The 72,089-nt window shown below is 37.1% G+C and overlaps 3 protein-coding genes across 4 annotated transcripts; 2 read left to right on the forward strand and 1 right to left on the reverse strand.

Annotated features, from left to right (window-relative positions):
• Window positions 1–9,675: 9,675 nt before the first annotated feature.
• Window positions 9,676–10,398, forward strand: LOC122052961 (60S ribosomal protein L12-like). Its single transcript, XM_042614742.1, has one exon. It carries the CDS (start codon window positions 9,747–9,749, stop codon window positions 10,245–10,247), a length of 501 nt encoding a protein of 166 aa, XP_042470676.1. The 5' UTR covers window positions 9,676–9,746; the 3' UTR covers window positions 10,248–10,398.
• A 10,822-nt stretch (window positions 10,399–21,220) lies between these two features.
• LOC122052962 (probable histone acetyltransferase HAC-like 1) lies at window positions 21,221–49,009 on the reverse strand. Of its 2 annotated transcripts, none has more exons than XM_042614744.1 (17): window positions 48,561–49,009; window positions 47,536–47,915; window positions 37,632–37,740; window positions 37,114–37,423; window positions 36,544–37,035; window positions 34,603–36,389; window positions 29,397–29,693; window positions 29,023–29,298; window positions 25,730–25,858; window positions 25,382–25,582; window positions 25,130–25,272; window positions 24,725–25,037; window positions 24,188–24,327; window positions 23,086–23,164; window positions 22,538–22,927; window positions 21,911–22,128; window positions 21,221–21,816 (listed from the first exon to the last, which is right to left on the reverse strand). In XM_042614744.1, exons 2-17 carry the CDS (start codon window positions 47,715–47,717, stop codon window positions 21,702–21,704), a joined length of 5,181 nt encoding a protein of 1,726 aa, XP_042470678.1. In that variant the 5' UTR covers window positions 47,718–47,915; window positions 48,561–49,009; the 3' UTR covers window positions 21,221–21,701. The 2 variants fall into 2 exon arrangements, with proteins under 2 accessions (XP_042470678.1, XP_042470677.1); XM_042614743.1 differs by having other exon boundaries at window positions 47,536–47,920.
• Window positions 49,010–49,656: 647 nt separating this feature from the next.
• On the forward strand, window positions 49,657–50,391 carry LOC122050806. The gene is made up of 2 exons (XM_042611682.1): window positions 49,657–50,245; window positions 50,312–50,391. Exons 1-2 carry the CDS (start codon window positions 49,657–49,659, stop codon window positions 50,389–50,391), a joined length of 669 nt encoding a protein of 222 aa, XP_042467616.1.
• Window positions 50,392–72,089: the final 21,698 nt, after the last annotated feature.

Raw genomic sequence — 72,089 nt, forward strand, 5'->3', positions numbered from 1 at the left:
TAGGATGCAACTCTGAGAACAGTGTTCGCCTATGGGACTGTTTGTTTCATAATCAAGATATTTTTCTTGGTTATTTGTTTGAGATTAATCACAACCTCTTATCTTGATCAATCTCTTAGGAAGTTTCGCTGTTGACTGAGTGATCTGTGATACTGCAATTTTTTCCAGCCTGACAGCATTAGAGTAATGGGGGATAAATCTCCTGTTAGGCGAACAATGAAGAATGCAGGTGTTCCTACAATGCCCCGAAGTGAGGGATTGCTGAAAGTATTAAAGCAGCATTTCGTGGACGTTAGTTTGCTTTAGAAATGTAGCTGGCTTTGCTAGTGGACTGTAATCTGTAAGAACAATCCTTTTTGACTTGGTGAACTAATCCCTAGCATCCTTTTGAGCATTACAGTCAACAGAGGAAGCTGTGAAGCTTGCCAATGAAATTGGCTTTCCAGTCATGATCAAGATACTCCACTGCAGTAACTTGGCATTATTTTCTGGTGTACATATAGATGAGACATGTTGATTTGTAATTCTCGTCACATTTCCTCTTCCTATCAAGAAACTTCATAAAAACTTGTGATGGTTCATATAGACGAGACATGTTTTATTATTTTAATACCTACATTTTTTTATTGCGTCATTGGTTATAGTTACTACCTCTGTTTCTTGTTTGGTGTTAGTGTTATAATATGCTGATTATGGACTTATGGCTGTAACTGCCAAGTGCATTGATCAAAAATAGTATTTCACATTTGAAAGTGATGTAACATCTAATTATGATGAACTTGAAGAAAGGATACACCTAAATGTCAATGTAGTTTTCTAGTGAAAGTTTAAGAAGTATTCCTTTTGGAATAGATGTAGGTAGGACAGTGTAGTCCAATCCACCTTCTGTCATCGTGATTCTCAAGTTCACTCTGTAAGTTTCTTAGCTTTTATATCATGATGCTGTTTGGTATAGAAGGCCTCGTAAAGAACTCATAGCATATGGTGATATTGATCCTTGGGCTCAGTTGCTCACTGTGTTATAATCTGCCAAGAATATTTGAAGAACTAAACCCTTTCATCTTCTTAAAAAATTTTGAATTCTTTGATGTGGTTTCATACGCTTTCTTTCTACTTTCTGGAAGGCAACTGCAGGTGGAGGAGGGCGTAGAATACGCCTAGTAAAGAACCAGAGGAGTTTGTGAAGTTACTACAGCTACTCTATATGCTTAATGTGACGAAATGAATTCTAGTTCCTATTCTTCTTCTTTCCAAAGGTCAAAAAAGTTTGTTTGGTGGAATAAAGTTATTGAATTTTAAATTGTCATGCCAGCAATAGTGGATCTATTTGTGGATCTATTTTCTGAAAGTTCGATGTTAACTGTTGATTTTTTTTTTTTTTTTTTTTTTTTTTTTGCAATTCACTACTTATTTTTGTAAAAGACTGGCTGATGCATGAAGCTTTCGTTAATATGAGATTTCAAGAAATGGTCGTACCACATTAGGTTTATTGTTGCTTTTATACAAACACTTATTTGGTATTTGAACTTTTTGGGCAAAAGGCGATAACACTCGCCCCCAACGTCTCCGCCGTACCTTGCCCAAGGTCATCACGAGGGAGGTTAATCACGGTAACCGGAAAAGCTAGTGCGCAGTAAGAAGAGGGACACGGGGATCAGGAATTTACGCCCTAACTATCTCACGATTCGAACCCACGATTTCATTGGGCAATCTTCTACGCACTAACCACTCCGGATAATCCCGTGGGACGGTATTTGAACTTTTGATCCCACACAATGTGGTTGCTTTAATGTATAAGGCTATGTTTGATTGAAGGGAGTCTAATTGAATGGAAGGGAGGTGAAGGTCGGAATGGAAGGGGGAGGGGGAGGGAGAGGAAAGATGGAAGCAAAAACTTGTCTAGTTGAGATATAGGAAAGAGAGGATGGAGCAGGATAGAAACAAAAACCAAATGGCAGATATATCCCTTACCCTTTTATTTAACCTAACACCTTGCTACTGCCACTCAACTCACAATCACTGGCACATCATTGGGCACCTTTGCTGTAAGGAGGAGCGCTCATGGTCACCTAAGGAGTCAAGGGTCAGATCACTCTCATGGACGATCTTGAGGCTGTTCTAAAGGAGATCATGATGAAGATTAGCTTTGTGATTAAAAAGGAGAAGATGAGGACAATAATCACAACCCGGTAGAGTTCTAACCGGTATCCCACAATGGAATCAAAGAATTAACAACACCATATTATTGAATTCAAGGAATTCCATGAACAATTTTTTGAGCAATAGAATGAGAAATCAGTGAGTTCTACCAAGCTGATCGGTGGTTTATGCTAAGTGCCTCAACCAGTATCTGTGGTTTATACTAAGTTAGCTGATGCCTCAACCATAAAAAAAATCCTAAACTAAACTCACTTATCTATATGACACAACTGAGGCCATGAGCAAATTCTAAAAACAGTTCTCTTTGGTAAAAGGCGCACATAATTCCCCATTATTTTCTTTTATGTTCACATAGACTATCGTTAATTAACCTCAAGTTGGAACCTTTTTTCTTATCATAATTTCATTTTTTGTTATGCTAGGGCAATTATTTCATAAAAAAAACGCTGTATTAATGCATTCTTAGTCACAAAGTTTACAGATTCATAATGGCAGTAGTAAAGTTACTGGGAAGAGGAAAATGAATAACAATTACCAAAAGGTGATGGATTACCAGTGGACTAATTACAGAAAGCCAGTATGATAATAGATTATGTTGTTCTTGTAAGGATAACTTAATTTTAGATATCTGTATATCTACTATGTTGAGCTTATAGCAGAAAGACAATCAGCTGTAAATTTCTACGTTGTTGTATAGGCTTGGCCTCGTTAATGGACCATCTTAATATCAAATATAGGAAATTTTGTAATGTTTGCTTATTTTCCAAATTATTTACTTGTTTTCTTTCCCAAAAAAAATCCTTGTATGGGTTACTCTAGGATCTGTAACTAATAATTTATATGATTAACAGCGTCTGATGGAATTCTTGTGACACTGTTCATTAACTACAGCAGTTGTCGTGAATATGTCTATGCCCTCAAATATCATTACGATATACTGTATTAAGAGTAGTAATTGTTTTAATATGATTTAAGCACGATATCGAAATGATATCGTAAGCTCAATTTAAATGATATGAAGATGATGATAACTTAATAACACCATATTTGAAATCCTTGATGTTAAATTTTGGATGATGTTAAATTTTAGATTTTTAGAATTGCTAAGATCCATCAGTCAGTTTTAGGAAAAATCAACTAATAGACCAAACAATCTTAGATTGACTAAATGATGTTGTAAGCTCAATATAAATGATATGAAGATATTAATCACTAAACCACATCACATTTGAGATCCTTAAGTTTCTCTTTTTTGAGGATGTTAAAGTTTCAATTTTAATAATTACTAAGGTCCATGAGCCGATTTTATGCAAAATTGATTGATGTTAATGCAAAATAGGTTGATGGATCAAAAGACCTAAAATTAACATAGGACCAGTTTTTATATATTTGGGTTGGTCTCCTAAATGTATTCATGCCCTTAAATATCATTACGATATATCATATTGAGAGTAGTGATTTTTTTAAATATGATTTGAGCACGAGAAATGATGTCGTAAACTCAATTTAAATGATATAAAGATGATAATTACTGAACCACACCATATTTGAGATCCTTAAGTCTCCCTCTTCCCGAGGATATTAAATTTTAGAATTGCTAAGGTCCATCAGTTGGTTTTGAGTAAAATTGACTGATGGATCAAATAATTTTGGATTGACATAAGACTAGTTCCTGTGTGTTCGAGTTGGTCTCCTAAATGTATCTATGTCATCAACATATATATTGTATTGAGAGTAATGATTTTTTGAACATGATTCTGGCATGAGAAATGATATCATAAGCTCAATTTAAATGATATGAAGATGATAATCACTGAACTACATATTTGAGATCCTTGAGCTTTCCTCTTGTTGAGGTTGTTAAATTTTATATTTTTAGAATTGCTAAGCTCCATTAGTCGATTTTGTATAAAATCGACTGATGAACCAAACGACCTTAGAGAGACCTGTAACCATTTCCTTTGTGTTCGGACGGATCTCCTAAATGTATCCATGCCCTCAAATATCATTGTGATATAATATATTGAGAGCAGTAAATTTTTTAACAAGATTCGGGCACAAGAAATGATGTCAGAAGCTCAATATGAATGGTATAATGATGATGATCACTGAAGAACACTATATTCGAGATCCTTGAGGTGCCATCTTTCTGAAGATATGAAATTTTGATTTTTTTTTTTTTTGAATTGCTAAGGTCTATTAGTTGGTTTTGGTTAAAATCGGCTGATGAACCAAATGATCTCGAATTGACATGGGCTCATATCCTATGTGTTCGAGCAAATGTCCTGAAGGAAACCTTTGTTAGGGTCGATTTGTAGGAGGGGGGTGAATAGCTCGTCGCGCTCATCGTAGCTTGCTTCTTGGTGATGATATGCAGCGGAATTTACAAGAAACAAAAATACAACGCTAACACAAGGATTTACTTGGTGTCCACCTCAAGAAGAGGCGACTAATCCAAGGATCTACACACACGAGCACTCTTCACTATGAAAACACTCCTTTACGGTAACTACCGAGAGCGGAGAAGCCTTACAACACTCTCAGTACAAGAAGAAAGAAAGGGAAGCAAAATGCAAGCAAGATCTTACAAGATTTACAGCATAAATCCTAACCCTAGCTTCTTCTTCTTGTGTTGAGCGCCTCTTGATCTTGGAAGGACAACAATCCTTGCTCCAAGAATGCTTCAAGAACTGGCGTGAGTCTTTGTGGAGAAATCGCTGTGATTGCGTGAAGATGAATCGAAGAGCTACTGAGGAAATCGCTCGCCAATAGATATAACTTGCGCAACGGTCGGATCTCAATCGATTGAATAGCTCTCAATCGATTGGGGAGGCTTTGGATCGATCGGTTGATCGATCCAGCCGCCTCTGTGCTCTCTGGAAATCGCCTGAATCGATTGCCCAATCGATTCAAGGCTTCTCGCGATTTTCCAGGCTCCCAATCGATCACCCGATCGATTGGGAGGAGTTCTATGCGACAGCGATTCTTTCCTAATCGATCAGTAGATCGAATGGGAGGAAGAGTTATCGTGGGACTCACCCAATCGATCAACCGATCGATTGGGCATGAGGCAATCGATCAGTTAATCGATTAGGCTCACTTGTGACTTGCTAAATCAAGTCTAAAGTCCCTAAAACCAACATCCGGTCAACCATGATCTGTTGGGGCATCATGCCTAGCATCTGGTCACCCTCGATCTACTAAGACTTCCTCATCAAGTGCCCGGTCAATCCTTTTGACCCACTTGGACTTTTTTCCTCGTGCCAAGTATCCGGTCAACCCTTTGACCTACTTGGCTTCTCAATACCTGGTGTCCGGTCAACCTTGACCCACCTGGATTTCCACGTGCCTGGATTCACTCACCAGGTCTTTCCATCTGTCTGGCTTCACTCACTATGACCTTCACCTAACTTCACTCACTAGGATTTTCATGCTGCCTAGCTTCACTCACTAGGTCTTTCACCTGGCTTCACTCATCAGGATATCCCAACTGTCGGGCTTCAGTCACTAGGACTTCTCCTCTGCCTAGCTTCACTCACTAGGTCTTTCACCTTGTTTCACTCACCAAGATTTTTCAACTGCCTGGCTTCACTCACCAGGACTTCCCAGTCAAGTATCCCGTCAGTTTTGACCTACTTGACTCTTCTTCACATCTAACTGGTTAACCTTGACCAGAGGAGAATTGTACCAACAATCTCCCCAAATGAACGATTGCACCTGCAATCTCCATGTATTGTTAGTCTTCATGTATTGTCAAACATCGAAACTCAAACATCAAGACTCAAGCTTGAATCTTCTCAAGCTTAGTCAACCAGGTCAACCTTGACCCAAGGGATATTGTACCAACAACCTTGCCCTCAAATATCATTGTGATACAATGTATTGATAGCTAGTAATTTTTTGAACACGATTCAGGCACGAGAAATGTTAGAAGCTCAATATGATTGATACGACGATGATAATCACTGAAAAATACCATATTTAAGATCCTTGAGCTGCTCTCTTTCCTTGAGGTGCCATTATCCATTTTTCAAACATTTTGGTTGCATTCAAAACATTCTTATTACACATACCAACCCACACAATTGATATCTCTATATAAAAGACATATGAATATAGAAACAAAACATATACAACATAATCATGCCCTCAAACATCATTGGCCGATATCATAAATGTGTGTCATTCATCACAATGATGTTTTTTACATCTATAGTTTTGTGTGTCAAATACATACAAAAATTGAGCACTAACACAAAAAGAACGTACTAATACATGTATTAATTTGTTGGAGACAATCTACACGATCTTTCTGAAGATGTCATTTCACAACTGTACTCGTCTCATAAAATCTTAACAGGAATTCAATTCCAACATAAATCAAGCTAAAGTATTTTCCTAATAAAAGAATAAGATAATTTTATAACATATCTAATATCAATTTATAAAGATACACTACAATATTTCAACAATGACAATCATCCAATAAAATTGCATCTGTTATACTATAAAGAGCAAAAATTTACAATTGTCATACTATAAAATTACAACAAGAATAATTTTAATCAGTATGTATCAAATCAATTAGATTATTATGGATATAATAGATCCACTCAATGCAGATGGAGAAACCCCAAATGACCTTTGCTCCAAAGGTGATAACACGATCGTTTTTGTCGATGTTAACGTAAATTTTAGAATTTTCTACAGTATAACAATACAACAATCCAGCTTTGTAGAATTCAATCACATAATATACCTTTTGTAAAATTAAGTTAAACTAAGTTGGTGAGCTAAGCAAAACAACACGATGGGATACTGGGATCCATACACATATAAGGGGTAAATTAAAAAAAAAAAAATTAAAAATTAGAAGCTAGAAAGTTAGTATAGAAGGTACAAACTTTCAAAGGTTAATATATTAGATATTAAGTCAACAAACAATAACCACCATTCTCTTTACGATCATCCTAATAATAATCCATTCAATACAATATAAAATAAATAAAACCATTACAACAATTGACAAGCATCTATTGTTGTCAAATTATCAACTTTATGACCAAAAATCTGAACATGTACAACCCAAATTGAGACAAATTTAGTTTTCAAATATGACTTATAGGTCATGGTTTGCTAAAAGTTTCCTTTTTTTGAAAGAACTGTATTCTAAATCAAAGCAAATAAACTAAGAACCACCCTATGTTTTGGATAAGATAGAACGATCCTTGTTATCACATGCTCATTATATATAATATTGCCTCCGTCGGAAAAATAGATTCCGACGCATATTCTAGCGACAGATTAATATTCGTCAGTAATCTGTCGGTAAGGCCCATTACCGACGGAATACCGATGGATAATTCCGTCGGTATTGCTGGATATTTTTGTAGTGATAAGGGTTACGATGATAATTGTATCTAAGACATTGTGATTGCACATAAGGATGAGTATTCAGTTAAAATCGAACTAAACCAATAATTTTTTTTTAACCCAACCAAACCAAACCGATTTTCGATTAAAAAAATAGAATAAACCGAATTGAATTTTCAATAAAATCGAACAAACCAAACCGAACAAATCAATTTTTTTTTTAAATTTGATTTGGCTTAATAAAAATTTAGTTCGGTCGAAAAATGTAGGGTCTAAAAATTTGATTCGATTTAAAATTTTGGTCTATTCGATTTAACCAAATAAGAAATTTTAAAAATGAGGCACTTGGAGAGGGATAAAATTTTATCCCTGTTGCAATGGATCATGCCACGTCACGTTTCTATAAAATTTCTGGTCTGGGGTCCGGACTAGGTCGACACTTTTGCAATGGATCCGCCAACGTACTCTTTTGCAGCACCTTGTTTCTTGGACGCACCGAGCCCATCGAATCTCTCCCGTGTCATCATTCTTGCTAGTTGCGTCTTTCGCTCGACTTATTGTGCTCCTAAGTTCCTGCACACTTAGACACAAGGGTTAAAACACAACATGACCTAACTTGACTTGGTTGATCATATCAAAACTACCACATAATATTTACAATTACTTCATGCTTGGCTCCTAATTAGCACCAACAACATTTAACCTTTTTCTTAAAGTGTCCTTGAGAAATATGTTGGGAGTTTAGTGGATTAAATTATATTATAAAGCTTTTAAGTATGGATTAAAATATGTTCACAAAGGGAAAAGACTTCATGAAATGATGTATCATTCTTCTAAGCATAGTATAGTGCATTCTGAGACTACCAAATTTTCATGACAACTAACAAATTAGTTAGGGTTCCATTTATCATGTCCTACTAATTTTAACATATGACCTTTGGACATCAAATATTGAACCTATGAGCCATAAAATTACAACCAGATGCAACGTAAAAGTAATTAAGAAATGAAACTGCTTTAAACCTCAAAAGATTTCATTCTAAACCTTAAGGCAAAAGTCAAATTTTAGCCATGGATAAAGAAGCCGAACAAGGAGAGTAAAGAAAGTAGAACATGGGGAGCAAAAAAAAAAGAGTGCCACCTGCTGGCACCACTTGACGAGCACGTGGATACACAGAATCCACTATTGTGTCTTCATAGCATCCACAATGACATCAAATATTTCCTCTAAATATTTATGGGGCCCACTTCCATATCATCAATCAAATATCTCACTTATCAAATATCTCAAAACTTATAATAAAATATTCCCTCAACCAAATATTTATGGGCCCCACCTACCAAATATTTTTATCTCTCAATCACAACTTGTGGGGCCCACTTTCCTACCACCCACAATGAAATCACCGGGCACAACTTTGTGCCCGGTGATTTCTATTCTCTTTTCAAATATCCCCCACAATGGGGGATATTTGAGAGAGGGGAATATTTGGAAAAATATCCCTTCCAAATATCCCCGGAGATGCTCTCACAATTAACTTAAGAATGTCGATCTTCTTCTTGGAATTGATCGCTGGTCCTCTGTCGATCACTTGACGATGTAGGAGGCATTTGTGGCACTCTGCACAAGGGTAGAGAACTCCACGGTCTACTACCCAAACATTGCTGCCATCGCCCTCCCTACACTGCCGCCGTCTGTCTCACAACCTACTCCATGGGCAAGAGGCAGCACTAGGGTTTCGATCGCGCCCCTCAAATCCTGTCGATTTGATTCAGTCGTCGGTCCTGAAAGCCCCAACCTCGGCGGCCTCCGCTAATTCTGTAAATCTCAAATCAAAGCTCGTTGGAGGACCGAGGAAGTCGACCAAAGCGAAGAAATCACAAGCGAAAAGGTGAGGAAGATCGAGGGAGAGAACAATCGCGAAAGAGAGGAAAGAGAGAAGTAGTTTTAATTCATGGGGAAAATGTAAGAGTCACATACTTAATTTGATAATTATCAAAGTTGATTTGGATAATTGGCAAACTTATTTACATGATTCGATAATTGGGCCGGTAATACTGCAAGTGTTGACGTCAATCTGACGTCTGAACCGGTTTGAAAACATGAACCGGCAAGGGTGACCCTTCAAATACTCGCCCTTGCGGCGATTCGTCTTCCAAAACCCTAGCACCAATTCCCACTTCATCCGCCTCGGTCCGCTGCCGCCGTCGCGATGCCGCCCAAACTCGATCCGACCCAGGTCGTCGACGTCTTCGTGCGCGTCACTGGTGGTGAGGTCGGTGCAGCCAGCTCTCTTGCGCCAAAGATCGGCCCTCTGGGTCTCTCCCCGAAGAAGGTCGGAGAGGACATCGCCAAGGAGACGGCCAAAGACTGGAAGGGCCTTCGAGTCACCGTCAAGCTCACTGTCCAGAACCGCCAGGCCAAGGTCTCCGTCGTTCCCTCCGCCGCCGCCCTCGTCATCAAGGCCCTCAAGGAACCCGAGCGAGACCGCAAGAAGACCAAGAACATCAAGCACAACGGAAACATCTCTTTGGACGATGTCATTGAGATCGCAAGGGTGATGCGCTCCAGATCCATGGCAAAGGACCTCTCTGGCACTATCAAGGAGATTCTCGGAACTTGCGTCTCCGTAGGCTGCACGGTCGACGGCAAGGATCCCAAGGACCTTCAGCAGGAGATATCGGATGGTGAGGCAGAGGTTCCTCTTGAGTGATTTTAGCTTAATTTTGCGTTTAGATCATTTTGCTTTAAATCACTTACTTTGCTCTTTAGCTAAGGTAGTTTTGTTGGATTTGATCTTAGTTACATTTGAAATCAAAACTTTTATTCATCAGCAAAAAATAATGTGCTTCATTTTTGTAGTTTCTATTTATGTTTGAAGGTGCACTTAAAAATGTCTTGTCTTCGATCTGCTTTTGTTGAAGATATGCTACTGCGTCCATGCTTTTCTAAATGATAAATGAACCAGTGTCTTTGTGCTCCATTTGATGAAATATTTCTGTTACTAAATATTATATAGTAAGTTTAAAAGCCTTTTGTTTTGGCGGCCTTGAGATTTTAGCTTGGTTCCCATTCATATTTTTTGATTAATGATAGTGTTAGACTAAGGTTGTCCGATCATGCATGTTGTGTATACTTGATAGCTCTAGTTCTTAGTTTTTATTAATTTATGAACTGTTTCTACTTCTTTTAATGAGTTATGTTAGAGAAGGATGAAGTGAATTGATCACTGCTAGTTCTATTACTCCCAATGATGAAAGTTGCCTTTTGTGAATTAGTCGCAATTATTACTTTCCTCTTAACTCTAAGATTGGAGAAATTCTTATCTCTTCTCCTACGAAGTACCAAACACCCTTTTTTTTCAACACTCACTTGATTCATTGATGTTGCCCTGAATCTGCACCAACATATCTTTTCAACCTTTTGCTTCAGCTTGCAACAAATTCATACAATCTACAGAAATTTGAGCTCATAATTATTTTTCCTTTTGTCAAGCACCCCATTTTACAAGAAATGCTGCCCTTGCTTCAATTCCATCGTGTTGGGAAATGTTATTTCTCGAGTAATTAGGTTCTATCAGTTCCATTTATCACTTATTTTTTGTCGGTATGACTCCGCTGTACCACTTACCCTTGGGCATACATTATTTCTTTCAACATATCAATCAGGGTTTTTATTTTTATTCCACTGTTGAAAATTTGATTTTTGTGGGTCGGTTCTTTGCTTGGTGTTTACTAGCTAGCCTCAATCCATGGTGCGTATGAGAGGGAGTTCAGTTCAGAAGGATCTTCAGACAACTGCAACCACACCTTAAAGCCTAAACACTAACTGCCACTCCATTTAGGGTGTCCTCGGGGAATCTTAGACAACCTGTGCAGTCGTTAGGAAGGGTGATCCCATGGAGTCTGCTTTGTTGGTAAGTGTAGCATAGCATCTCCTCAATGAGTCTTGGAAATTTTCTGCAGTCTATGGAGGCTTGAGGAGCTTAGCACTGGTAATTACCACTATTGTTGCCATTGCTCGCAACCAGCTAGTATGGGATTCACTGCTGCAGTGGTAAAGTGTCTTCTCTGCCTCCATTACGAACGTCTTTATGGTTGAGCCTCATCGTAATGTTGGAGTCGCCTAGTGGAAGGAGTTCACAAATGAAGATGTCACCGAGTAAGTGAAAGAGAACTAGAAAAGGGCTTAGTCCTCATCCCCTTGTCCTCTCCATCCTATTTAGGAAGCTCTTTATGGTATTTTTTTTGTTTGCCCCGGGCTATGGTGCAGTGGTTAGGATGCTAAGTTGTCTCTGAAACATCCACTGTTCAATTCTTAATTATGATGTATTTGTAGAAAGTTTTTCTCTAAATGAAACTTGTAACTAAGGGATGTTTGGTTTTGGGGCCGTCCACCGCTAATGTTTCCTGATTTATCCTAGTAATCGGTGGAAAATTTTTATAGGGCCGAGCCAGTTACCTTAGGTTCGATATTATTTAGCTTGGTTAATCATCATTTTGAGGGCATATTTGTAGAGATTTTTTCTCCAAATGAGACTTGCAACTAAGGGATGTTGGATTTTTAGGCTGTTTGCCACAAGTGTTTTTTGATTTATTCTGATGATTGGTGCGAAACTTCCGTGGAATCGTGCTGGTCACTTTATGCTCGATATTACTTAGTCTGGTTAATCATTTTTTTCAAATAAGGATGTTGGGCTTCTGGATCGTCCGCCGCAAGTGTTTCTCGATTTATTTTGTTTGTCGATGGGAAATTTTCATAGGATTGGATTGATCACCATAGGCTTGACGTTATCTAACTTGGTTAATTATTTTTTTTTCAAATGAGATTTGCAATTTAGGAGTACTAAACTTTTGGGTTATTCGTTATAAATATTTTTTGATTTATCCTCAATAAAAAAATCTTTATAAGATAATACCAATCACTCCATATTCATGTTATTCAGCTTGATTATTTTTCGTTTTTTTAATGGTAAATTTTTGTGATTGAGTATCACTGGTGATACTATGTTCAATACATAGTTACTAGAATCCTCAATGATTGCTCCTGTCACCCTGTCTGTACTTGTACGCTTCTGTCACCCTATCTGTACTTGTACGTTGCGCTCTTGTCACCCTTCATGTTATCTGTCTGTACTTGTACGCTTCTGTCACCCTATCTGTACTTGTACATTGCGCTCTTGTCACCCTTCATGTTATCCACTGTCATCCGGATATCCATCATCGGTCATTATTCCAATGGATTCTGTATCACCAGTGATCATCTCCGGAAGATTGTCCACCTACAAAGCTTCGACGAGTGCACAAAATTTTTCCAGATGGATGAAGTGCAACAACAAAAGGAACGCTCTATTATTATGCTCAGCAAATAGAGTGATAGTCATCAGGATAAATTGAGAAATGTTCACAGTAGATAATTTAGGAGTTCAGTATCCTTTAGTTGCGTGTCTTATTTGGAGAAATTTTTTTTTTTACAAATTTGATGTTACCCAGTCTGGTTAATTAATTTTTTTCATTCATTGCTTGGAGCCTTGGACAAAAGGAACAAGGCAGCCCCTTTAGTGGAGACATCCCCAGAAGAAAGCCTACCAACGTGCAAGCAGAAGACCTTTGTCGGCCAGCGAGAGTGAAGGAGATACGGGTGGCCCTTGATGGCATAGGGAGTAATAAATAATTAATCAGATTGAGTAATGTCGAGCGTAGGGTGATCGGTTAGGTCTCAAGGAAGTTTCTCATCGGCCACCAGGATAAATCGGGAAACGCACTTGGCGACCAGTCAGAAGCTCAGCATCATTTGATTATACTCTCCATTTGGAGGAAAATTTTTTGTAAATACGTCATAGTTGGGGTTCGAATCGTGAGTGCTTAGGAGATAACCTGAATATCTTATCACGACATCATGACCCCGGGGACGACATAGGGAGTGATAAAGCATTGGATTTGGATGGTTATAGGGCAAAAATCTTCAAATCATCATAGGATACCATAGGGCTGGATTTTATTGTTACAGTGGAGGAATTTTTTCCACTTGTATGGTTTGCTAAAATAATGGAACTATTCGGTGATATCTTTAATACCAAAGTCGGGCCATGCTTCGGGAGTTGCATATTATCGGTTTATCTCATGTTGTAATATATTCTATAAGGTAATAGCAAAGGTATTGGCCAGGTGACTAGCTATGGTATTGGGGTATCTACTTGATTTGGCATAGGCTGCTTTCGGGCAGGATGGTTTATTGTGGACAAAATTACTTTAACCCAAGAATTACTCTGAAAGTATACATGCAAAAGAGTATCATCAAGATGTATGATTAAGGTGGATCTAAAGAAATGATTAATCAGGTTGGATAATGTCGAGTTTGGGGTGACCGGTTCGGTCCCACAGAAATTTTCCACCAGCCATCAGGGTAAATCGGAAAGGGCTTGCAGCGGATAGTACAGGAGCCCAGCATTTTTTAGTTGCGTGCCCCATTTAGAGGAAAAATTTATGCAAATTCGTCATAGCGGGAGCTCGAACCGCGAGTACCTGGATGACAACCTGAATGTCCTGCCACTGCACCGTAGCCCTGGGGGCAAGGTGGATCTAAAGAAGACCTTTGATATGGTGGACTAGGATTTCCTTATGGTGGCTCTCGTTGGGTTTGGTTTTTCTCAAAAATATCGAAGATGGATTAAGTATTTCTATATCTCTAAATGGTGGCATCCATGATTTTTTTCAATGGTTTACGTGACCTAAGGCAAGAAGATCCTCTATCCTCTATACTCTTCGATTTGTGTATTGAGGTTCTTTCGAGAAGATTACGAGAACCTAAGTTGATTTTCGGTCACTGTGGTCACCTTCCTTAATTTTTTTATTATTTTTTCCTAAAGTTTCATGGTATGACTCATTAGTTTTATACTCTTATAGTTTGCATAATTTTGTATGTCTTTCTTGTTATTATATAAGGGAACTAAAATATTTATTCTCTATTGATCAGACATTTTTTCATTTTCAATATCATGTTAAATAGTTTTGTAAACTATTCAATGTCTTGTTTCCTTAGACATTTCTATATCTCTATCGAAATATCATCTGGTCCAACAATTTTTTCATTGTGTATCCCATTTAAAGTTTGTTCTACTTCTGGAATTTGAACTCCATGATAAAAATTTAAATTTCTATACTCATTTAACCTACTTAAATAACTTAAGTTAAGTTGATCACCTAAACATTAATTAAAAAGTTGATGAAAATATTTCTTCCATCGCTCTTTTATTTTTTCCTCGTTTACTAGTATTATAATACATTCAGCTTTAATATATTTTATTTGGATAAGATCTATTATTTTTCTTCTCTCACTTTAGTTATTATATAAACATCTCTTTCTCCTTTTTTATCCAATTTTTGATATAATTATTCAAAAATTTTATTCTTTGCTTCATTATTACTCTCTTAGTTTTTTTTTGCTATTATATATTTTTTTTTATTTTTTCCGTTTTTAAAAATATATAATTCCTTATAAGATATTCGTTTTTTCTTCACTTTCTCTTGTACTTTCTTATTTCACCACTAAGATTCTTTACTTAATGGTGCATGTCCCTTAGACTCATCGAGTACACTTTTAGCTATTATTTTTAACTTTGATATTATTTTATTTTATATTTTATTAGAATCACTATATATTTCACCAAATACTTGTAGTCTTACCTTTTGCTTAAATATATTTGTTTTCCATCCTTTAACTTTCACCACTTAATTCTATGAGTTGTATATATTTTCTTTTTATTGATATTATACTTGAGACGTATATCCAACACTACTAACCTAGGTTGGATAGTTAAATTTTCTCCAGGGATGACCTTGTAATATTTATAATTCTTTCTATCTTTTTTCCTAATTATAAAAAAGTCAATTTATTATTTTCACTTTTGAACGTGACTAAGTATTATTCTCTTTTTTTTTAAAAAAAATATATTAGCTAATATAAGTTCATATGCTATCACAAAATCTAATATAATTTTCCTTTCCTCATTTCTTGTTCTAAATCAATAACCCTCATGTACTCTCTCATATTTTTTTAGTTTTCACTCCGACATGCTCATTTAGATCATATCCTATTAAAATCATTTCATTTGAGAAATGTTTTGTTATATTTCATTCAAGTCGTCCCAAAACCTCGATTTGATAGTTTCATCTAATCCTACTTACGGTACATATACGTTAATTATGTTCATAGTTTCTTTCGTCACTATTATCTTGAGGATTATAATTCTATCTCCTTTTCAAACTATTCCTACAATTTCATTTTTTAACGAACTATCTACAATAATACCCATTCCATTTTTTGCTTTATTCTTTTCTGTGTACCATAATTTAAAACTTGAATTCTCTATTAGTTTTGCCTTCTCGTCTACCCATTTTATCTCTAGTATATACAAAATACTAATTTTCTCCTAATCATCATATCTTCTACTTCAATTGATTTACTAGTAAAGGTTTCTATGTTCCATGTTCCAAATATTAGATTATTAGTTTTCCTATCATATTTGTTCTTATCCAACCTATGCTGTAAGAATTTTTGCATATTTAATACTACATTTAAGTTCTCATGGAGATGTAGCGGTTCTTGTCGATACATTACAGTTAGACCTTGTAACGCGAACTCTTGCATATTTAGCACTACACCTGAGTTCTAAAGATGTAGCGGTCCTTGTCGAGACATTTCTGTCGGATCTTGCAACGTGTTCTTTCCGGGAAATAACTTAGCATTAACACAATAGTTCACTGAATCTATTCATTAAATATTTGTCATAGTTTTAACGCTGGCTGACAACTTAACGCAACCCCCTCCTTTATCTGGGCTTGAGACCAACCATGATTAGGTCGTCACGGGCGAAGTTGAAAAAAAAAATGTGCTAAACATAAAATTATTATATCTATTAAAAATCTTTGAAAATATTTTTAAAAATCTAAATAACCATAAATAAAATATTCTTTGATAAAGCTGTAGATTATTCAAAAAATTAAAAATAAAACAAAAGTTTTTGAAAATGTGATAGATGAAATATCAAATATCAAAATGACCATCTTCTTTATTTTCATTATCTAAATCTATATCATCAACTTCATCACTTGATTTGTATCTATGAGTATTTTCTTCTTCAATTTCATCATTAAGGTTAATCTCTTCTTCATCTACAATATTAGTTTGAGTTAAAAATTGCTTTCTTTTGGCTGAAGCAGATGATGATGCTCCTTTTGAAGAAGACGTATTTCGAGATCGAAAGTCATATGCATTTTCACTGATTATAGATGCTCGTGTTACATCATTTCAATGTAAATCTTCACCTTTATAGATAAAATCATTATCATTGTTTTTATCACTGTCATCCAATTTTACCAATAACTATTCATTACTATCATTTATCTCTGACAAAATAATAAGATCAATCTTATCTTGTATGTTATATCTTCGCTTTAAAATTCTATTGTACTTGATATTTACTAAATCATTCAATCATTCTTGAGATAATCTATTTCTTTTATTAGAATTATCTCAAAAAATAAATAAAAGGTTAAATTCATAATATAAATTTTAATATGTATTAAAAAAAACTTCAACTTATATGTTCAAAAATACTCCAATTACGTTCACAGCATGCAGAAGAGCATGTGTGGTTTAAAATTTTCATTGCAAATATTTTTAATTCAGACGTTAATGTACCATAAGAAGACTATCAAACAGCTTGAAATATAAAAATATATAAATTAACTTTATTACCATCCAATATTGATATTACACAATATATTATTTATAAATTTATCTAGTGATCTTGAAGTTTTTTATCGAATAGGCATTGACAAATCAAAAGGTTCTACTTTCTTGTATTTTTTCAATTAATTTGTAATCTTATCTTTTAAATTCTCACCTCACTAATCTAGATATATATTTGTACAAATCTTTTATCACTTCTATATCATTTTCTATGTTAGGTTTGAGTAAAAATATTCTGGATTCAAGAAATATCCGATTGCGTGTAAAGGTCAATTGACTTGAATGCTCCATCTTTTGTCAATATATTCAAAAACGATATGATATTTTTATTCATTATTGTTAAATAACACATCCATATCTTCTTTGGCCTTGTCTATTGATTTATAAATATAACCCATAGGAGACTTTTTTTATCGTCTACCGGTCGCAATATTTTCACCAATGGGATGTCAACTTTTAATACAAAAATCATATTTTTCCAAAAAGAATGCATCAATATAACTTCTGCTACACGTTTTCCAACTGCCTTTTTAGAAAATTGACTATTATCCACTTTTCAGATGTAAATATCTTTCTTAGATTTGCTTATTGTACATGAAATCGCTTTAAAGTCAAAAAAGTAGTTGCGAAATGTGTCGTTGTGGTTCTTATCATGTCTCTCTATCCAGTAAACTCTTTCATCATGCTCAATATTTATTGTCTGTTATAAATATAATCATTCACCATCAATATCCGTTCATGCAATTTTCTGAGATGAGAAATTTTGAATATATCCTCGAGCAACAAATCTAAACAATGAGTTGCATAGGGCGTCCAGTATAAGTGTGAAAATTGGTTTAACAAAAGACGACCTGTACAAAATAAATTTAGTGGAAAAAAAATTAAAAATATGATCCAATTATTAATTGAAAGTAACCAAAATTTAAAATATTACCTGCACTGACATTGCAACTTGCATTATCTGTTACAATCTGAACCATATTTTGCTCTCCAATATGATACACAAATTTAGAAAGTAATTTAAACATCTTGTCAGTTGTGTGCTAATAGTATGAAGCATCAACTGATTCAACAAATACGTTTCATTAGGGACCATTCACAAAAAATTTTATGAGAGTCCTACTCTTTTTATCCGTCCATCCATCAGGAATGATTGTGCATCCAAACTTAGCATAATACTTCATGGTATTTGAGAAGCAAGTTTGTATTTACTAACTCCTTCAAATACTTAATCCTCACTTCATGATATGATGGAGGTTTCATCTCCAATTTAAATTGTCCAATAGCTTTAATACAAGGCTAAAAAATAATCATATTTAACAACATTAAAAGGAATTCTAGCATCATATATTCATTTTACAAAGTTCTCAACTGCAATATCTCTTAACTTCTTTTTATTTTCATCAAATTATTCTTTGTTTTTTGCACATCTTTATTTGACAATTTCATCGGCATCTTTCATAAAATAAAATTTAATAGGTTTAGTTTGTTTACACTTTTTACCTTAGGATGAATGCTTGGATTAGATATTGATCGTTTCCATTTCACTTTAGTTTGTTAATCATCTTCATATTCTTCCAAATTTTTTAAATCATCAATATCTGTAGAATATATGTAGAATGAGGAGTTTCATTCATTTGATTGTTTAAATTATTATTCTTTTTTTTTTTTTGCATGAACTCTCTAATTTCTTCTTTTACATGTTTGGAATATTTCGGACAAGTTTTCACATTTCTATTATCTCCAACTACATGTAGCTTATGTCAATAAATCTCGTCATTTGTTATTTTATCATAAAAAATACAACTGATAATATTTAGATTTTTAGCATTTGAATATGTTACATAATTTCAAATAATATCTTTTTGAATCGATGAAATTACTGTATTTGGTAGGATTAAGAATCAAGACCGTTAAAATAAATGATAATCAATTAATAAAAAAATATAAAATAGGGAAAAAATAATTATAGAATATAAATTTATATACGAATTAAAAAAATTTATTAGATTTGTTGTTTTTAATATTGTTTTATATATTTAATCTCATTTACTAATTTATATAAATTAATCAAATTTATTAGAATTTTTTATTTTAAATATATTTTATATATTTAAATTTGATTTATTGATTTATATAAATTAATAAAATTTATTATATTTTAAAATTTAAAATATATTTTTTATATATTCTAATTAATAAAATCTATTAGATTTTTTATTTTAAATATATTTTTTATGTATTTAAATTTTAAATCTATTTACTAATTTATTTGAATTAATAAAAAATATTATTTTTTAATTTAAATATATTTTTAATATATTTAAATCTGGTTAATTTAATTAATATTTTTTTATATTTAAACATATTTTTTATAAATTTTAATCTGTTTTAAATTAATTAATAAAATTATTAGATTTATTAAAAAAATTATTTTAAATGTACTTTTATATATTTTATTTGGATAGTTGAATTAGACTTTATAAAAATCAATTCGAAATATCTCATTTAAGTTAGGAGGGATTAGATTTAATTAAATTTAAAAAAAATGTATACTTGGATCACGAACACAATCACAATTGTGATGCCTCGACGGCACTAAAGGTGTCGCAGATACTTTCGGTGCCACCGGAGGCATTCGGAGATACTGCCGGCATTGCTTGATGGGCTCGATAACCCTTCTTGCACGGCCGGAGGCGTCCCGCGACATTTCTAGCGGAGCTGGAAGCGTTCCGCACTGCATCTTGTGGAGCACTTACAGGCAATCGGAGAAACACAACGACGAGAGGCAAACGAAGAGGCAGCGGTGCTTCGTTTGAAGCATACAAAAATTAATGAGGTTTAGGGTTTTAAACTTATAAAAAAACAAAAATAAACGAACGAAAGAGGTTTGTACTTTGAAATAGTGACTAGTACATAAGGGAGGTATTTACCTCGGCTTTGTCGAGATTCGAACCTCAGATTTCATTGTGGTAACATTTTACGCGCTAGTCACTAGACCTATCCGAAGGGACGATTATGCTCAAATATTGATTTATTGTTTGGTTGCTTGCACGTGATAGGATACGGCGACGGATAGGATGTCATATGAGCCTAATAAGGCTTGTGCGCTATGTCAGTGTTAGGATGAGTCAAATCCCCATTTGTTCTTTGAATGCCCATCACACTTGCAGTGTGGGACAAAGTGGGGCGGTGACTAGAGATTGTGCATAAGATCAGGACGCCGCCGGAGGAGCTCTTCAGGGGCAATAATAGGAAGATGAAAGCTCGGCACCTCGGAGCTTCATGTTTGATTTATGTTTTATAGGAAATCCGCAACCGGAGCCGTTTTGAAGGGATAGCTCCAGATATGATAAAATGCTAAGGAAGATCCAAATACATGTTTTTAGATTTGTGGATGTGCCGTTAATGGGTGTAGACACGGACAACCCGTTGAGTTTGTCTGTGTGCTTTGTGTCCGTGTGATTAGGCAGCGGTTGATTTGAGTATGGTTTGGTTGAGAAGTTTACCTCACATGAGATGTTAAGAACTCCTATATTATGATTGTAAGCTTTGCTTTGCGGATTGAGGTAGTTCCTCTTGGAGCCTTTTATACATTTATCTAGTTTCTGTGAAATAAGATCAACTATAATTTTTTTGAAGTGAGAAATTTAAATCTTATTTTATTTTTGAAATATTTTAGTATTTGTTAAAAACTAATAAAATTTTCTATTTTAAAAAAAGTATACAACTTTAATGATTGTATACACCAAAATTACATAGGATGCATTTAATTTAGAAAGATATTTTTATATAATTTAAATAGACACATTTATGTAATTTAAAAAGATAATTTATAATTTTTCAATGTATAAGCATCTTCAGTCAGTCCGAACAAACTAGTCTATTCATTTATTAATCCAAAATTAATTAGTTCAATTTGCAAGCCAAACATAGTGTAAAGGAGGACGAGATTTCTCTTATTTTCATTTTTCAAGCAGTATATATACATTGTACAAAAGGGACGGGCACGAACCAGTGCAAGAACCATCCATCTTCATTCTTTCTCTAAACACTCAAAATTTAGAAACTTGATATGACTAATTGGGAACTAGCAAAGACGAACTACATCTATAATACAACCACAAACCATTGACGATGAACTAAATGCTGTAAGTTGAATCGATGGAGCATCTCAGGCAGTTTAGATGTCGACAGAATATGTTAGCACTGCGCTGGACTTTTTGCAGCAGATACAGCAGGTGAAGCGGGAGATTCACTTAGTATGAGCTGATCACTTCGTGCCATTGTTTAGTCACTCTGACTCAGTTGCCAAAACCCCCCACTGACTGGTTTAGTCGTGTCATATGGCATGATTCAAGAAATCGAATGAAATATAATCAACTAGTCGACAAAATCCTCTATATACAGTGTGTCATCCCGAGTTTGCAGCAACCTCAGCAGCACGCTGTCTCACCATCTCCATTACTGCAGCCCTACGCCGGGAATCGGATTGCTGTTGCAATCTTCTAAAGTGTTCTCTCAGATCCCTGGAAAGGTAAGGAAAAGTTTTTATTATTATTATTTTTGGCTTTGTTGAATTGGCAACATCAAGTCAGAATAATACTAGTAATGAGAGTGTACCTGCATCGAGGTACACTGCATGCTGATTCTTTACATGCACGAGCATGGACATGCAGGAGATACCACATCCTCTTACATAAAACACACCCACCTGAAGCACGTATCTTGCATTGAATACCATGACGGAAAAGGCCCTTAACTTTCCGGCAGTTTGGATATTGGCACTGTGGAGATCGACACTGCGAAGCATGGACCAAAAGATCAAGCATTTTCCGAAGCTGCAAAATAGAAGAAATTCAGTCAGGATGATATTTACTAACGACCAATTATGAGCAAAATTTTAGTTGGTTGCTGAAAACTTGTGAGCAGTCTGTCTTGCATTACTGAAAATGTACAAAACGTGGCAATGAGCATGGTGGATAGTCATAAAAAAAAATTTGTATGCTGGAATTAGAATGCCAAACATAAAGTCATAGTTTAACTGTTGCTTCCATTTTTTTAGAAAAAAGGATAGTATATCGCTATTAGCACTTGCGGAAAACATAAAAGCATATGTGGCTATAACTATGAAAATAATATTATGCTGCACATTTGCCACATTATTGGTAATAAACAAGAATATAATGAGACATGCTCACCATTATAACTCAATTTCACCTAAGGTTTTAGGGAAAACTCCAAAAGTACCTGCGAGACTCGCTTTGCTCGAGCTTCTTTGTTTTGTGCATCACGTTCAACATTTGTTGGATGATTAGTCAAAGTATGAGGATGGTGAACGCCACCTTTCTGATAGCAAGCATTGCATACATCAAAATCTGGACAAGTTTCACAGCGCCAGCCCTGACCAGCTTCAATATCACGACGGCAAACATGGCATGTGGTCACAAATGCAGGTGCAGTAGGATTATGGAGGTGATATAAGATCATCATTGACGAATGCTTAGCACGGCGTAGAGTATCATACTGATAGTGATTTCCTTGACAAAGACTCAGAAATGCTTGCCTAGTGTCAAAAAATTCACTTTCTAGAATCTCATCTTTATCCTTTGTATCATCAGCAACATCATAAATTTCAACCTATGTGGTATGTAGGTGTTAATGGTCACGATTTTGGCAACAAGAAATATAAGTGCAAATACTAAGACATGTAAGGATGCAGGCTGATGATAAGTGAACCCATACAAAATAAAGATAATGCTGAAACACTGAAAATGTCTTCTATTAAAAGAACTCACTGGATGTAACATATGCTTTTCCCTACTATTAGTAGGATGTCTTTCCCTTTGATCGACCTTTCCTTCAGCTTCATAACACCTGCAAGCCATTAGTAACCAATCAGCCCCTGATCCAACATTTGTGGCTGCTTTACAAACTGTGGATGGATGTTAAGTGCAGATTCAAAAAGTTCAATTTCATTTTTCCCACTGGAATTGATTCTAACCACAGCAATTGAAAGATAATGTTACAAGTACAAAATTATTATTATTGTTGTTGTTATAAATCTTCACAAGTGATCAATAGATATGTTAGGTGTTGACTCATAGTATCAGTGTCAGACATATGTACAAAGGGGTAGATGAAGAGTCCAAGTATCAAAACTGATGCATGTTGCAACTTGCAACATAGAATAATGTGCAAGCAAGTTCCTTGTCCTTTCCTTTCCCCCTTTCTCCAAAAGAAAGGTCTTTCAAACCTTTTATGAAAATACTACATGTTTCATGGGGAAAATGCATATGAACCTTGGAGATCGGCTTCCTTTTTGAAAATATAACATTGTACATGAGATCACATAGTCATCACATAACAGAAAATACACAATTTCACAAGTATTGAAACAAGTTCCAGCACAAACTAGTAGAAAAAGGTAAAAGAAACAAGAATAACATATCTTAATGAACATAATGAGTTTGAAAGATGAACAGTAAGACTCCTTAAACTCTGCTGGCTTTCATACAATGGTTGCAATATGTAATACACTTTGTTATTTTAATTTTTCTATTATAAATTTTTGCATAAAAAATTGCATCAGAAGACAACAGTACTAACTGATAAGGAAATTGCTTGTCCACATTAGACGAAAAGTCTCTGCCAAACCATCCTAGTTACATATACTCAACAGACATACTCTTCTTAGCTTATATCGCACACATGAACACACATATTCAAGTACACATATCTATGTATAGATTATATATTCTAAAATCTAGACCAGTTCCAATGTTCCATCTCCTTATGTTTAGGCCACTTGTTTTGCATTTTTTTTTCCTTTGATTGTGATCACATAAATGCTACTTGTCCAAAAAGACATAAGATTGTTTCCTTTAGAAATGAACTTACTTGTCACAAAGTTGAAAATTCTTGCATTGATTGCAAACCCATCGTGTCCCAGACACCATTAGGATGCAACAATGTGTGCAAGCATGCTGCAAGTGAACCATTATAAAATCTTCTTTCATAGGGGATATAGTTTCTCCAAGCTGTGTAAAGATAAAATACATTTAAAACTGGATGCATAGACTTTCTAATGGGAGATGGGATCCTCTGTCCCACTTTGTCCCCGTGTCCCATTCATTGATCGAACGGATTACATCAGATCATATCAGATCTCAAGGATGTATGATCTGATGTGGTCCATCCGATCAATGAATGGGACACAGGGACACAAGAAAATGGGACAGAGGATCCCATCTATTCCAATGGAAATAATTCATGAAGAAATAAGCAAAGATTGGTGATCAATTAGACTTTGCCAACTAGAAAGATTATAATTTTTTTTAAAAAAAGAATAATAATATAAGATGAGTTCTGAATTGAAAATTCTGCAGCCACCACTAGCCAAAGTGGTGGAACACCTGGCTAAGAAGAAAAGAATACCTTTTGCATCAACAAAACATCCTTAGAGGTGTTTCCAGATAGATCAGTATGACCAGCAGCTTTCAAAGCCCTTTTTGTAAGTGTCATTTTGGTTTTGCCTTTCTTCATCTGTTTTCTACTATCTTCCTCTTGACGAAGTTGATTGATCATATCTTCAGCAGCACCAGGCCAATAATCTCCGTCAAAATATGGCAAACGTGCTGCAGTTACTTTGGCCTTGCACTCCCCCGTGGTTACGAAGAAATGATCATACAAATTAGTCAGGTCAACAACAATATTCTCCTTGGCAGCTTTTTGAAGCATGGATAAGTACCTAAAAAACGTCAAAATAAATAAACAATATAGTGCAGCTATAAGAACCGGAAGGAAAGAATAGCTGGAGCCTGGAATGACTCCGAGCTTTACCACTCCCTCAGTTTGTCAGATTTGGGTGTCTTCTGAATCTCAGGATGGCAGTACAATATGTAGTCTTCTCCCTTTAAAGGAGGACAAGCCCAAATGTAACAGCTGGTAAATCCTCGTTTCTTGCAATATTCAAGATATCCAATCTGCAGAACCATAATAAATGTCACGGCTCACAAATACTTGAAATAGTGAATCTATAAATTTGTTTTTAGAATAAAGAGAAAGGAATTGATGCAAAAATGAGTAGTGTACCAGAATTTCATGATAAACAAATGTTCGTAGAGCTTCTCCAGTCACTGTTTTGATTTCAGGCCTGAAGTACTTGACAGAGTCTAAGTAAGAAAGATAGACACGGCGCTGATTTGGGAAAGGGCAATCAGAACCAAATTCTTGAACATACATGCCAAAGAGGCATACTTCTACCCCTTCTATCTTCTGAAATAACAGTATGGCCTGGAAAAAAAACACAAACTAGCTTAAAATTTTCAACTTCAATCATATGCTTAATCTATTGTTTTTACTTGAAACTGATTTAAACACTTCCTTAGAATGAGAAAAAAAAAGAAGAAAATTCAGTGTTCAACTAGTTAGCTTTTGTACCTTGGATTTATATTGAAATTCTCTAGGATAATTTTCCTCCTGAAATATTTCTAGAAATCGCTGCTTTACATCCAATTTTTTGTCAACTGATGAAACAACTCTAACTACTAGCTTCTCGGCCCCAGGCACCTGAATATCAATTATGAGAAGTATATTCAAGCTACCAAAAACAGACATGTTAAATGAAAGGAATTAAAATAATTGTTTATAACTCATTTGCAATTAATATAAATTTTATATTTAATTTTAATTCAATATAATAATATATTTATGCTCCATCAAAACCCAATTCATTAAGGTCGCTAGAAACAAATAAGGTAAAAATAAATTTCCTCAATGGAGAAGATTTTATTGTTAATAGATGAGTCAACAGTAGAGCTGTCAATTTGGATTAGGTTCGTTGAGTTAACGGATTGGGCTGAAATTTTATCAACCCATTTAAAGGTGGATCAGGTAGGTCGACCCGCCTAGCCGTGACCCTCGTGGGTCAGCCTGAGGCAGGTTTAAGTTGGCTTGCGGGTTGAGAAAATGTTGCAGTCACTCATGCACCTTGAACAATCGTTGAGGTCCATTGACACTTCTCTCGTGTTCATTAGAACTAGAGCTCTACTCTTTTGCAGTGCATTGATGCAATTGGAATTTGGGACTTCTAGATTGGTTTATAACCATCTTCATGGTAAGCTTTCTTAACTTACTTTGATAGGCTTTCCTGAGTAATGTGTTAAATTCATTTTACTTCATGAATTGAACATTTCTCTTCACTGGATGAGTAACTCGGAGGCCAACCCATGCCTACCACATGCTTTTTTATTTTATTTTAATTTTTGGTAAGCTCGTGGGTTGGTCCACCTAACCCGCAACCCGCCATTAGTTCGGTTGGGTTGGGGATTTCCCAACCCGCCAAGACGACGGGCTGGCCCAACCAAATGGCCGATCCACCATGGGCTAACCAGCCTTGCCATGGGTCAGCCCGTCTGACAACTCTAGTCAATAGGGTTGACCGGGGTCATTTTTTTCAACGAAAAATAAAGAAATAAACCAATTCAAAAACATGTCCTAAATAAACTTATACCAAAATTACCCTACAATCCTAAATAAGAAAATTATCAATTAAAATACTGATGTAAAAAAAACTTAATAATGCAAATCAAGAATAATTTGCAATTGATTTTAGTAATTGTGCTATTTTAGTTTTTTATATTCCAAGTGCTCGGGCTTCATCCAACTAATAATCCTAGATATAGACACGACTTTCCTCCCAGTTCGCTTACCGGATAAATCTGAAGCAAATCTTGTGCACACTTAGAAACCAACCTTCAGAATATTCATCCTTATTGAGATTCGAACACTGGTCCTCTTCTTTGTTCCCCTAAGTGCTTTACCACTTAGCTATAAAAAAATTGATTTTGTAGGAATACCTCTTAATTTGGTTGTAGTTTAATGAGCATCTTTTGATTTAATACTAGTTTATTGGGATTATTATGTTTCATCAATTTACTTCCAATCTTTTATGTAATTCAAGAGGTTGATTTGTTATTGCATCACTTAATTTCCTAAGAGGATTTTTTTTAAAAAAAAAAAACACTTATGAAGTTTTTGTAACAAATTTTTAAGTTGCAATATTCTCCACAAATAAAAACTTGACTCCATTGAATGGGGAGATAGATATATCTAGGTCAAGATCTATGGCATAGGTGTCAAGTGGTTCAGTCACATGCACCGCTAGAGAAGGTAACTCTAGCATTTGTTGTTGGATTTCAAAAAACTATCACCAGAGCAATTTGAGGATGTTAATCTGATCCAAACATTATCTATATCTAGAAATTCCCTCCATGAGCCATGTACCTTTCAGTGCTTCCATAGGGAGTTAGCATTGTAAAGGGAAGTGCAAGTACTAAAGCCAAAAGAAAACAATTTATTGGCAAATTAATAGAGAAAGAAGGTATGGATAACCCTCGATATGATAATAAATAAGTCCTTTACTATGAAAATTGAGTTCTCTGTGAGTTTTGGTTGTGAGATTGTTCGTCTCAATTGTATATGCAGATATATTATTATTGATAATTAGGTTAAATAGGCCAAACATGCCATTTTTAGGTATTGCAAAATGCAAACTAGCTTGACTCTTCTAAGACACAAATTGTCACCTTTAGCACCGGCCCATCCTCCGTGCCATAGGTAACAACCTTCACCACATAGCCTTTCAATGACAATCTTCACATTGAAGCTACTACCATACAGATCGAACATAATCTCCTTAGGTTGTATTTTATTAGGAAGAATCCACTGTTTTTTTTAAAAAAAAAACATAATAAAAAAATATGTTTTGTGCAAGAGAAGATTAGAGAATTAGTGCTATACAATTTGCAAAACCATAAGTACCATGCTGCACAAAAGGAGAAACTTTGATTGGGATATGATGTGGAATAAACTTAGATCTAATATGATGAAAATTACAAACTTCTAGACTTCTAGTAGATGAAAGAGGGAGTTTATCAAGGCCCATGAAGTGCAAAATTACTATCACCAATCAAGGCCAAACACTTGTCATTAGAAATTGGAAAGTTCATGGTTTGGTTAGAGATGTTATTGCATGATTTAGACACTAAGAATTCCATAAAAATCATTTTGCCCAATACGTAAATATATGTCATACTAATTTCGGTCCAAAAAGTGTTTGATTGCCAACAGGGGGCACTTTCTTAACATAACTCTTTCAGAAAGCTTCTCTAAAGTTTGGCTATTGTTTCTGATCTAATCATGTGTCAGATATCATACTAACAAAGGTACGATACAATAACATACTAGAAGCTCCAAAAGTTGCAGTATTGCACAAAATAAGACTGCAGCAAGTCTACCAACTATAAAGGGCAGTCCGGTGCACGAAGCTCCCGTTACGCGGGGTCCTAGGGAAGGATCCATTGTAAACAGCCTTACCTTGCTTTTTGCAAGAATTGCTTTCAGGATTCGAACCCGTGACCTTTTGGTCACAAAGCAACAACTTTAAAGTTGCGCCAAGGCTCCCTTTCAAAAGATTAAACTGAGAACATTCTCAGGAAAGAAAGAACTCTGCTGGTCAAATATAACTCTCATCCAGAGTCACCATGTCACCATCTAATAATCAATTGATGTTGTCTGTTCAAAGGGCCATTTCTTCAGGACCATATGCCAACTTCCACTAAAACACATATAAAAAAAAGTTTTGGATGTACTGCCCACAATAACTTTCAAATAATTTAGAAATTCAGATCCAACTATGATTTTTGTCTAAAATCAAAAATTAACCCACTCACCTCATCAAAATATTTTCCCTGCTGCTTGGCTCTTTCTTGTCTCTCCTGTTTTAGACGTCTAAAAAGCCTTTGTTCTATATGATCACTGAGTATAGTACTGGGTAAATCCTTTGCACCAAGAACTGAACTCTGAGGTAAGGGCTTGCGTTCACCTCTCTCTATTTCCTCCACATAACAATTAGGGCAAGTATATTCTGCTTCTCCATCATTCCTTCGACCATTGAATAGTGCACATATTTGATGTTGCCAAGTTTCACATTTATCACATTGCACCCACTACAACAGGACAATGGCAAATGTAAGTGTTTTACATGAAAGGATTAAAGACTTGAAAAAGAACAGCAAAGACAATTAAAGGGAACAAACAAATTTACCCATTCTTCTGTTTCCTCATCATTTCTCTTCTTTTCAAGCTTTGATTTTGCAAATATAGATCCTTCAGCTTCTATAGTGTCACCTCGAGCATCATTATAGCATGGGATGCAAAAGTATTGGCGTGCATCACCACTGCCAACTGTATAATACAGTGCATTTTTCTTTAGTCGAGCACCACACAAGGAACAATATATTGGAGGCGGTTCAAAAGTGAGTTTTTCCACTGCACAAAGCTGGCAAGAATTCTCAGTCATTGAGCGCTCCATTGCTTGATTCTTCTCGGCTTTGGCCTTACTCTAAGAAAAAAACGAAACCAAAACAACTAATGATTGGAAAAGAACTATGTATCAGGCAAAAAAGTACATCCTTGCAAAACATGAATTTAATTGATAAAAAAGTACAATGTGTGTTACTTCCCATATTCATTTAAATATGGTCTGCAGCCATATGTGGTAAACAATCAAAATGAGTTTGTTTAAACTATTGTAGAAAGGTGATTACGCTCATCCCAGACTCCCTCACGGCTCGTCCTAAGTTATGTAAAGGAAGGTAAATCATGGGGTCAGCTTATAGCCGACCGCCAAGTGACTAGCGGGTGGAAGGAAATTTTTTTTCCCGAGAGCATGCGTCCATCGGGAATTGATCCCTGCCCCTATTGAGATTTTTTAGACTATCATAACAAAAAGGTGATTATACTCACCCCAGGCGTCCTTCACAGCCCATCCCAGGTTTGTTTAGAATAGCTATTATGTGATATTGCAATGATCTGCATAATCATTAGATCATCATTGTTGTTTTGCTCAAGTATTTAAATATATGTCATCACTGCATTAAAGTTTATCAACTTCCATGTTTGAGTCTTAAGGGGAAAAAAACATGTAAAGTGCTGAAATATATTAAGCCCCCAAGAATATCATTCCTGTGTTTTGATTAAAAAAAAGGTGAAATATTTAGATTATTCAGTCTAAGAAATGGTGTGCCACTAATGAGAATCTACAAAGTAAACACACAAATTGGATTTGTATTTTCCTGTGCCATTCTAAGTTGCAGCAACATTGTTGGCTCTCTAGATCAATAGGAAAATGCTTGTCAAACTATCACGAAGAAATGTAGACATATTTAATGCCCCGAAATTCCCATTTTTTCACCATAAGTGTTAAGAAACCTGCCTTTTACCAAAGATAGAGACTGAGATTACTCCACTTATGACTGAGCATGCCAGTGTGATATGTTGGAATTAACTGCAGCATTAAGTGGTCCAAATAAATTTGTTTAATCTTCTGCCTATGAGATAAAATAGTTTAAGGAACACTAATTCCACAAGCTGTAACAACCTTGTTTACTAATATCAATAGTTCATTGTTTCTTCAGAATTTGCTCAGGCTTGGATACTAGTAATCTAAGATAAGAACATGGAATATAGGAACAAATATGATAGGAAAACTAATAATCTAAGATTTGGAACATGGAATATAGGAACTCTCACTGGTAAATCAATGGAGGTAGTAGATATGATGATTAGGAGAAAAATTAGTATTTTGTGTGTACAAGAGACAAAATGGATAGGCGAGAAGGCAAAAATGATAGAGAACTCAGATTTTTAAGTTATGGTACACTGGAAAGAGTAAAGCAAGAAATGGAGTGGGTATCATTGTAGATAGTTTGTTAAAGGATGAAGTTGTAGGAGTAGTTAGAAAAGAGGATAGAATTATAGCCCTTAAGATAATAGTGGCAAAAGAAACGAACATAATTAGCGTATATGCACCACAAGTAGGATTAGATGAAGCTACCAAATCAAGGTTTTGGGAGGACTTAGATGAAATATTACAAAATATTCCACCAAATGAAATGATTTTAATAGGAGGTGATCTAAATGGGCATGTCGGAGTGAAAAATGAGGAATATGAGAGAGTACATGGGAGTTATGGGTTTGGAACGAGGAATGAGGAAGGGAAAAATATATTAGATTTTGCGATAGCATATGACCTTATATTAGCTAATACGTTTTTTAAGAAAAGAGAAGAACACTTAGTCACATTCAAAAGTGTGAATAATAAATCGCAAATTGACTCTTATGGTTAGAAAGAAAGATAGAAAGATTTGTAAAGATTGCAAAGTCATCCCTGGAGAAAGCTTAACTACCCAACATAGGGTAGTAGTGTTGGATATACGCCTCAAACATAGTATCAATAGAAAGAAAATATATACAATGCCTAGAATTAAGTGGTGGAAGTTAAAGGATGGGAAACAAAATATATTTAAGGAGAAGGTAGAAGTACAAGCATTAGGTGAAATATACGATGACTCTAATACAACATAGGATGAGATGGTATCAAAGTTGAAAATAGTAGCTAAGAGTGTACTCGGTGAGTCAAAGGGACATGCACCACTAAGTAAAGAATCTTGGTGGTGGAATGAGAAAGTACAAAAGAAAGTGAAGGAAAAAACGAATAGCTTATAAGGAATTATATATTTGTAAGAACGAGGAAAACTTAAAAAAATATACAATAGCCAAGAAAGAAGCTAAGAAAGCAGTGAGTGAAGCAAAAAATGAAACTTTTGAACGCTTATATCAAAAATTGGATACAAAAGAAGAGGAAAGAGACATTTATAGAATAGCTAAAGTGAGAGAAAGGAAAACAAGAGATCTTATTCAAGTAAGATGCACTAAAAATGAATCCAATAGGATACTAGCGGAGGATGAGGAAATAAAAGAGAGATGAAAGATGTATTTTTATCAACTTTTTAATGAAAGATTAGGTGACTACCTTAGTTTAGAAAATTTAAGTAGGTCAGAGAGAGTGTAGAAACTTAAATTTCAATAGTAGAATTGAGTTAAATAAGACGCAAAATGAAAAATGATCGGATGAGATGATATTTCAATAGAGGTATGAAAGTGACTAAGAAAGTAGTGTAATGAATATCTTATGAAGTTATTCAATCTGATATTAAAAAACGAAGAAAATGCATGATAATTAGAAGAGGGTAAGTACTCTAGCTCTCCTTATAAAAACAAAGAAGATGGATTAAGATAATGAGTCATGATAAAATTTTTGGAAAAAGTGATTGAAAAAATTAAGGAGACCAAGTTGAGTGAAAATTAATTTGGATTTATGCTCTAAAGGTCGATAATAAAAGCTATAATTAATTGAAAAATATCGGGAGCAAAAACAAGATCTACACATGGTATTCATTGACTTAGAAAAAGCTTATGATAGAGTCCCAAGAGAAATTATATGGAGAATTTTAGAAAAAAGAGGTGTTAGCGTAACATATATTGACCTAATTAAGGATATGTATGAGGATGTAACGACCAGAGTAAAGACTTCAAGCGGAGTAACTGAAGCATTTCCAATAAATATAGGGTTACATCAAGGATCAACCCTAAGTCCCTATCTTTTTACACTAATTATGGACGAACTCACTGCGCACATTCAAGACACAGTACCGTGGTGCATGTTGTTTACAGATGATATTATTTTGGTAGATGAGACACGTGAAGGAGTAAATGCTAAGCTAGCATCTTGGAGGGAAACACTAGAAGGGAAAGGTTTTAAGCTTAGTAGATTAAAGACAGAATATATGGAATTTAAGTTTAGCAATATTAGAAGTAATGAAACAATTGTTAAGATAGGAGAGAACGAGTTGCCCGGAACCGAGAGATTTAAATATTTAGGATCATTTTTACAAAATGATGGAGGGATTGAGAGAGATGTCTTACATAGAATACAAGCAGGATGGGTGAAATGGAGGGGAGCGGCGGGTGTTTTATGTGACCGTAAAGTACCTCTTAAACTTAAAGGTAAGTTCTATAAAACCGCAGTTAGACCTGCTATGTTATATGGAGCTGAATGTTGGGCTATGACTCGAGCACATGAGCATAAGATGAGAGTTGCAGAGATGAGGATGTTAAGGTGGATGTGTGGGCATACGAAGATGGACAAAATAAGGAATGAGAGCATTAGAGAGAAAGTCGGAGTTGCAACTATTAAAGACAAACTCCGAGAGACACGTTTAAGATGGTACGGGCATGTACTTAGACGACCAATAAATGCTCTAGTTAGGCGATATGAAACTCTGATAAACATGCATATCAAACGAGGAAGAGGACGACCAAAAACGACTTGGTTAGCAACAATAAAACAAGATAAAATTTATTTAAATATAGATGATGATATAATAGGAGATAGGGCTCAATGGCGTAAAAGGATTCATACAGCCGACCCCACCTAGTGGGAAAAGGCTTGGTTGTTGTTGTTGTTGTTGTTGTTGGATACTAGATTCTTATTTGATTGTCAGGTGTAAGACACCTGATTTTCCAATAACTTATTATAAAGGGATACACCAAAACGTTTGAGTTATAAATTTATTTGATTCCCTACTCTTTTATATACTTTCATTAAATTTTAATTCAGATTAAGCATTGAACTAATTTTATTTTTGTTGGTGAAGCAGAAATAGAAAGCTGGAATAAAGGGATTAAGGAACTATGGATGCTTTATTATTCAGGATAGGTTGAATCAGTATTGCGAATCAGAGAGAAAACTCAACCAGATGACTAGAATGGGCACAAGTAGGAAACTTCAGTTATAATACCGCACTGGTACCAACTGGCATTTGAATGTTTTCACTGAATATTCATTTGAAATAAATGCACACCAGGATTCAAATTCATTGTCCATATTGTATATTAGGATTACTGGATGTAGTAAATATTGAATTACTAAAAGTTTAAGCAGATATATAGATGTAGAATAGGACTGTTGTTTGTGTTTGAACCAAAAGAAGCGGATCAAAGTCATTATGTAGATATATAGATGTAGAATGGTTCATCATGAAATTACCAAATACTCAACAATGTAGATTTTACACTTCCAATGAATAGCACTTTATCAATTGAAATGATCATCATTATCATCATCCAGCCATATTTGTTCCAACCATTTCGAATTAGTCACATGGATCTTATACATCCATTGAGCTCTATGCAAACATAAATCATTAGTAATATACTATTAACTGAACTGATGGAAGACAAAATTAAGTGAAGATAAAGGGAAAATGCTACTCTAGGATGGCCATTTGTTACAAAAATCCGGGTAGATGAAGACACAGACAAAATGACATCAAAGAAGATGGGAAATCTCATAAGTATTATGTGAAGATATCATAAAGTACAAGAAAACAACAATGTCAAAACCTAACCTGGCCAACCCATCGCCTTAGACCAATTATATGCTCTTTAATTTGCTCAGGAGTGAACAATTCAATCAAGGAAACACCTTTTATCTTTGGCTTCCCTGATTTTCCAGTTACTTGATCGGTTAGTTGGTTAGCTGGGTGGTCCTGGTTGATTTCAACAGCAGCCCGATTCAACAATTTATCATCCACAATATCTTCTTGATGGATGCAAGAGCCAACATCGATAGAAACATTAGGATTCTTTTTGCAGTCTCTCGAAGTTATACTTTCCTTAATAGTGCCAAATACTGGTAATTTTTCATGTCCACAACCAAAAGGCTCATCCATGTTCGCATTGAAATCAGAATTAGCAGAATTCTTCAGAGTTGTTTGTTTGCAATCTGGGTCTTGAGCATGCCAGAAATCATATTGATGATTTCCAGGAGTGACAGAGAGCAAGCTAGGTTCACTGTTAGGAAAAATAGGTGACATGTGTTCACTCTTAATACGCTTTGATGCTGGTTGATTGTCCTGAGAATCTTCTGTAGGCATTATCTCTGCTTTCATCCCACCAGCAACTCTGTTTGTTTCGGACAACAAATATGTCTGGGACAACACATGTGAATGTGCCTTATAATTTTCAGCTATCCGATCACGGACAGGAATGCAAACAGGACAATCAGTTGCTGCACAGTTACAAATATGTTTGACAAATTTCTTAGATGTGAAACAACGAGGAAACTTGCACAGATCACTGCTGCAAGCATCCATATGCATAATCAACTCCTGAGCCTTCACACAGTTAGCTTCTACGCACATTCCTTTTTTTGAGGGACACCTGCGAGCGTGATGCAGAAACAACAGCCATCTTTGTTGTTTTAAATAATTTTGTTGCTTCATAAATTCTTCATTTGTGGAATCTAGTTCTTGAATGGGAAGAGGGCGTTCAGCTTCATTTTGCCCAATCAATCTTTGATGAAGCTCCATCTGGATTTGTTGAAGTGATGATTTATCTGTGACCTGTGGTTGCTGAATAGGTTGAGGATGACACTCAAATTGAAGGAGTTCCTCCACTTGCGATCCACTAGATACACAACTAAAGTTGTTAGAAAATCCATCAGGCTGCTGGCGTGGATGCAACAGCTTTCGACATTCCTCAGAAATTGAAACATCAAAGTCTTTAGAGTTAAGCAAAGGATCTAAAAATTTAACACTTTTAGCTTGAGCTTGAACTTCAGCAGAATAATGTTGCTGGTAATGGGTCTGTAAATCTGAAGATTGGACTTGCTGAGTTGTTGATGGAAAAAATGTGTTAGAACAGGTGACATTCATATGATTAGACATCAATTGCTCACCAAATCTTGAGGTTGATGAGGACTGTCTCAAAGAGTCATTCTCTCGTATAAGTTGTTGGAGTTGGTTCTGCATGCTTTGCTGATGAATTTGGGATAGCTGATGTTGATTCTGAACAATCTGCACACGAGTTTGATTTTTCTGTTGCAGAGACTGTTGCACCTTGTGTTGTGATTGAAGAAGATTTTCTCCAATAGACTGTGGCTGCTGATGATTCATTTTGACAGATTGATCAACAAGCAATTGAGGATTGTCATCAAGAGAACGTTGCGGTGCATGGAAACCTGGATGAGGATTTAGTAATCCTTGGTTTGTTCTTGACTGATCCATAACAGAATTTAAGTTAGAAGATAAACCAGATGAATCTGGTCCATCAAAGGTCTGAGAATGTGTTATATCACTCATGTTCGCTGTATAACTACCATTCAGAACAGATAGCCCTTGCTGAGACATCGGTGCTGCAGAAAACAGAACTACATCCTCACAATGTGATAAGATAACAAATTATAGTCAAGAATAAGCATGAAATAAAGGGAAAATGGATACTAACTACATGAAAAATAAAACTAGAGGCATGAATTGCATTGATTATGGTAAGAACATGAACATTACTTGGCATCCTTGGTTGATGATATTGCGGATCCAAATTCTGATATAGAGGCTTTGGGGAACTAGAATAAGGATTTGGACTTTGGAAACCCTCAGATGCTGCTGGGGCACTCATTTGTATGTTGTTCCCAATAAAGCCCAATGCAACATTAGCAAGTCCATTAGATAATCCGCGAGGGGAACCATTTTGAAGAACATTCAACCTCATTCCAGCCCCTATTTGGGCACCAATATTGTGTAATGTGTGGATATTTTGATTTTCAACATATTTCTTTAGTTGGAGAGACTGTGGAGCCACATTAGATTCAGTGTTAGATAATCCTCCGTTTGAGCATTCAACATTTGCAGAAACAGCCTGCTGACTATTAAATCCTGCTGTTGGTATTGTTTGACTAAATTGCCTTGGCACATTAGTTGAAGGAATTGAAGACATTACACTACTTGAAGCTAGAGCAAAGTTGGATGATTGATACTGGTAACCATTAGAAATTGTTCCTGCACCAGAGCAGAATGAATCCACAGAATAGGACTATGTTAACACTTTAATTATAAGACAATGTTAGAGAAAATTACCATCTGAAGCATTCAAAGATATATTATCTTTGGTATCAGTTGGACCATGTGCAGTTAATGGTAAGCTGGCAAAACTCGAAATAGTTTGAGGTGCAACAATGGTTTTGCTGGTGGAAAATGTAGGATGCTCTGAATTAACTGAATGCCCAGTATTGTTATTTCCACTGTTTGAAATACTAGGAGTAGGGATCATATTGACAGAGGAGGAAGATGTAATATGATTTGATGATCGACTGTTGTAAAGGACCCTCTTCACCATGGAGTATAGATGTTGCTCAGATGCTTCCGTTGCTAAATTCAAATAGACTTCCTGTTCAGTAAATTTATGCATTAGATGGTTTGAGAAAGACATCAGCACCAAAACTGAACAGCTACTATTGTTGCATGAAAAACTGTTGTTACAGTTAATAAAACAACTTGAGAATTGAAGCCTTTTAACCCAACAATCAGATAAATGAGCAGTTGGATTATATAAAAATCCATAGAGACAGAACTTGTGTGTAGAAACATAAAATTACCTTTGAAGGAATCTCCTTGAAGATTTGATCTTCAATACGCTTAACAACCTCTAGTAGCCTGCGGGGCCACTCAGGACCTGATTGATTTCTTTTTTGAAGAATATTATATCTGTTATGATAAATAATTTGTCTGATTATCATAAATTAAGAGCCATGTCTTGATAGATTGTATACTAATAAAGCCAAGAATATTCAATTACTTGATGGATCATAAAAGTCAATACATTTTCATTTGAAAAGTTAAAAATTAGAATTGCATTAATATATATGCACAAAATGGTCAAGTCCGATACATTCTAGCTATCTGAATTGCATGCACAATCAACATACAACAAAGTAATATCATACCATCTTGCAATTTCATTCCATTATCAAAAGCTAGTGCAATTACAGATTAGACTGCCTAATGCAAATAAACTGCCATAGTAATAGAAATATTTTAGAGGAAACCCTTGTCCAGTTAATATTGAATAGCACCACAAAGATATTTTATGATCTGAAATAAAGTAAGATAACTAAAAATAGACCAGGCATCTGTGCAAGATGATAGAAAAGGTAAATTGGTTGCTCTCACTTCTCACTAAAATTACTTCACATTTTAAGTCAATTTCTTTAAGAAACAAAAATATTACAGTATACCTGGTAACACCATGAAGAAGCGAGACAACATGTTAAGCATGGAGAGAATATACATGTCAATCATGGTATCATGGTGTACTTCAAAACTTACATTGAATAATAACCAGAACAGTGATAGTATAGATGGCAAATTCCATTACGATTAGTATTTTTGATAAATAACACTTATGTTAGGTATATAAGGGCTAAGGTGTTGTAATCGTGCCGCAACAATCGTGAAGAAATCAAAAAGAAAACAAAGAAAAACAAGAGAAGAGAGAACACATAAATTTGACATGGTGACTACTCCACGAAACGGCCAATAAAACTCCAATTAGAATTTTCTCTCTGATTTAGGGTTACAAAACTCCGCCCATGACGACCGGTCATGGCCGGTCCCAAGCCCGGATAAAGGAGGAGGGTTGCGTTAGGTTGCCAGCCAGCGTCAAACTATGACAACTATTCAATGAATGAATCAATTAAACTATTGTGTTAATGTTAGGTTGTTCCCTGGAAGGAACTCGTTGCAGGGTCCGACTGTAACGTCTCGGCAAGGACCGCTACATCTCCAGAACTCGAGTGTAGTGATAAATATGCAAGAGTTCGCGTTACAGGGTCCGACTGTAACGTCTCAGCAAGGACCGCTACATCTCCATGAGAACTTGGGTGTAGTATTAAATAGGCAAAAGTTCTCACACCATAGGTTAGATAAGAATAAATATGATAGGAAAACTAATAATCTAAGATTTGGAACATGGAACATAGGAACTCTCACTGATAATGGAGGTAGTAGATATGATGATTAGGAAAAAAATTAGCAATTTGTGTGTACAAGAAACAAAATGGACATGTGAGAAGGCAAAGATGATAGAGAACTCGAGTTTTAAGTTATAGTACACTGGAAAGAGTAAAGCAAGAAATGGAGTGGGTATTATTGTAGATAGTTTGTTAAAGGATGAAGTTATAAGAGTAGTTAGAAAAGGGGATAGAATTATAGCCCTTAAGGTAATAGTGGCGAAAGAAACTATAAACATATTTAGCGTATATGCACCACAAGTAGGATTAGATGAAGTTACCAAATCAAGATTTTGGGAGGACTTAGATGAAATATTACAAAATATTCCACCAAATGAAATGATTTTAATAGGAGGTGATCTAAATAGGCATGTCGGAGTGAAAAATGAGGAATATGAGATAGTACATGGGAGTTATGGGTTTGGAACGAGGAATGAGGAAGGGAAAAATATATTAGATTTTGCGATAGCATATGACCTTATATTAGCTAATACGTTTTTTAAGAAAAGAGAAGAACACTTAGTCACATTCAAAAGTGTGAATAATAAATCGCAAATTGACTTTCTTATGGTTAGGAAGAATGATAGAAAGATTTGTAAAGATTACAAAGTCATCCCTGGAGAAAGCTTAACCACCCTTAGTAGTGTTGGATATGTCCTCAAACATAGTATCGATAGAAGGAAAATATGCACAATCCCAAAAATTAAGTGGTAGAAGTTAAATCTAGGAAGCAAAACATATTTCAGGAGAGGATAGAAGCACAAGTATTACGAGAAATATATGACAATTCGAATAGACATGGGATAATATGATATTAAAGTTGAAAATGATAGCCAAGAGCGTACTCAGTGAGTCAAAAGGACGTACACCACTAAGTAAAGAATCTGGATGGTAGAACGAGAAAGTACAAGAGAAAGTGAAGGAAAAAAATGAACAACCTATAAGTTATTATACACTTGGTAGAATAATAAAAACTTACAAAAGTGTGTAATAGCTAAGAAAGAAGCTAAGAAAGCAGTGAGTGAAGCAAAAAATGAAACTTTTGAACGCTTATATCAAAAATTGGATACAAAAGAAGGGGAAAGAGACATTTATAGAATATCTAAAGTGAGAGAAAGAAAAACAAGAGATATTAGCCAAATAAAATATATTAAAGATGAATGTAATAGGGTATTAATAAACAATGGAGAAATAAAAGAGCGGTGGAAGAGATATTTTCATCAACTTTTTAATGAAGGTTTAGGTGACCAACTTAACTTAGGTAATTTAATTAGGTCAAATAAGCATAAAAATTTTAATTTTTATCGTAAAATTCAAACTTCAGAAATAAAACAAATTTTAAATGAGATGCACAATGGAAAAGCCATTGGACCAGATGATATTCCGATAGAGGTATAAAACTATTTATCATAATATTGAAAATAAAAAAAATGTCTGATCAATGGAGGATAAGTACTTTAGTTCCCTTATATAAGAATAAGGGAGACGTACAAAATTATGCAAATTATAGGGGTATTAAACTAATGAGTCATACTATGAAACTTTAGGAAAAAGTAATAAAAAAAATTAAGGAAGGAGACCACAGTGACAGAAAATTAATTTGGGTTCATGCCTGGAAGGTCGACAATAGAAGCTATACATCTTCTTAGACAATTAATTGAAAAATATCGGGAGCAAAAACAAGATCTGCACATGGTATTCATTGACTTACAAAAAGCTTATGATAGAATCCCAAGAGAAATTATATGGAGAATTTTAAAAAAGAGGGGTGTTAGCGTAACATATATTAAATTAATTAAGGATATATATGAGGATGTAACGACCAGAGTAAAGACTTCAAGCGGAGTAACTGAAACATTTCCATTAAATATAGGGTTACATCAAGGATCAACTCTAAGTCCCTATCTTTTTACACTAATTATGGACGAACTCACTGCGCACATTCAAGACACAGTACCGTGGTGCATGTTGTTTGCAGATGATATTATTTTGGTAGATGAGACACGCGAAGGAGTAAATGCTAAGCTAGAATCTTGGAGAGAAAACTAGAAAGGAAAGGTTTTAAGCTCAGTAGATTAAAGACAGAATATATGGAATTTAAGTTTAGCAATATTAGAAGTAATGAAACAATTGTTAAGATAGGAGAGGGCGAGTTGCCCGGAACCGAGAGATTTAAATATTTAGGATCATTTTTACAAAATTTGAGGGGGGGAGAGAGAGATGACTTCTCTAAAGTGCAAAAGCGCACACGAGGTCTCTGAAGCACAGGGCTTGCACATCACGTCGCTTTGCGCTTAAGTGAGCGAAGCGTTCGCTTTTGACAACTATGCTCGAGCACACTAGCAAAAGATGAGCTTTCGAGATATGAGGATGTTAAGGTGGATGTGCGAACATATGAGAATGGACAGGATATGACATAAGAATATTAGAAAGAAAGTCGGGGTTATATCTATTTATGAAAAAATCCAAGTGACACATTTAATATGATACAAATATGTATTTAAATGATTAATAAATGTTCCAGTTAGGCGATGTGAAACTATGATAAACATGCATATCAAATGAGGAAGACCAAAAAAAACTTGGTTAGCAACAATAAAACAAAATAAAATTTATTTAAATATAGATGATGATATAATAGGAGATAGGGCTCAATGGCGTAAAAGGATTCATATAGCCGACCCCACCTAGTGGGAAAAGGCTTGGTTGTTGTTGTTGTTGTAGTATTTAGGGTTACAATGATCCTATTTATACAGCCCAACACATTCATGGTATTTTGGATAAAAATACCAAGTAATAACCCAAATCCAGTAAAACCTAGCGCCTCTGGATGAAGCACAGATAGGAGGCATGCCCATGCCATGGGCGTGCCTATTCCCACAGGCCCGAACACAGTGAATATTCACCCCTCAAGAGAAACACGAGCATCTTCCAAGACCTCTACCTGGAATACCAAGTTCAGGATATGCCCCTCTAACAACTAGAGAAATGAATCAAGTTCAAGCTTTGTCAACATGTCTGCAATATTTTTAGAAGTGTGGACCTTCTCAAGTAATATTTCCCCGGAAGATATCAGATCTTGTGAAACCTCACATCAATATGGTTGGTTCTCGCATGATACACCTGATTATTTGCCAAATAGATAGCACTCTAGCTATCACAATATAACTCGACTCCATCTTGTTGAACACTCGGTTCTCTGACTAACCCTATAAGTCACAATGCTTCCCTGGCTACTTCAGCTACAGCCATGTACTCTAACTCAATAGTAGACAATTCAACTATAGGTTGTACCATGGATTTCCAACAAATAAGCATCCCACCACAGTGAACACACCCTATAGTAGACCTTCTGTCATCCCCTACATAGTCTACATCCACGTATCCTGTAACTGAAGGATCATCCTATTGTCTACTGAACACGATGTAATAATCTGCAGTATTCCTCAAGTATCTAAAAATTCCATTAACTGCATTCTAATGTTGTCGACTAAGATTTGAAAAAACTTGTTAACCATACTAAAAGCATGCGCCAAATCAGGTTTTGTGCAAATCATGGCATACGTCAAACAATCAGATGCACCGGCATGCAGAACCTTTGACATGTCTTGGATCTCCTCATCCATCTTTGGGCATTGTGCAATGTACAACTTGAAGTGATGCGCTAGAAGTGTACTCACAGACTTCGCGTTACCCATGTTAAATTTGTCCAACACCTTCTCAATATAACTGCACTGAGATACCTGAGATTCCGTCTCTATATATCTCCATCCCAATAATATTCTTATCCACACCCAAATCTTAATGTCTTGCTTAAAAGCTTCTTTAACTTGTTGACCTCTTTCATACTATTCGCAGCAATCAACATATCATCCACATATAGTAAACAAGACGATAAGTGAATCATCGTCAAGACTTTTCACGTAAATGCAGCATTCCTACTCACATCTTCTGTACCCATTTTGAATCATATAGCAATCAAAACATTTTTTCCGCTGTCTTAGAGACTGATTTAGCCCATAAATCGACTTCTTCAATTTACAAACTAATTGCTCCTTCTCAGGCTGACTAAATCCTTCTGGTTGTGACATAAATCTGTTCTTCCAAATTGTAATGAAGAAAAGTTGTCTTCACGTCCATTTACTCAAACTACAAATCATAATGTGATACCAAAGCCAACACCACCTTGATAGATGTATGTCTAACCGGAGAAGATATCTCATCATAGTCAATCCCCTTGATCTGTGATTAATCCTTTGCTACCAGTCGAGTTTTGAATTTTCCTTCTTCACTTTCTGATATGGCTTCTTTCTTCTTGTATACCCATTTGCATCTTATAGCGCTTTCTCCTCGAAGAAGTTTTACTAGATCCAACGTTTAGTTCTTATGCAAAGACTCTATCTTCTCCATCATAGCACTCATCCATTTGTCATTCTCTAAGTTGTGTATTGCCTCTCGAAAAGTTGCAAGGTCTCCGCTACTAGTGATAAGTGTATAAAAAACCAAGTCCTCAAAACCATATCTAGTAGGTGGTTTGATTATATATCTGGTCTTTTATGTGACTATAGTCTGATGCTCCGTGCGCTTTGAGCTAACTTCATCATAGGTTTCTAGCTCCCCACCTATACGACATCCTTATTGTTGCTGCAATTTTCTGATGACTTTTTCTTTTCCTCTTGAGTACGTTGTAACATGGTTTTTCTATCAAAAATCACATTTCCACTAATCACCACCTCATTTGCCTTAGGATCCCAAATCTTAAAGTCTTTCACTCTTACTGATAACCCAGAAAAACACAAAATCTAGACTTTGCATCTAGCTTTGCTCTGTCTCACTAGAAATATGCATGTAGGTTGGACATCGAAACACCCTGAGACTAGTGTAATCAATCGGATTTCTTGTCCATGCCTCCTCTGAAACTATCACTCTACCTAGAAGTTCTTTGCAAGCCTTGCATTCAGTCTAAGACATCGATCTTTCTCGATTGTCATCATGTTTATTCTTTCTGCTACACCATTTTGTTGTGGTGTCCGACGAACTGTGAAGTGTCTCTTGATACCATGTTGCTTACAAAATTCGTGGTCTTAGGCATTTAATTTTCCTTCCAGCTTGATTCTCCACTTTAGTTTTCCACATCTTGAATTTTGAAAAAGTTTCTAACTTGTGGCGTATGAAGTAAACCTAGACTTTCCAAGTGTAATCGTCGATGAAACTCACAAAGTACACATGTCGTCCACATGATACTACACTGGTCAGTCCCTCAATCCGTATGAACATAGTCCAGAATTTCAAAATTTCCTCCATCTTGTGAGTGGCTATCTTAAATTACATTTTGCTTTGTTTTCCAAGAATACAATACTTGCAAAATTCAAGTTTGCATATTTTGACGCCCTTCAAAAAACCTTTTTTATGAAGCTCTAGCATCCTACACTCACCCATATAACTCAACCACATATGCCATGAGATTGTATTATCTTATTAAAATTCTACAAAGGCAGTTCCATCTACAACTATGGTATCTAACAATTTATAGATGTTCCCTGCTAGTTTCTGTCATTTCATCACCGTCTGAGCACCTTTACTGACTTTTATTACTACATGTCTAATATCACACAATGTTATGATCATACTATCAAACATATTTATTCTGACATTCCTTATTCCAATGACTCTGCAGGATGCAGCGTTACCCATCAGAAAAGAACCAGAATTAACTGACTTATAGGTGTCGAACCAATCCTTGTTAGGCGTCATGTGATAAGAACATGTTGAATCCAGGATCCAAGAATCTGTCAATTGCTCTGAACTAGCAAAACAGAAAGCATATCACCATCGTCGCTCTTTGAATTTTCTTCTTCCACTATGTTTGCAAACTTCGATGAACCATGTTTACTCTCTGCATAAGCTTTCTTTTTCTCTTTCTCTGGACAATCTCTCTTGATGTAACCCTTTACTCCGCACTTGTAGCACATGATCTCCTTCTTACTCAATTTAGATCAACCCTTATTATTGTTGCCTGACCCATATCGAGTCTTGCTCCTACCAAGTTCCTGGTTACCTCTTACCATAAGCCCTTCACCTTGCGAATTCTCATTGCTAGCTTTCTTTCACTAATGAAAATTCAACAGAACACTTGTGACTTCCTTAACTTGAGAGTTTCCTTTCCCCACATCAGAGTCGTAATTAAATTATCGTACGTAGGAGATGACGGTAGAGAATTCAATAGCATCAACGTTGTTCTGGCCAAAGATCGTCGACGACTAAGCCGCCAAAGGATGTGCCAAGACCAGATGGGTGATTCCGAGGAGAGAGTCAATCGCCAAACCTGAAGAACTCAACAGGAGATATTAGAATGGGATCAAAGCAGACCTTGGCGCGACTACTCTGATGCTCAAATTAGCACAGGCCTAGTTGGAGAAAAAAAGATGAAGAGTTAGAGTTGGGATGCGTATGTGCGCGTACCTACGCCCACAGAAGCGAGCTCCCTTTCGTACCTTCTTAAGAAAGGGGCATGAACCCCACGTTCAAGTTGTAGGACTGCCATGTAGGTCCACGTGCCCCTAGTCGTTCCACGTCCTCCGCTCATTACAATATCCACGTTCCCCACGATAGGGGGCTAGTGGTTGCATCCGAAGGTATCTAGAATGGGTCGATCCGGTCGATCGTGACCGAGCTGAAGGGGTTGGACGTGGATGAGCTGAGTTCTGCGTGGTCGAGCTGAAGGGGTCGGACATGAATGAGCTAAGGAGGTCTGGCGTGGCCGAGCTGAAGGGGTTAGACATGGATGAGCTGAGGAGGTCTAGCGTGGACGAGCTAAAGAGGTCAAACATGGCTAACCTACCCGCTAGGGCCTTAGCGCCTCATTAGACCCGCTTTAGGTCCGCCTTGACCAAAGCCGATCTCCTTGACTTACAACTCAGCTTGACTTTTGACCGGTCTTGATTTGTGATAATCCTCGCACCCCCTGACTTGACTAACAACTCGGCACGACCGTAGACTTCACAGGTCCACGTGGAGGCAGATAACCTTCGCCACATCAAGCCCCCTGTCTTCATCTTCGATCTTCACATCAACCCATTTTAGATTACTTACAATCTAATTAAATATATTGATATGTTAGTGAGATCTATGCCCTCTGACATCTTAAGCCCAAACAATTTCTGCTTAAGATAGAACTTGTTTGTCAGTGATTTGGACATGTATTGTCTTTCCAGTTTCTACCAAACTGCCACCAGTGATTTTTCGTCCCTAACGTGATACATTACATCATTTGTTAGACAAAGTTTGATTGTTGCACCGCTTTCACCTATAGTTTCTCCTAGTTTGTCTTCTCCATCGCTTTCGGTTTCTTTTCGTCTAATGCCTTCACTATTCCTTATTGCACCAACAAATCTTTAACCATCCTCTGCCATAATCCAAAATTTCCAGTTTCAATATCAAATTTCACAGAAGAGATTTCAGACATGTTGAACCTCGATCTGATACCAATTGTTGTGATTGTGCTGCAACAATCCTGAAGAAATTGAAAAGAAAAAGAAGAAAAACACAAGAACTCAGAAATTTGACATGGTTTAACGATGTGTCTACTCCATACAACGGCCAAGAAAACTCCAATTAGAATTCTCTCTCTCTGTTTTAGGGTTACAGTGATCATATTTTTACAGTCCAGCACATACATGGTATTTTGGATAAAAATACGAAGTAATAACACAAATCTTGTAAAACCCGATGCCTCCGGATGAAGCACGGCCAGCATCTAGGCACACCCATGCCACGGGTGTGCCTGCTCTCAGCCGTGTGACGGAGTTTTTCGACATGCTTGTCAAACCCACAATAGCCGACATGGCCTAATCATGCCTCTTAGCAAAGTTGTGCCCCGTGTCTGCTCAAATAAGAGTCATCTTCAACATAAGTCTAGAGTCAAAGTTTACCAAACTAAAGCACCACCCATGCAAGGTGCAAATTATCTCATATGATTGTTGTTGTAGACAGCATACCTATTAGGAGTTTCCATGAAAATTCTCCGGACGATGATATATCACCATCCAAAATATACAAATGTAAATATCATAATTTGATCAAGAATTGAGAGCAAAGTCCTTTTCCTAAAATGAAAGACTAATTTTATAAGATCACTTTAAAAGTTGTAAGTGAGAAGGTCAACACTCAACACTCAAATATAGAGAATGGTGAAACCAATCGATAGAGTTAAACTAGATAGATGGAAGATGCATCTAGCTTGAGTGAGGTAGGAATATCATAAGAGCAGGTTGATCAGGTATATAATCTGAAATTAAATGCACATATGTGGCTTGTTTATAATTAGTGTTTTCTTCTTTGTCCACCAACAAATTGGCAATTCTAGGTTACAATCATCATTCTGGGTCAATGAGGTTAATAAATAACAATGAGCACAAATTATGTTTTCCGTGAAGCATGAACAGGTAACTTATTAGATAATTGCAAAGTTCCAAAATTATGACTTGCTTACATATTCCTCTGCATAGTAGCACGACCATTTTGAAGTTCTGTATCCATATGTCGTGGTCCGAGGTTCTGCAATGGCTGCACAATTAAGTTTCCAATTTGCTGCGATGAGACAGATACTTGTGAGCTAGTTTGGGCAGGCATCTGATTAGAGATCTGCCCACGCAAATGTGCATGTGTATTCATCCTCCCGAAAGATTTCAGTACAATAATGCTCACGATTTACAAGCTGCAACCATAGTTGTCAACAACTGGAGAAATCAGTGCGCAACCTAAGGCAGGATGAAGCTACACAAGATTTCACTGAGGAAGCATCACACTCAGACGCTTGGCCAGAAAAAGCCCAGCAGAAGCATTTTGTTAAAACCATCAAGCCTCTGCTTACTGACCTAAGTGATTAAAAAATTAGAAAAGGTCAAGAAATCACTAAGCAAACAAAAGAAATAAATGCTGAAAAGTAAATCTTTTCTTGCAAATGAATGGAAAGTAAAACATTTTGTAACAAAACACGCATAAAGACAGAAAATAAACAAATATATCATTAATCCCATATGCCCTTTTAGCGCATAAGTGCCCATCCGCGTAGCTCACTAATCATTGAAGACGGTAAAACATTGAAGTTTAATTGAAATTTATCATTGCAACCTTTTAAGGAAGCTTAATTGAACATTATCATCGTAACCTTTTATGTAAATAACCACTAATAATGCAAGAAAATGATAGAACGACAGATAAATGACCCCAGAATTGGACAGGAAAAACTAATAGGCATGGCCGATGCCACGAAGGCCTCATACTCAGGAAACAGACCGGCATCAAAATTCCAGTTAAATCTAAATCAGATGAAGTCCTGGACTTTCCATCATTCTTTATTGTTCATCAAACCGAAGCACTAGAGACAGATAAAATATGCAAACAAGCTAGTTTCCTCAAACCCTAGCACGGCATCACAGCAAAACCATGCACAAAAGGAGACCTAACAAGAACAATTAAACCCGAGAAACCTCCAGAAGGATAAGAAAACTGTACCCGGACGAGACCGCGGTCACCAGTTGTCGTATGCCGCCGGCGCAGCAGTTCGCGGCAGCAGTGAAAGGGGGAAACCAACAAATCCCCGGACGGCCGTTTGACGAAGAAACCACCAACTGTCAATCGACGATCCGAAGAGCAGCTTGAATTCAAACCACAGCCGCCAGAATCGAAGCGCCTCGCTCACCGATCCCTTGCTTGGAAGTCGAGAAAATAATGCGGGCGCACGCGGCGAGCTTTAGCTTTCTCCCTCTCCGTTTCGTGCTGCACTCGCGTCCTCCCTCCTTCCAAATCAACCAATCAACCCAACTAAACTCCGACGAAGCCTCCGATCAACAACTTCTTAAACCTCGAATTCACTCGCTCATTTTTTTTTTTTATTATTCCTTTTTTGGGCATCCGCCCACCGCCGATATAAGGTCCGATCAGAGACCACGGCAACCTCTCGAGCCGTCAAACACGTGAGGATATATAAGCGTCCCCAACGTCATACAAACCGTCATGTTACCTATTTGTTTTCTTCGAGTTGGTAAGTGGGTAGCCGAGTCGGGTAATGATTCAGGTGGAAATGAATTGCCTTCCATTATGTGCGCTTTAATTGGCCAGTCTCTTGCACGGTGCTACTGAATTAATCGCCTCGACGTTTTAATTGTGAAAATAACGAGGAGAAGAATAATATCGCATAACAAAAGACATGTCTCCTACAATGAAACATCAAATATGGAAAAATAAAAATAAAAATGAAAGGAATAACTCATCAAAAAAAAAATAGTTTTATCTCAATTCAAATTTTCTAAATTAGGAGGTGCATATTATAGATTCGGATCCAGGAGTTTCCTCCGTCCGTCCACATGTAAAAATAGAGGACGAACGGGAAAGAGTCTGACGGTGGAGGTGAAGACCGAGAATTAATAGGCATGACGGACAAAAAGCTGGGGGGTGGGCATTGCAGCTCGCGCACTGTGGGTTTGTTTAAATCCTCCGGCGCTCGAGTCTTCCTCGTTTCATACCGCTTCCGTTGCAGCGGAGAAGTCCTCGTCCTTCTCCGCTTCTCCTCTTCTCCTCGACCTCGTCCCGCACAGGCGTCCGCCGTAAAATGTGCTATCCAGAGAACTTCCTGGCCGTGAAGGCCAACGAGGTCGTGTGCGGACAGCTCAACATTTACTCCGCCGCCTCGTCGCCGAAGGAGAAGTACCTGGCCGGCGACGCGGCCGGCCGATCGGATAGATGTAACAACGAGCGGCGGACGCTGTCGAAGCAGACTTCTCTGCGGGAAACTAAGATGGAGGCTAAGTGGGAGAAGCGGCGTCGGCAGATTCTGGAGAGGGAGCGGCGCGTGGTGGTGGAAGCAGAGGAGAAGGAGGCGGCGGAGGGCAGCGAGAGCAGGGGAATAACTCGGCCGAAGATTCTGACCGACGAGGACATGGACGAGCTGAGGGGGTCGATCGAGCTCGGGTTTGGATTCGTGGAGGAGGAAGGCGGCAACGATCTGCGCGACACGCTGCCGGCCCTAAATCTCTACTTCGCCGTCAACCGCCAGCTCTCTGACAAGAAGCTGATTCCGCCGACGAGCTCGGAGTCGACTCCGAGAGCCACCTCTCCCAGCGGCACGCCGAAGCCGAACGCGCGAACACAGACGGAGGCGGCGGCGGTCGCTTCGTACGCATGGCCGATTTGCAGTCCAGGTATGCACATACCGATCGAACATCGCGGTACTTTTCAATGGCATTGACGAGCTTGTTTTGCAACAGGGGACAATCCGCAGTACGTGAAGACAAGACTGAGGCATTGGGCCCAGGCAGTGGCTTGCTCAATGAGGCAGAGCAGTTGAGAATGGGCAGAGAAGAAGATCGAGGAAGAAATTAAGATGTGCTCTTTGCTCGCCATTATTAACTAGTCTTAAGCTTTATTCTGATCAAGGATTTTGTTGGTGATGGATAATGAGAAGGATCGGATGTGGAGGAGCTGGTGTAATTAACGGACTGATCATGATAATTCGTACTTATGCTTCTTTGCATTTTGCTCTTCTGTTGAACCTCGACTATGTTTCTATGTATTATCTTTAGAATTCTTGATGCAAAAATGGGATAGCGTTCCTTGTGGGTCCACATTGAGATGAAAAGAGGTAAATTATGAGGAGCTTCTAAGTGAGAGGATTATTAATCATGACTTTAATCATTGTCCATTGATGCAACTCTAATTATCTTTAAAATTCATGACTTTACTCAAAGGTGTGCTTAGGGAATTTGTCATCCATGAGAAAGTTTGAGAGCTTATTTAGGTTACTTCAATAATAAACATCAAGATCAATTAAATAAATAAATTTAAATAACTCATTAAATTAAATAAATAAATTTGAATATATTTATATTTAATTTGTTAATATTTATGAAAATAAATGATGAATTATTCATAATAATGTTACGTAACAAAGTTTGTGTAATATATTTATTAATAAATTTATTATCAAGTAGTAAATAAATTTTAAAAAAAAAACTTTAACAAATAATAATGTATTATCAATTTCAACAGCCAATTAAATAATTTTCAAAAATATAAAAATTTCGAACCACCAAAGAAAATTAAATTAAAAACTCAATAACATACACGACAAAACACATAAATGACAGGTGGCGTTTTTAGTACCTCGTAACTCGCGCCACGTAGGACCCCGCGACTCAATTTTATATTTTAATCTGTCCGATTTGATTTGAATCAATTAGAGGTCACGTTCTGGTGCGAATGATAATAAATTTCTGCTCAATAAATCATGCATGCAATTAAATAAGTAATCTCAGTTATGGCGCAGAGAATTAAATAAGTTTAATATTTGATGAAACAATTTTATAGGTTTAGGTTAGTCATCTTAATAATTAATTAGTTTAAAAATTAAATACTTGAATTATAAAAAAAAATAAGACAAACCAACTAATTAACTCAACAGTAAATCTCAAAATAATAGAAAAATAATGACACAGTTTTTTAACGTGGAAAACTCTCAAGACGAGAGCAGAAAGCGCCTCTAAGATCCATGAAAAACGTCCTCCATCCAGCATTCATGGCACATTCAGCATCCTTAGAAAGCGTCTTCTACCCTGCTTCTTGCGCAGTTATAGCCAAGGTATCCGAGGTGCCTCCAACAACCCCGGATGTACCTCGGATATTGTTCATCCGAGTAATTTTATTGTGATTCACCTTTCCTACCAGGTATGTTAGTCCAAACACAACATATACCTAAAAAACAAAGTTAGCACAGTAAAATACAAATATAAGTATTTGACAATCATCGGACTATTCAATTCTGACTTCGAGTTTCTCCTCAGGAAACCCTAGGTCGAACCGACGCCTACTATTCCCTCATCGGTGAGCGCATCCTCACCTACTCCTTTCAAGAGAGTTTACCTATTGTCAGACCAGTCCTCTATACCGACTGGACTTTTGCTCAATGTCCGAGGCTTTCGGTCTTCATGCTGGATGTCCGCTCCACGATCCGTCCAGACTTCCACACGGTCCGCGACCACCAGGATTTCAACCTAGAGTCCCCGACTCTAGGATTTTGCCCGAAGCGCTCAACTCGCCAAGACTTTCCACCTAGGGTTACCACCCCCCAAGTACGTAGGGTTACCGCCCTCTAGGGTTTTCCACATGCCTAACCGCAGTTAGGACTTTTGCCTAAGAATACTTAGGGCTTTCCTGCAATCTCATTCAAACTTGTCAGATAACAAATAACCTTAACTTTGAACTTTTTGACATAATCAAAATACAGGTTTGATCGTCTAGCACTTCCCGCACCAACACACATTTCCTCTCAAATTCTCGTCCCTCGAATGCTCTGCGGGCGTCCTTCTCATCCACCGATATACTCTTTCATAGTTTTTTGTCTCTCGGATGCACCAAGCTAGTAAACTCATTTCTCGTGTCATCATTCTCACTCGTCACGTCTTCTTCTTGACTTCTTATGTTCATAAATTCCTGCACACTTAGACACAATACATCAAAAGATATAGGACCTCAAATCCTCTGTCACCAAATTTCTCTGTCCCCATGTCCCCTTGCCGATCGGACGGACCAGATTACATCTCAAGGATGTCTTGCACATCACAAGGATACTGCACACATCTTAAGGATGTCATGATGCCTTGAGATGTAATATAGTCCATCCGATCGGCAGGAGACACGGGATACTTACATCAAAACAAGAAACTAACACGGATAGAGAAATTTGGGAACCGAAGATTTGAATTGTAATTTAACTCGGTTAATTACATCAAAACTAACTGGATACTTACAATCTCTCTTATTTTAATGTGCATCAACCCAAATTAAGATTAGCGTTAAACAAATAAGAAAAAAGTATTGGAACCCCAAGGTGTTTTGATGTGATCAAACAAGTTAAGTTAGGTCCTGCGTTGTCTAACCCTTGTGTCTAAGTGTGCAGGAGCTTAGGAACACAGGAAGTCGAGCGGAAGACGAGTTAACGAGAAGGACGGCACGGGGAGAGAGCCGACGGGCTCGGTGCGTTCGAGGGACGAGGTGACCGCGGAAGAGTACACCGGTGGACGAGAAGAACGTGCGCGGTGTTCGAGGGACGAGAAACCGGGAAGGAAGGCTGCTCGAGGAAAAGGCCGGAACTTGGGTTCGGGTGAGCCCTATTCTGGATGGCCGAGATCACTCAAGCTAGCGGAGCCGGAGCGAACAAGACCCGGACCGAGACGAGCTGAACCGGAGACGAAAAAGTCAACGTTGTTGACTTTGGGCTCCGGGGCGCCCAGACTTGGATTTTGACCAGGATCGCGTCAAACGCGATCTGATCATTGGGGGGATAAAATTTTATCCTCCCAGGGTGTCCGGAACCCATTCGGGGTGCCCCGACCAGTGCTATAAATATAGCACTGATCTGCACAGTCAAATCAACGAACTTGTAATTCATTTCTTTCTGTGCTTTCTATTCTTTTACTGTCAACGCTGTAAGAGGCTACTCCGCCCAGAGGAGAATCAAATAGTGTGTCATCTTTGCCTTGGATTAGCAATCCTCTGATTGCAAACCAAGTAAACTCTCTTGTGTCTAATCTTTTAATTTAGTCTCTTCTATTTTTATTATTATTACAAGTGTCTGTTAATTAGTTGAATATCCTAGAAAGGTTTTTGGTTTAATTTCTTGTAGGGCAATTCACCTCTCCCCTCTTGCCGGCTTCCAAAGGGACCTACAAAAAGTAATTATAACTTAAATATGATAATTAAATAGATTTATTTTAATTACAAATAAATATGGTAACTTAAAATAAAACCTCCCTTAAATTTAATATTTAATTATTTTTCAGCTTTGATCACAGACAAAACTAGGAAAAAATATAAAATAGTAGCAAAAAAATATAAGAGGAATTTGAAGGTCTGGTTGCAAAATACCTAAATTCCTGTATTTGTATCAAAATATTTTGTCATAGAAAATTATTGTTAAGAGATATTTCTTATTATTGCTAAAAATAATTTAAAATTTAATTTTAAGTTATAGATGTTGGTTAGTCCTAGGAAAATTGTACCGATTCCACTGTACAAAAATTTTGTACAAGTGTCGAACTTTTCCTTAAATAACCTATTGTGTTCTTTGTTAGGACCAAAAGTAGCTAGAGGGGGGGTGAATAGATCGTCGCGTGCTCGTTGCTCGGTGTTGCTTGTTTCTTCAAGAATGCGCAGCGGAAAATACAGAAACAAATATAACAACGCTAACACGGTTGGTTTACTTGGTATCCACCTCACAAGAGGTGACTAGTCCAAGGATCCACACCACGCATGCACCCTCCACTATGAAAACACTCCTTTTCGGTAACTACCGAGGAAGGAGAAGCCCTACAAGACTCTCAGTACAAGAAGAAAGGAAAGGGAAACAAAATACAAGCGCAAAGCTTACAATGAGTACAGAAAACCCTAACCCTAGCTTCTCTTCTTGCCTTTGATCCGCCTCTTGACTTGGAAAGCTTCCAAGATCCTTCAAGAACTAGCGATCTGATCTTTGAGAGCGCTGTGGAGGAGCTGGCGAGTAATCTGGGGTGAATCGGAGAAGTTCTTTTTCAGCCATCGAACGCCTGCAGCTATAAACGACGCCAACGGTCGGATCCCGATCGATTCGAATGTTCCCAATCGATCGGGGAGGCTTTGGATCGATCCACGGATCGATCCAGAGCGCCTCTGTGCTCTGGAAACGCGCCTGGATCGATCCACGGATCGATCCAGCGCTTATCGCGTGAAGCAGCCGCGTCCCAATCGATCCACTGATCGATTGGGACCTCTGGATCGATCCACGGATCGATCCAGAAGCTTTCTGTTCGCTGGGACAGGTCTGGATCGATCCACTGATCGATCCAGAGCCTGGATCGATCCACTGATCGATCCAGCACTTGATTTTTGTCCAAAACCAAGTCCTAAACCTCCCAAACCAACATCCGGTCAACCTTGACCTGTTGGTATGTCATGCCTAGCATCTAGTCACTCCCTTGACCTGCTAGGACTCCCTTACCAAGTGTCCGGTCAATCCCTTTGACCCACTTGGACTTTTCTCTGTGCCAAGTATCCGGTCAATCCCTTTGACCTACTTGGACTTTTCTTTCATGCCAAGTATCCAGTCAATCCTTTGACCTACTTGGACTTCCCAGCACCAGATGTCCGATCATCCTTGATCCATCTGGATTTTCCCTTGCCTGGCTTCACTCACCAGGACTTTCACCTAGCTTCACTCACTAGGGTTTTCCATCTGCCTAGCTTCACTCACTAGGACTTTCACCTGGCTTCACTCACCAGGATTTCCATCTGTCTAGCTTCACTCACTAGGACTTTCCCCTGGCTTCACTCCCCAGCATTTCCATCTGCCTAGCTTCACTCACTAGGACTTCCTTCTGCCTGGCTTCACTCACCAGGACTTTTCTTCTGCCTGGCTTCACTCACCAGGACTTTCATTTTGCCTAACATCCCAGTTAGGACTTCCCAGTCAAGTATCCAGTCAACCTTGACCTACTTGACTTTTCTTCAATCAATATCTTATTGTCAAACATCTAAACTCAAACCAAGACTCAGCTTGGTTACCCAGGTCAACCTTAACCTGAGGGATATTGCACCAACAATCTCCCCCTTTTTGATGTTTGACAATACCACAATAACATTTACAATCCCATATGTAAGTTAGGCTAATCCCATAGCCTCCTTCTTCATGCCACTAGGTAATGAAAGCATAAATTAAGCTCTTCATTCTCCCCCTAAGAGGGCAAACTCCCTCTAGGTAATGAAAGCCTAACTTACTCCCTTTCATGAGTCCTTTCATTCTCCCCCTATGACCTTCCCATAGGTAATGAAGGACTAAGCTTAACCATACATTCTCCCCCTATTGGCACACATCAACCCATCGTTGGACACACATCAACCTATGCTCCAATTCTGGGCACACTTCAACAAATCCATTTGTTGAAGACTCTCCCCCTGAAGAGTTGCTCATCGTTGTTCACAACATCACTCGTTGTGATCAACACGATAATGAAGGTCCCATACCCTTCATTTATCCTTAACTTCTCCCTCAATGTAGACAACTACCCAACCTTGAGCATTATCTACTACTTGAGTGTCCACTTGAAATAATGAGGATATCCACTCCCCATTTCTCCCCATTTCAAGTGTAAATGCTCAACCTTGAGCAAGTTTACAACAGAAGGTTAACCACCTTCCAAGGTTCATGAAAATAATTTTCATGTCTTTAAAGTCCCTCCCCTAAAGACATGGTGGTAACTTCTGTCATTGCACCAACAATGACTTGGAATCCCTAAAACATTAGGAAACCCAAATTTGGAAGTTTTGAGGTTCAAATATTCAAAATTTGAAACAACCTCAACCTAAACTTCTACTTAGTCTTCGTTAACCAATCCATCCTTGTTTTCAACATGAAAACACCCTTTGTATGTATACAAATGTATTTAAGGGTTTGGAATGGTTACCTAGACTCAAAGAGGTTCAAAGATGTTGAAATCACACCCAAAATCAGCAACTTGGATCGATTGAGTTGGGTTCAATCGATTGAACCTTCCGAATCGATCCACGGATCGATTCAGACTCCTGATCGATCGGCTGATCGATCCAGTGCTTCCTGCTCGCGGGAATTGCCGTTGAATCGATCCATGGATCGATTCAGAACTCAATCGATCCATGGATCGATCGAGCTCCGATAGTTGCTGAAATTCCATTTCGATCAACGAAACCCTAGAAAATTCTACAAAATCCAAAACTCATGAAATTCCGTGTAGACATTATTTAGGGCATACTTAATCATTGAAAAATAGTTTTATATGAAAATACATCATATTCTCAAAGATTGACACAAACTTGAAAACTTGCAGAAACTTTAGTGTTTTTCTTCAAGTTTGTGTCTAACTATTCAATGGTGATTACTATCAAAAGATAGCCTTCACCAAGGTTTTCCAAAAACATTTTAAAAACATTTTCAAAACCAATATCCCATCATGTTCCTTGGGCATAATGCACATGACTTGTACATTAGCTTTCCCAATGATGGGAAAACACATAACTATGTGTTTTGATGAACTTAAAACTCAAAAGAATGCACTAAATCAACATCTTGAGTTTTGTTCATCATCCTAACATCTCACTTGTATCTAATGTGCACTGAAACACATACAAGTCATCTTATAGGTCTTTGTGAGATGTAAGATTTTGGTTTTGCCCTATTCTAGGGATCATGCATATCTATCTAGGCATTTTGAGAGGTAGACATCCACAAAGGATGTTACTTGTTGATTTACTTGTTAAACAAATGTCACTTGTTTATTCCACTTGTTGTAAACAAATGCCACTTGTTTAACTAATGTCATATGTCCTTAATTTTTAAGGAAATAAACATAATGCATGATAATGTTATGGCATACATCAAAATAAAATAGCTTTCAAAAGAAAGATTCCTATAACTACATGATGTATGTATGGCATGACATGATATTTTTGTATTTTTCATGATAAGTCATGAATGCAAAATACAAATAAGATAAAATATGATGTCATGGCAAGGTTTAGCATAAATAAAATATACCTAGATTACCTATCTAAGTATCGTTAATCTTAGCTAATCCTAAGACTTAAACCCTAGCTTGCCCAAAGTGCTTCAAGAAAATGCCAAAGCCTAAGTTTGCATTTCTTATTCCCTTGATTAATTTATGCCAATTAAAATGAACATGTCCTCAAATGTTGGAATATTCCATTTTTCCTCAAGAGTAGCACTTTTAAATTTAAGGCCCGGATTGCCTTAAATTGCCTAAGAACATACCAAAAACCCAACTTGATAGTTCTTATTAATTTTCCAATATGTGCCATTTAAGATTAAAATCAAATCTTCCACCATTAGGCACATTTTACTCTTTCAAGGAGTAAATAATAGGTCCATTTCATTTTCAAAGGTTAACTAAACCTTGAAAATGCTCCTTGAGTGTCAATTTCCTCAAAGTTGGGTTAACTACCCTTCTAATCGAAGTTGACACTCTCTAACCCATCTATGGGGTAGAGAAGATGCTCCTAGGAACCCAACACCTATTGGTGCTCCTTGGATGCTCTAGGTACTCACTAGGGATAACTTCCCTAGATACCTTCCTAGTGACCTTGTTGGGCTTCTTAGAAGCCTTGGTCACATTTTCTAGGTCAACTCTAGGGATAGCCTCCTTGTGACCTTGTTTGTGACTTTCTTAGACTTCTTAGAAGTCTTAGTCACATTTATTGCAAAAATACTCTTAGGGATGACTTCCCTAGTATTTTTGGCTTGACCACTAGACCTAGGGTTTGTTCCATAACTATATGGAACTCTATGGTAAGAGGGCACATCCTTCTTAGCCTTTGGTTTGTATCCCAAACCTCTATGGCCATTGGATGACTTTTGTACCCCTAAACCTAGGTTATGCTCATTTTGCCCTAATAGGATATTTTCCATCCTTTTTAGGGTCTTTTCCATTTTATCAAGCCTTGATCTCAAGACTTGATTTTCTATCACTAAGTCCTTAGTTTTTGGTTTTTCATTTGATCCATGAGCATTTTTGTTTCTAGGCTTGTATCTTACATCCTTAGAGTTATCGCCTAGGTTTTTACCTACATTCCTAGCCTTAGGGATAGTAGTTTTGGCATGTAGGGCCACATGCTTTTTCTTAAAGCCCTCATGCTTCCTATTCTTATGGTAAATCGCATTAAAATGATAAAAATTTGACCTAGCATGCTTTTTACCATTTTGCAAGGAAATAGGCTCAACGAAAGTTACCTTCCTTTTTACCTTGGAGGCTCCCCCTTGACTAGTGCCTCCTTGAGCCTTGACCACTTTCTTCCCCTTGGGGCATTGACTTCGATAATGCCCTTTTTGTTGACACAAGAAGCACACAATGTGCTCCTTGCTCTTCTTTGTCCCGGGGGTGGTCACCTTGGGCTTCTCCTTGCCCTTTTGTGCCACTTGGCCCTTCTTCTTGGCCAAGTTGGGACACTTGCTCATATAGTGCCCATGTTCCCTACACTCAAAACATATTATATGATTTTTATTATTAATTGAAATATTTATACCTTTGCTTGTAGGGGTGACATCTTTTTCTTTGGATCCGGAGGTAGAAGCTTCCTCTTGATCGGACCTTGATTCTCCTCCATTTGATTTTTCTTGACTTGTGGAGGTAGAAGCTTCTTCCTCCTCTTGATCTCTTGACCCGGATGTAGAAGCTTCTTCTTCTTCTTGATCCGGTGTCACCAAAGATTGCTCCCCCTCAATCCTAGAGGTGGAGGCTTCATCATCTTGAATGTGAAACAAGGAGTATGCTCCCTCCTTATTCCCTTCGGTGCATTCCCTTGAGGATGAAGCTTCTTGGATTTCCTCTTCTTCGGAGGTTGAGTATCTCTCAACCTCGGGGTCCTCCTCTTGGTCTTGCTCCAAAGAGTCACCCTCTTTGGATTCTTCATGATCTTGTACAGTGGAGGGGATCTCTTCATGAAGCTTGGCCAATTTGCTCCAAAGCTCCTTGGCATCTTCGAACTCTCCAACTCGAGCCAAGATGTGGCTAGGCAATAAGTTGACCAGAAGCTTGGTCACTTTGTCATTTGCCTCGCCCCTTTGAATTTGCTCTGAGCTCCATCTGCTTTTCTTTAGAAGCTTGCCCTTGGAGTTTGTTGGAGCTTTGAAGCCTTCCATTAGAGCAAACCATTGCTCTATCTTCATCATAAGAAAATTTTCGATTCTTGATTTCCAAGAATCGAAACTTGTAGAAGTGTATGGTGGAGCCACCCTTGTATCAAATCCAAGTCCATCTTGGAATTGCATCTTGAAGTTGAGCTTCTTGAATTCTTTGACTTTGATGAATTTGCTCCAACTTCTTCACCCTCTAGCTTTTCTTGTTGTACTTGACCCTTCCGGCGATGATTCCGGTGAAGAGCGACCTCGCTCTGATACCACTTGTTAGGACCAAAAGTAGCTAGAGGGGGGGTGAATAGCTCGTCGCGTGCTCGTTGCTCGGTGTTGCTTGTTTCTTCAAGAATGCGCAGCGGAAAATACAGAAACAAATATAACAACGCTAACACGGTTGGTTTACTTGGTATCCACCTCACAAGAGGTGACTAGTCCAAGGATCCACACCACGCACGCACCCTCCACTATGAAAACACTCCTTTTCGGTAACTACCGAGGGCGGAGAAGCCCTACAAGACTCTCAGTACAAGAAGAAAGGAAAGGGAAACAAAATACAAGCGCAAAGCTTACAATGAGTACAGAAAACCCTAACCCTAGCTTCTCTTCTTGCCTTTGATCCGCCTCTTGACTTGGAAAGCTTCCAAGATCCTTCAAGAACTGGCGATCTGATCTTTGAGAGCGCTGTGGAGGAGCTGGCGAGTAATCTGGGGTGAATCGGAGAAGTCCTTCCGCAGCCATCGAACGCCTGCAGCTATAAACGACGCCAACGGTCGGATCCCGATCGATTCGAATGTTCCCAATCGATCGGGGAGGCTTTGGATCGATCCACGGATCGATCCAGAGCGCCTCTGTGCTGCCGATCGATCCAGCGCTTATCGCGCGAAGCAGCCGCGTCCCAATCGATCCACTGATCGATTGGGACCTCTGGATCGATCCACGGATCGATCCAGAAGCTTTCTGTTCGCTGGGACAGGTCTGGATCGATCCACTGATCGATCCAGAGCCTGGATCGATCCACTGATCGATCCAGAGCCTGGATCGATCCACTGATCGATCCAGCACTTGGTTTTTGTCCAAAACCAAGTCCTAAACCTCCCAAACCAACATCCGGTCAACCTTGACCTGTTGGTATGTCATGCCTAGCATCTAGTCACTCCCTTGACCTGCTAGGACTCCCTTACCAAGTGTCCGGTCAATCCCTTTGACCCACTTGGACTTTTCTCTGTGCCAAGTATCCGGTCAATCCCTTTGACCTACTTGGACTTTTCTTTCATGCCAAGTATCCAGTCAATCCTTTGACCTACTTGGACTTCTCAGCACCAGATGTCCGATCATCCTTGATCCATCTGGATTTTCCCTTGCCTGGCTTCACTCACCAGGACTTTCACCTAGCTTCACTCACTAGGGTTTTCCATCTGCCTAGCTTCACTCACTAGGACTTTCACCTGGCTTCACTCACCAGGATTTCCATCTGCCTAGCTTCACTCACTAGGACTTTCACCTGGCTTCACTCACCAGGGTTTTCCATCTGCCTAGCTTCACTCACTAGGACTTCCTTCTGCCTGGCTTCACTCACCAGGACTTTTCTTCTGCCTGGCTTCACTCACCAGGACTTTCATTTTGCCTAACATCCCAGTTAGGACTTCCCAGTCAAGTATCCAGTCAACCTTGACCTACTTGACTTTTCTTCAATCAATATCTTATTGTCAAACATCTAAACCCAAACTAAGACTCAGCTTGGTTACCCAGGTCAACCTTGACCTGAGGGATATTGCACCAACATTCTTTAGAAGTTAAATTAGGAATCGCAGACGGAACTTAACATCATTAATTCCAAATTTAACTTATCTATTCTTAATGGTTTAGATTTGAATCGCAAGCGGAACTTAACACTATTTATTCAAACCCACCTATGTTATTAATTCCATTAAATATTAATTTCCAAAATTAGCTTCCAGGACTGCATGGTGAGGCACATGGCCTTCTTGGATATGGGAGCAACCACCACCGCCTAGACAAAGCCTTTTAAGGAAAGCTAATATTTAATTTCCTTAAATAACTCTATGTTTAACCAAAAGGAACAATCGAATCACAAATTCGAAAAACAAAGAAAACACAAACTCGAAAAATAAATTCGAAAAACTAGATCTAATGCCTCTTGTGTTTGGAATTCATATAAAGAAAAATAACTAGTATGATGTGGAAGAAAATTACTAGTTATACCTTCTCTTTGTATGTTAATGACCTCGAGATCTTCTGTCGTACTCCTCGCCTCGCATTGGACGTCATGTGGGCGACGATCCTCCAAGATGAACACTAACCAAAGAGCTTTCTTCTTCTTCCTCTAAAATCCGGCCACCACCACCAATTTTGGAATCAAAGAGAGCAAGGGAAAGGAAGGGGAGAGATCCGGCCATCATGAGAGAGCACAAGCAAGAGACTAGAATTAGATGCCTCATTCTTCTTCTTCTTCTTCTTCTTCTTCTTCTCCTTCTTGTATCCGACCACTTAAAGGAACCACAAGCAATATGTGGCTGGCCCTAGCATGATAAAGAGCAAGGGGCCGACCCTAAGGAGGAGACTAGAGAGAAGAGAGGAAAAAACATTAATTCATGAAGTCTCTCCTCCCCTTCTTTTATAATACTATATCAAGACAAATAAGGAAAAACTTTTACAAAAAATTAAAATCTTCCTCATGTTTTTTTCTTTTCCATTTTAATTTTTCCTTTTCTTTCCTCTTGATTGAATCAATCACCAATCATATATTTGATTGGATAATGATTTAATCCTATTGGTCAACCCCTTGCTTGGGCACCAAGCAAGGGTGGCCGGCCCCTATATGGAAGGAAATATATATATATATATTTTTTAAAAAATTACAAGAAGAAATCCTCTTATAAAATTTTACAAGTTCTCTTTCAATTTCCTAAAGTAGGAGTTAAAAAAGGAAAGTTTTAAAAATTAAAACCATGTTTTAAAATTTAAAACTTCTCTTATAAAATTTCCTTTTTTAACATGGTGATAGAAAATTTAAATTTTAAAACTTCTCTTCCTTTTTTCCTAAACCATGAGGATGGTTAAAAAAAGGAAAGTTTTAAAACTTTCTTTTAAAACATGTGACCTAATTCAAATAAGGAAAGTTTTTAAATTTAAAATCTCTCTTTTAAAACTTGTAGTTTTCTACAAAGAGAATATTTTAAAAATTCAAAACACCCCTCCTTGTTTGAATTATTGTGGTCGGCCCCTACATGCTTGGGCACTAAGCAAAGGGTCGGCCTCTATAGAAGAAGATGTGGCCGACCCTTGCTTGGTCACCAAGTATTGGACCTGCCCCCTTCTTGGACACCAAGATGGGCTTACATTTGGATGGACTTGAGGCTTTAATGAGGCTACAACAGGGACCTAGAGGAGAAATTAGTTTTAGCCTTCCGATGAGCTTGAATATCCCATGTTCGTCTCGAACACACAACTCACATTCATCGATAATAACTCATTCCACTAGAGAGTTATTATCGCACTACCGCACCAATCCCAAATTACATTATGGGCTCCTTCTTATCATGAGTGTATTAGTCTCTCTGTGTTTAAGATAATGAATGTCCACTAATTAAGTAAGTTACTGACAACTCACTTAATTAATATCTAGCTTCAAGAGTAGTACCACTCAACTTCATTGTCATGTCGGACTAAGTCCACCTGCAGGGTTTAACATGACAATCCTTATGAGCTCCTCTTGGGGACATTCTCAACCTAGATAATTAGGGCACAGATTCCTTCTATAATCAACAATACACACTATAAATAATATCATTTCCCAACTTATCGGGCTTATTGACTTATCGAGTTAAATCTCACTCATTGATAAGTCAAAGAAAAAAATACTAAATATATGTGTTTGTTATTATATTAGGATTAAGAGCACACACTTCCATAATAACTAAGGTTTAGTTCTTTTATAAAGTCAGTACAAAAAGAACTTACCTAAAATGGTCCTACATAATACACTTGGAGTGTATCAGTGTAATTTATTAGTTAAGATAAACTAATACTTAATTACACTACGACTACTTCAACGGTTTGTTCCTTTCCATCTTAGTCGCGAGTAACTGTTTATAATTTATAAAGAACCGACAACATGATCCTCTGTATGTGACATCACACACTATGTTGTCTACTATATAAATTAATTGAACAAATTACATTTAACAAATAAATGTAGATATTGACCACTATGATTCTTTATTTCTAAATAAATATTTATACAAAAGTTAGACTTTTAGTATACACCCTAACAATAGAAAATCTTAAAATTTTATGTTAACGTTTCACATAATTGTTCAGACTTGAATAAAAAATTTCACAAAAATACTATTTTTTTATTCCCCGAATAAATATTTTAGAACTATATATGTATTTTTTAGACTTAATGATTAAACATAGTTATAAGTTTTAAAAAAAAATCTTGTTAATTTTTTGAGCATATAAAAAAATAAATCTTCAAATAATAAAATTTTGAGAATTTTTAATTATAAAATCATGATTTTTGATAAAAAAATTATAATAATTAATATAATAGTCAGAAAATTTTAAAAAGATTTTTTAGCAATACGAAACATAATTTTTTATAAAATAAAAAATTTTAAAAATAAATTTTCAATATAATTTTAATTTTAAATATCTAATTTTCATTTAAAAAATTATAAAAAATAATATAACTTTCAAAAAATTTTGAAAAGATTTTTGTTAGAAGATAATATTTTTATTTTTCATGGAAAACAATTAGAAAGAAAATATGAACAAAAGGTATATGAATTTAATTTTGCTAAAAGTGTTAATAAATCAACACCATTCAAATTTCTAGCATGCACAAGAAATTAATTTAATAATCTAGTATAGATTTTGGTATTCAAAATAAGTCCTATCTACTGTATTTATCAAGTATTTTCTGGAAATATTATTTTTAATAATTTTTATAATTTGATCCTTTTTATTTCTTAAATACAATTAAGTCTTTTATAATCTCTAAAATTGGGGGTTCAAATAATATTAGGACTCGAGCATTCTTTACTTTTTAATGTTTCCATTTTTTTAAATTTTGCATTTTCAACTTTAATTTTGTTAAAATAATTTAACAAACATGCATAGTCTGTTTTGAATTTTATATATTTAATCCTATTTTTGTAGAGAGATCTAGATAATATTTTAATATCATTATATAATTGTTCGGAGGTAAGAGATGTACCTCATTTACATTGTCAAACTCATAGTTTGATGCTCCCCCTTCATTATTGCTCTTGATGCCCATGTCGGATGAGCTTTCTTCGTCTTCATTTTTTTGATGACTTGCCATAAATGCAAGTCCGACGTAAGCCTCGATCTTGAACTCTGACGACGACTCATCCCACATGGATTTTAGATTTTTGTGCTTCATTCGTCTTAGCCTTTGTCTTTTTCTTTCTCCCTTTTCTTCAACTTCGGGTAATTGCCATTAATGTATTCTTCTTCTTGACAGTTGTAGCAACGAACTTTTCTTTTGCTTCGTAGTAGATTCGCTGTTTATTTCTTATCAAAATTATTAGTTTTAAAAAACTTACTAAACTTTCTTACCATGTAGTTTTTTTTGTTTTCGTCGAGCGGTGATTTTGACTCAGGCTCAATCTTCTTGGCTTTGAGTGCTAGATTCTGAGTTGACTTTTCTTATTTATTTCTTTAACATGCACATCTCAACTCGTATAATTTGAAAGTAAAAATAGATTTTCTAAAATACTTACCTCAAAGTTCTTAAATATATAAAATGAATCCACTATAGATGCCCACTCTAGAGTTATCGGAAAAGCATTTAACGTATACCTTGGTGAATCTGGATGTGTACCATTTCTCCGAGATTCGTGAGTCTGAAGATAAGCTCCTTGATTCTTGCATGTAGATGAGCTACTGTCTTTTCCTTTTCTATCTGGAGGTTGCTGAGTTGGTTTTGGAGCAAGTCTCGTCTTGCAAGTTTAGCCTCCAAGGTCCCATCGTGCAACTCTAGAAACTTCTCCCAAAGTTCTTTAGCTAAGTCGTAGCTACCGATCTAATTGACTTCTTGGGACGGAAGAATATACTCAACAGATGAAACTCTATTTTATCATTTAGCATGAAGTCATTTTGCTCCATAGATGTTATTATTTTTCCTCTCTGTGCCAATCTTTAAGTGCTACAAAATCATATTTGATAGTAAGAAAAATTTCAAAGTCAATCTTAAAGAATACTTCCATACGACCTACCAAAGCGCAAACTCCCCCGCGAACTTTGACGAGTGAATACTTAATCCGGCCATCATCTTTTTGCTTTAGTCGACAGATAGTCTTTTTTGCTTTAGTCTAGCTCTGATACCAATTGTAGGTATAGGTAAGCCGGCTAGAAAGGGGTGAATAGCTCTGAAAAGAAGTTAGCACTAATATCTTACTTTTGCACTTAGGAAGGACACAATATTCATTAAATACAAAAAAAATATAACAAATAAGTAATAGAATAAAATATTTACTTGGTTACAACCTAAATTGTTTTTAATCCAAGATTATTGAAAGCTCCACTAAAAAAACTCCTTCTCGAAGGCGGAGTGGCCTCTTACAGATTTTGAAAGCATAGAAATAGATAAGAAAAGTAATACAGTGATTGATGTTTAATTCTTAGCTCCAGGAGGCTATTTATAGCCTTCTGGGAAAAGTTACCATCAGGCTTGGAGGCACCTCTAAAGTGATCCAGGGCCCCTCTAAGTGGATAAAGTTTATCCACGCAGTAATGATAAGCCAATGACTCTGTTTCATTGGAGGCGCCTCGGCACTGTTCATCTGAGACGTCTTCACTCCATCGGAGATGCCTCCAGTCTAGCTGCTAGCAGAAGCTATTCTACTCATCCGAGGCGCCGCCACATAGCTAAGGTGCCTCAGATCTTGATGACTCCAAGAGTCAACTTTGGATTTGACTTTTTCTAATTTTCTTTGCCTAAGTGATGCTCCATCCTTTCGGAGTTGAGCTCACCCGAACCTAACTCCAATTTTCTCCTTGAGCAGGTTTCCTCTTGATTTCTTGTCCCTCGAACGCTTCTCGCGCGTCTTTATCATCCACCAGTGAACTCTTCCACAACTTTTCATCCCTCATATGTACTGAGTCCGCCGACTCATTTCCCGTGTCATCCTTCTCCCTCGCCGTGTCCTCATCTTGACTTCTTATGTTCCTAAGTTCCTGCACACTTAGACACAATGCATCAAAAGCTACATAACCTAACTTAACTTAATTATTACATTAAAATCAACCTAGGGTACTTACAATAATAACATTTGAAAATATTCCTTGTCTATAACTTTCCTTGTGATTTGTCATTATTATCATGACTCCTAGGGTTTCTAATCTTACTCTTGTGTAGAAATTAATAGGTAGAGAAAGAAATAATATAAATCTTTTTGATAATCTTATTACTAAAGCCAATAGATTTATTTATACAAATTATCCAAAATAATAATGAAAAAATTAAATAAGGCATACAATCATAATAATTATAAACATAGTAATATAATAGACTTGGAAATATTTTTTTCCTATTTGAATCATGTCGATCTTGATTGTGTGTCAAATATAATAAATCCCAATTGATTGAAATCAATTAGAGATTATTTCCATTACTATCATTACCCCCTCCCCCCGACAAACTCAACGGGAGTACCTAAACATTGAGTTTGAGTGTTAACTTGGTGAAACGTTGTCTAGATAATGACTTAGTAAATATATCAGCAATTTGATCTTCCATAGAGATATAAGAAATCGAAAGTTGTCGAGTCACCACTCGTTCGTGAACAAAATGAAAATCAATCTCTACATGATTGGTACGAGCATGAAAAATAGGTTTTGCCGCAAGATAGGTTGCTCTAATATTATCACACCATATCTTAGGCGTAGCAGTTGGGAAAAAGTATAATTATGAAAGAAGATATTGTAGTCAAATAATTTTTGACGTTGCATTAGCGATAATTTTATATTCAGCTTCAGTACTCGAGTGAGAGACTGTAGGTTGCTTCTTTGGAAGCCAGGAAAAAAGATTTCGCCCAAGAAATATGACATATCCACTAGTAGAACGTGTTGGAATCCCAAGATTGTTTTGGTGTAGACCAAAATTTAAGTCTAGGGGGAGGTAGACCAAAATTTAACTTGCTTTATTTTTTGTACTTAAATGTAAATTTAGTTAAGTTTATTTTATGTCTATTTTTATCCTAGCTTAACTTGGGTTGCTCACACCAAAAACGGGGAGATTGTTGGAACCCCAAGGTTGTTTTAGTGTGATCAACAAGTTAAGTTAGGTACTATTTGTTTCTAACCTTGTGTCTAAGTGTGCAGAAGCTTAGGAGCACAAGTAGTCGAGCAGAAGACGCAGCTAGCGAGAAGGACGGCAGCCCGAGGGACGAGGTGCTGCGGAAGAGTACACCGGTGGACGAGAAGGAAGCGTGCAGTGGTTCTGAGGGATAAAAGCCAGAGCGGAAGATTGCTTGGGGAGCAAGAGACGCAGCTAGCAAGAAGGACAGGACGCGGTGCGTCCGAGGGACGAAAACTGCGGATGAGTACGCGCGGCGGACGAGAAGGAAACACGCGGTGATTCCGAGGGACGAGAAGTCGGAGGGAAGCCCGCTCGAGAAGACCGGAAGTTGGGTTCGGGTGAGCCCTTTTTCGGATGGCAGAGATTACCCAAGCGAACGGATCTGGAATAGAAGACCCGAACCGAGCCGAACCGAACTGGAGTAGAGGTCCCGGACGAAAAAGTCAACCGCTGTTGACTTTTGGCTTCGGGGTGCCCGGAGCAGTCCGGGGTGCCTAGAGCAGCCCGGGGCGCTCGAAACCCTTCCGAGCGCCCGGACCAGAGGTTTTTACCAGATCGAGATTTATCTCGATCTGAACGTTAGGGGATAAAATTTATACCCCCAGGGCTCCAGGAACCCTTCCAGTTCCAGGCGCCCCGACCAAGGCTATAAATATAGCCTTGGTCCAGAAGCTTATCATCAGTTCAGAAATTGTAACAACACTTGTGTGCTTTCCACTGTTTAGATTAGCTTCATTCTTTTTGTGCTTCAACGCTGTAAGAGGCTTCTCCGCTTGAAGGAGATTGATAGTGCGCTTCATCCTTTTCTTGGATTAACAACCTCCCTGGTTGTAACCAAGTAAACAATTGTGCCTCTTTCTTTTCTGCTTTTAATTTATTGCTTTGATTATTTTACAAGTGTTAGTTTGAAAAGTCGGGAAGAGTTTTTGTTTATTTTTTATAGGGTTATTCAACCCCCATTCTAGCTGGCCCAACGGTCCTACAAGTGGTATCAGAGCCAAGGCACTTCAGGATGACTAACCGCCGAACGAAGCAACGAGATGGTCGTGTTAGAGTGTATACTAAAAGCCTAGCTTTTGGTATAAACATTTATCTAGAAATAAGAATCACATTGGTCAAATGTCTACATTTATGATAAATGTAGTTGTTCAATTAATTTATATTGTAGATAACATGGTGTGTGGTGTCACACACAGAGGATCATGTTATCAGTATCTTATAAATTATAAACAGTAGTTCACGACCATAATGGAAAGGAACAAACCATTGGAAGGTCGTAGTGTAATTAGGTATCAGTTTATCTTGACTGTATAATTACACTAGTACACTCAGAGTGTATTGAGTAGGACCATTTGAGGTCGTTTCTTTTATACTGACTTTATAAAGAAACAAAGACCTCGGTTATTATGGAAGTGTGTGCTCTTAATCCTAATATAATAACAAGCACATATATTTGATATTTATTTCTTTAATTTATCAATGGGTGAGATTTAGTTCGATAAATCAATAAGCCCGATAAGTTGGGAAATGATATCACTTATAGTGTGTGTTGTTGATTATAGAAGGAAACTGTGTCCTAGAGATACTAGGTTGATAATGTCCTCAAGAGGAGCTCATAAGGATTGTCATGTTAAACCCTGCAGGTGGACTTAGTCCGACATGATAATAAGGTTGAGTGGTACTACTCTTGGACTAAGATATTAATTAAATGAGTTGTCAGTAACTCACTTAATTAGTGGACATTCGATATCTTAAACACAGGGAGACTAACATGCTCATAATAAGAAGGAGCCCAAAAATGTAATTTGGGATTGGTGCGGTAGTTCAATAATAGTTCTCTAGTGGAATGAATTATTATTGATAAAATTAAGTTGTGTGTTCGGGGCGAACACGGGATGCTTAATTTTATCGGGAGACCAAAACCAATTCCTCCTCTCGGTCCCTATCGTAGCCTCTTATTTATAGAGTTCTATACCCACCTATACCCACCTTCTATACCCACCAATAAGGGGCCGGCCAAGCTAGCTTGGGAACCAAGCTAGGGTCGGCCTAGGTATAAAATTGGGTGGTCGGCCCTAGCTTGAACCCAAGCTAGTGGGGGCCGGCCAAATTAAATTAAAAAGGGATTTTAATTTTAATTTTTATTATGTGGAAGAAATAATTTATTAAAGAGAATTAAAATTAAAATATCTCTCTTGTAAAAGATCTACAAAAGATTAAAGAAAGAGATTAAATCTCTTTCCTTATTTGTAGATTGGTAAGATATTTTATTTTCTCTTTAAAATTATCCACATGTTGATAAAATTAAAATTATAGAAATTTCCTTTTATCAACCATGAAGAGATTTTTAAAGAGAAATTTTATTTTTAAAATTTCCGGAAACAAATTAGGAAGTTTTAATTTGTTGATTAAAGCTTGTCTAATTTATTTCCTCTTGATGTGGCCGGCCATTAGAGATTAATTGGGGAAATATTATTTTATTTTTCTCAATTAAATCATGTCAAGGGAATTAAGGAATTTTATTGTAATTAAATTTCCTAATTTGCCTAGGCCAAGGAATATAAAAGAAGGGGTGAGGGTGCCTTCACAAAAAACAACTTCTATTATTTTCTCTCCCTCTTTTCCTTGGTATTGTGGCCGGCCATCATCTCTTCTCCTCTTCCTCTTTGTGGTGGCCGAAACTCTCTATTGGTTGGAGTTCTTGTGGAGGCCGGATACTACTTGGAGAAGAAGAAGAAGAAGGAGAGGAAGCGAGCATCTCTTGGAGCTTGGTTAGTGTTTTGATTTTCTTCCTTAGTGAAGCTTTTCTTTTTGTGGCCGAACCTAGCTAGGAGGAGAAGAAGGTGGTTGGTGGTTTCTCATCTCGGAAGATCGTTGCCCACACAACGTCCGAGGTTAGAAGAGGAATACGATAGAAGATCAAGAGGTCTTTCTATAAGGTATAACTAGTTATTTTCCCTTTCCGCATCATGCTAGTTATTTATGGAAATAATACCAAATACAAGAGGCTTACGATTCTAGAATTTCGAATATGTTTTTCGATGTTGTGTTTTATTGTTTTTTCTTTTCCTTGTGATTTGATTGTTCTTTTCGGTTAACCTAAAGTTATTTTAGGAAATTAAATATTAGCTTTCTATAAAAGGTTTTGTCTAGTCGGTGGTGGTTGCTCCCATATCCAAGAAGGCCATGTGCCTCGCCACGTCAGTACTGGGAACCGATTATGGAAATTAATATTTAATGGAGTTAATAACTTAAGGTGACTTGGGTCGAACGTGTTAAGTTCCGCAGGAGATCCAAGTCAAAACCTAAAAGAACAAATAGATTAAATTTTGGATCAAACGTGTTAAGTTCCGCAGGCGATCCAAAATTTAATTTAAAAGAACACATGGTAGCTAGGAAAAGGTTCAGACCTTTGTACAAAATTTTTGCATGGAACCTCTAGGTTTCCGAGTAGCAACCAACAATTGGTATCAGAGCTAGGGTTTTGCCTCTGTGTATTTGGTATTAGTTTAATTATGCACATGTCATACATAATTTAGGCAGGATAATAGTAGGATGTGCTAACTTTGTGGATGCAGGATCCAACTATTATGTCTTATAGTTTTATGTGTGTGATTGGACCCTTGGACATGTCAAGGGCATTTATATGTGTGTGCATGATTGTATTATAAAATACAGCAGGAGCTGTATTTAGTTTTATTAGGATTTTATTTTTGATCTAGATACATGTACATTCCTTTTATGGAATATAGGATCAAAATTATAAAATTTTATTTATGTCGCGGATCGAATCTTGTAAAGCGTGGAACCTTCTAAGGACCAGAGGCGCAGCGGAACAAGGAGCAAGATGGATGCGACAGCTAGACCCGGTGGCGGTGGCCAAATATGGCAGCAGCTTGGGATGACAACACACGGAGGAAAACTAGAGATAAAAGCCATAATAGTTGAAAATTAGATTTTCTATTTATTGCTTTTATATTGTGCT

The sequence above is a fragment of the Zingiber officinale genome, chromosome 3A (genome assembly GCF_018446385.1).
Source record: "Zingiber officinale cultivar Zhangliang chromosome 3A, Zo_v1.1, whole genome shotgun sequence".
In the NCBI taxonomy this organism is placed as follows: domain Eukaryota; kingdom Viridiplantae; phylum Streptophyta; class Magnoliopsida; order Zingiberales; family Zingiberaceae; genus Zingiber; species Zingiber officinale.

What these genes read in the sequence shown, in the direction of transcription:
- LOC122052961 (XM_042614742.1), top strand. Translation starts at nt 9,747, where the DNA reads ATGCCGCCCAAACTCGATCCGACCCAGGTCGTCGACGTCTTCGTGCGC.
- LOC122052962 (XM_042614744.1), bottom strand. Translation starts at nt 47,717, where the DNA reads ATGAATACACATGCACATTTGCGTGGGCAGATCTCTAATCAGATGCCT. An exon ending in TCTGACAAACTGAGGGAGTG is followed by an intron (nt 25,038 to 25,129) that starts GTAAAGCTCGGA and finishes GACGTTTTTTAG; the next exon opens with GTACTTATCCATGCTTCAAA. An exon ending in ATGTTTTGTTGATGCAAAAG is followed by an intron (nt 24,328 to 24,724) that starts GTATTCTTTTCT and finishes ATCTTTACACAG; the next exon opens with CTTGGAGAAACTATATCCCC.
- LOC122050806 (XM_042611682.1), top strand. Translation starts at nt 49,657, where the DNA reads ATGTGCTATCCAGAGAACTTCCTGGCCGTGAAGGCCAACGAGGTCGTG. An exon ending in ATGGCCGATTTGCAGTCCAG is followed by an intron (nt 50,246 to 50,311) that starts GTATGCACATAC and finishes GTTTTGCAACAG; the next exon opens with GGGACAATCCGCAGTACGTG.